Here is a 71117-nt window from a genome sequence, read left to right as displayed (position 1 = left end):
GCGCGCACGTCTCTCTCTCTCTCTCTCTCTCAACTTTTTCTGAGATCACACTACAAATACTTCTCTGGGGCTCCTTTGTGCTTCTGCGGTGTCACACTCCCTCTCTTCCTCCCCCCCCCCCCGCCCCGAACCCCATCCCCCTGCATTTGCATTCAGACCCCAGTGAAAGCCCCTTCCACTGTATGGCTCAACTCCTATTCCAGCTTTACTTGATGGTGACTTCTATTAAGTCAGCCATCTATTCCACAAAAGAGCTTGATTGTTTTTACATTGATCCTGAATAAAGGACAACTGGTATGCCCACCAGCTTCAATAAGGCTTCCCCTTTCCCCAGCATAACTACCTGTTTTCATGTTGTTTTTATAAATCTGTATCTTGTACATGTCCGCAAAACCCACAGCATTCTTTTATTTTTACTAACCTGAAACAGGATATTGAATGCATAATTTCAGTTACACCAATGTAAATCTGTGGTAATTCATTAGAATTATTCCATATTTATCCTGGTGGCAAAATATGTTAGCACGTCACTAGAGAAAACATGACACTTTTTGATAATTGTTATTGTTGCCGGCACCCAGTGCCGAGAGGCTAAACAACAGCTGAGGTTGGTTCGCTACCCGGTGTGCTACACCCAATAATCACAACGGGGTGGAGAAGCAGAAAAGTTTATTTGCAGCTGCAAAAAGGTCCAGGGAGAATAAAATCTCCAATCCTGCACCCAGAGCAGGAAGTTACACAGGCTTTTATACATCCTTTTTCCCAGCATACCTATCCAATAGCAAGCTGCCCTAAGTATCCATATAGCCAGCCAATCCAGTTCCCGGCTAGTTCCCTTGTTCTCTGTATCATTTGTTAAACCATACATAAAGCTGCTTTATTCAGCATTGTTCTTCCATATCTGCCCTGTTTGGCCTTGTTTAGTTTCAGGCAGTCTGACTCTGCAACATATTGTTGCAGATCCTCAGCATAACTGCTGCGAGTGCCTCCAGGCGCGGGGGGCCAAGGACACTTGGGCCTAGTACACAGAGCTGCTGCGAGTGCCTCCAGGCCGGAGGGGGGGGGGGCAAGGACACCTGGGCCTAGTGCGAGGGGGCTTCATCGACACTCGTGGTCTTCCATCCCCTCGAGATACCTAGTGGCCATGCCCCAGTGTCCCCACTGAACTCCCACATCTGAACTCCCAGCCAGAGCCCGTACGTGCTCCACCACTAGAGGCCCTGATGCAGCAAGCCACCCCTATACAGCAAAACAAAACTACTTCCCACATGGCATTAGGATAGCAAACGATAACAGAGAAAGATAAGAACTTGCTATAACAGGGGTTCTCAAACTTCATTGCACCACGACCCCCTTCTGACAACAAAAATTACTACGCGACCCCAGGAGGGAGAACCAAACCCTGAGCCCGCCCAAGCCCTAGCTCCCCCGGGCCAGAAGGGGCCAAAGTCAAAACCCAAGGGCTTCAGGCCCAGGCAGGGGGTGGGGGGAGCTGTAACCTGATCCCAGGGCTGAAGCCCAAGTCTCAGCCCTGCTGCCCAGGGCTCAGGCTTGGGCTTCAGCCCTGGGCCCAGGCAAGTCTAACTCCAGCCCTGGCGACCCTATTAAAAGGGATCCCGACCCACAGTTTGAGAATCGCTGTGCAGTAACATGCACTGATTATTGGTGATACTTGGTTTCCTCACAAAGACATGCACAAGGTTACATGGAACTCATCAGATGGTTAAACCACAAACCAGACTGAGCACATGTCAGGAGACCGGGTTGTAGGCGGTCAGGCATAGTGGTCAGAGTGGGAGTCATGCCTAGTGGTGAGTGTCCAAATGCCAAAAGCAGGGATTGAGACAGGGCCCAAACCAAGAAGCAGGTCCAAAGATTAGAACTAGAGTCAGAATCCAAATGCCAGAGCCAAGAATCAAGTAGGGTGACCAGACAGCAAATGTGAAAAATCGGGATGGGGGTGGGGGGTAATAGGAACCTATATAAGAAAAAGACCCCCAGATCAGGACTGTTCCTATCAAATCGGGATATCTGGTCACTCTAGAATCAAGAGAGAGTCGGAGTCAGGAATCAGAGCCAAGGGTCAGAACCGGATCACCGGGGGCAGGGAAGAAGGGAGCAGGGCTGGTTCTGAGGCAGGAGCAAGGCTGGGTGTAGGACAGGATCTGGGCTGAAGCTGTGGAGGAACAGAGCAAAAGCAGGGCTTGGCAAGAGCTGAGCCCAGGGAGGCAGAGAATCACTGAGCACCCAGCGAGCGACTGCTGCTGCTGAGTTTAAGAACCAGACAGCTAACTTCTTCAGCCAATCTGGCAGGGTGGTCCAAGCAGGACAGTGTCGGAGGATGGTGCCGTGGGGAAGGCGAGCAGAGCTTCATCATCATGGGCTTGCTTCTGGACGGCGCCGTGCCTTGTGGTGCCGGAGGTCTATCTTGCCTGGTGGGAAACTGCGGTGCCATCATGGCAATCAAGTCCCTGGCCACCTCAAACGTGTCCAGGATGGAAGGGAGCTCCTGCTCCTCCACCTGGCACTCTCTAGCAGGAGGGTCCAGTGGCACCAGACTTGACGGATCCCTCTGCAGGCCCAAAGTCGACAGTGCTGATCCCTGCGTAGGACGCATACCGCTTATGCTGTCAGACTCAGTGCTCTGACCATGGGTGAGCGCCCTCTAGTCGTCTTCTTGTGCTGCTTAGGTGGCACCGGTGAGTGCGAGCCGTAGTTTCTCTAACAGAGGCCAGAGCGCTGCGCACAGAGGTGCTTAATGCCAAGTCCTGCTCGCCCAGAGCCGGCAGGGGACGGAGGGCTGCCTCCATAAGGAGTTCTTTGAGCGTGAAGTCCCTTTCTTTCTTTGTTCTCGGGCGGAGAACTTTGCAGCTCTTGAAGCGATCTGTTTGATGTGCCTCCCCCAGACACTTTAGGCAGGAGTCATGGGGGTTGCCCATTGACATGAGCTTGTAGCAGGTCCCGCACGGCTTAAACTCTTGGGATGGAGGCATGTGCCGAACCCCAAGAGGGGAGGGAATTGGGCTTGGGGGAACCCCCCACTTCTATCTAACGAATTACTGAAAACTAACACTAACTAATTAACTATTTACAGGTTAACAGAAAGTCCAATCACTGGGGAAACTGCTGGCGGAGGCAAGAGAGACACACAGCTCCAACGACCGTCACAGGCGGTAAGAACGAATTGAAGAGGTGGCGGGTCGGCAGGGACCTATATACACCGCCATGAAGGCGCAGCTCCGGGGGCTCCCCAGCTGACCCGACGGGTACTGCTTGTGGAAAAACCTTCCGACGACTGTGCACGCGGCATACGCACACCTACTTGGAATCGACATGAGCAAGCACTCGAAGAACTTGGCAGATTCCCCCACAATGAAACCCTAATACAGGGCAGCTTTACCGTTAATCTGTGCATTAGATTAGGAGTCAGCAAGCACCTGACAGGGCTGTAGCCATGAGTGGGCCTGAGTGGGCTGCGGCCCACCCACTTAGCATCCAGGCCCACCCAGATCGGGGCTGGAGCCCCCCGAATCCACAGGCTGGGACTCCCAACACCGGGTCGGTGTCCATCCGTGTCCCGCTCCTGCCAGCCCCACATGCTGCTGCCCTGGTCTCCAGCCCTGCCCCTACAAGGTTCACCCCCGCCTCCCCCAGGCAGCCTCATGGTCAGGTGCCTGCTGAGCAGTAAAGGACGGCTAGAGATTGGTGGGGGAGGCCGGTCTCCCTATCCCCAACCGCCCCATCATTGCCCGCCCAGTTTCCCTGTCCTAGCTACGCCACTGCCTGTAAAGCTTTTCCTACAGAAGGAAAGTGCTCTCTTCAAATCACCACTCTGCCAGCAAAAATAGCTGAAGGCTGGTTCTTATCAGCCTTCCCTTGAAACTTCAGCAAAGCCTTAAATACAGGCCCTGGCAGAATTCATCTGAAAGGAGATCCCGACAAAGGTGTGGTGAAGTCAAGGGGTAGTCAGTCCGTATAGCAGAGGGTACAGCTTCTCAACCAAGAAACAGGCCTTCTATCCCCAATATTCAGCTAAGCTCTATTCACGGTACCTCTACCACTACCCGACCGCAGAAAACGTCTCATTTAAAAGAGGCTCTCTGAAAAGGCCCCCTTTGTACACTGGAAAGTGATCTCAGCAGGATTAGAATTAAATCCCATTTCCTTTACCCTTTTTAAGAACACTAGTACAGCTGCTTTAGTCTCCAGAGTGCTTTAGAAGCATTCCCAAGAGCACCTGTGTGAGACAAATCATCCCGTCGTACTTGTGGGGAAAAAAGCGGGCACACACAGCCTGACACATTTCAGGCAAGTCACTTAATACTGAGAAAACTCTCAGGAGTCCTGCTAGAAGCTGCCGTTACGCAATAATGCTGAATTTACTCCATTTGCTTTTCCATGACAATAGTGTGATGCCACAAACCCAGGATAATGACACCACAGCAGGCTCAAGTTCAAGGAGAGGAAGAACTGGGTTACCGTCTATGCATATATTTTATTCTCATGCAGAGACCCAATAACAACAATTGTATCTAACTCACTGATCCCCACTCCTCCAGCATCTGGACATCCCCTCACAGTCAGACCCCCCTGCTGAGCTCAATCTCCCCGCAACTCAACCCCCTCCCCCCACTGAGCCCCAACTACCTTCACCTGGACTCCCAATGCAGAATCCCATTACCTTTGCAGCCAGAACCCCCAACAAGCTCCTGGGCATCCAGATCACCCACTGAGCCGCCAGCTCCCAGACTGCCCCACACAGAACTCCCTCACCCCACAGCTGGATTCGTTCCACACTCGGATCCCGCCTTGTGAGCCTCTCTGTCCACACCTGGTGCACCTGGCATGGTGGGGCAGGACTCTGGGGTGTTTCTGGGGCAGACCCGATCCTTGCATTGTGTCAGGGTTGGGTGCAGCCTCACCGGTGAGTCCCTGTCCCCTGGGGGCGGGGGGGGGGGGGATGGGGCGGCTGCACAATGATCTCCCACCTCTGTGCAGCCAGTGGCTTGTGCTCTCCAATGCCATGCTGGAGCCTCCACATTTAATTAACAAATAAAATTTGCAGAATTTTAAAATATTGTGCACAGAATATTTCATTGTTGGGTGTAGAATGCCCTTAGCAGTACTGGGCTCACACCTACAAGGCAGTACCATGGCTGAAACAGAGCACTCCAACTAAAGGTACTGCAGCCATGAGGCAGGTCCACTTCTGCTATTACAGATTCACACGCTGTCAAATTGTTGTGTTCAGCTGTACAAGAAAAGGATTTCACCAGAGCTGACGTGATACCCCTACTCATGGTGATTTCCACAGCCACACAGGAGAACAAAACTTGTTTTCTAGCCTCCTTCTAGATGACACTAAGTCCCAGTTATCACTAGGCCCCTTCTCTACAAATCCCTTTAAATGCGTGGACCTCAAAATGCATACAATTGTTTCAAGAGCTCTAGTTCTCAATTACTGATATAAATTAAGCAACCTCATTTTCCTTTCTACAGTATGCAGAAGATTGTTTCCCCCCACCCCCTTCCAAAACGTAGACATTTATTTCCGAATCAGCATGAATGAGATCTAGCATAAAGCACATTCCGGTTTCTGAGAGCTTGCCTAAATACCCATTTCTGTTCCCACTCTTTTGTCATTGACTTTAATGGAAGTGGATTGGGCCCTAAACTAATAATCTACATTGAATGCTCATCACTAATCTCATAATTTAAAACCAAATTAAGCCCTCCCAACCTGATCACCATTGATTGAGGAAACAATTTAGATGCCAACTTGAAAAATCCCTTTCTAGAATACTAAAGAAAAGAAATGCAAAGCCTAACTTTCCAGCTGAACCACTAGGAACTTTTATCCTATAAGGAATATTGGTTGTGAGCCAATTTTCAGTCTATTTTGCAAACCATTTTCATGAACTCTAGCCTAACCTACAATGAACAATGTATTACATATTTAGTGAAGATTAATTGTAAAGAGGTTCCTTGATCAATTTTACACTTATTCCATACAGACATTCAGTTTTAAATAATTTTAGCAGACAACTATATGGGTAAAGGACTATCAAGAAAAAACTTTTTTTAAAAAAAATCAGTCTTAATAAAAATGTCAGAACAAGATATCAAAGTGTCAAAACATTTCTAGAGACAAAAATATACCCAGGCCATCTTACAAAACCTCAGACAGCAATACATACGTCAGTCTCTCATAGCTTTACGTGAACAAATATTACAGTCCAATTATACGTCTCCTCCTAGCCCAGGTGAACCAAAATATCCTGTTTACTGTCCAATACCTTCACTTTACATAAGCTCAAGCTTCCAATGAGAAGGTCAATTACTTGCTGGGATAATAAATGCCAAGGTTTTGCCTGATCCAGTCTTTGCAGCTCCAAGTACATCTTTACCTTGCAACGACAAGCCTATGGTCTGCCTCTGTATCTCAGTAACCATGCGATACTGTGCTTCTTGCAAACCTAGTATTTGGGAGAGAAAAAAAAAGATTCTTACTTTTTGCCTTGGATAATGATACATTTTCCCATAAGGAAAAATCCTGCAGGTGGCAACATTATCTTGGAACTCTGATATTTAAAAACAAAACCTCCTGAAACAGCCAATGAAGAAGACTGATGAAAATTGGTCGTTTATTCAAATACTTTCCGAAGAACTGTTGGTGTACTTACCTTTCAATGTTTTGTTTGACAATGGGAAATCTGAAAATCTTTCAATTTCATTTGGGCTGATCTGAAACAAAAGGATTTTTAATCAATGCTAGAATATAAGAATACCGTGGGATTGAAATGATATCCTTTTCATTTGCTGGTAACGTTGGTAGAATTTTTAGTGGGTTAATTCTAGGAGTACCCGGCAATCAACCGTCAACCAGCTCACTGGAGGTAAAAGGTCTACACATAGGCATAGTTTGACTTCTACATTTGGGGGGCCAGCTTCAGTCAGGCCAACAGGACTCAGCATGGGGGGAGGGGGGTGCGCAAATTCCACAACTGTCGAGGCCTGCAGTTTGGGGAGGAGGGGCAACCCTCCCACCCCACAAACTACACCCTTGCATCTACAGGAGGTTTACCTAACCCTGACAATTTTTCCTAATCTAGACACATTTTAAAATGTGGAAAGTGGAGCAAAATATGCACTTATCATGGCTCTATTATGTACAGTAGCAGTTCAATCTAAGGTCTTCAGAGACATCCAATTGTAAGGATAATCTAAGATACATAATCAAGGTTTAAGCATTCCATATGCTGCTTGCCAAAAAGCCCAAGCCATGACATGCAATTAAATGCTCATACTAAATAGATGATAAAACAATATCAAACCTAGGAGCAGAATTTCTCTAGATTTTTCTGAAGCTGTCCCACCACTGGGGACTCTCTGCTTCTCTCCCTCCCCCATCCCCAGGGCCCCTGTGCTTCCCCACCCCCACCCCTCGACTGACCTCTTCCTTGCCTGCCCACCCCCAGACACCCTAGTGCAGTGGAGGAAATAGACCGCAGGAGCTGGAGGAGGGCACCTGCATGGCGCAGCAGGTAAGAGCTCCGACTATGTGCCACGAACAGACCTCTGGTATGGAACTCGAGATGGGGGTGCCCCTCCACCCTCCCTAAATGGCAGTCCTGGCCAAGGCTCCCACGGCTTCCCCACAACTGCTTGTGTCATCCCCACATCTTTGCAGGGCGGGTGCAGCAACAGGGGCAAGAGTCGCGCACTGGCTGTATGGAGGTGGGAGATCACCCTGAAGCCCCCCGCCTCCCCTGAGACATGGACTCAGAGGTGAGGCTGCACCCGACCCTGACACAGTGCCAGGGCTGAGCCTCTCCAGAAACACGCAGGGACTCTGCCCATCTGCACTGAGCTGTAATGTATCTATAGCCTGAAAAAGAAAACTCAGAGAGAAGGGAAGAAGCAGCTGATAGGGATGGGAGAGAATGGGGATGGACGGATGGAGAGAATGGTATTGGTTCCCTCTAACTAGACAGCAGGGATGGGTTTGTGTCTTGGAGAGAAGACGCTTTCCATTCTTCTCAGCAGACTGGAAACCATCAAATTAAAGAGGCACTTTGTAGCCAAGTCTAACAGAAAAATGCGTGAGTCTCAAATAACATTCAGGGACAACACCTGAGCAGGAAGCCCTTCTCCTCCACCAGTAGTGAAGTAAAGGGGGTGGGATTTGGCGTTCCCACCATAACACAGCCCTTGGACTCCACTGAGTAGGAAAGGAATTATTTGAAGCAAACTCTGGTTAGTAGGTTTAGTCCTCTGGTTATTAGATGTGTGGTTGTGACTATTGATAACACTTTATGATCATCTGGTGCCTTTTATCCAGAAGGATTTCAGTGCTTTACACATGGTATTATTTTATCCTTTGCTGAATTGCAGCCAGCCCTTGGATGGAACATGTCCGTCAACCTTCACTACATGTGGGGTGAAGCGCAGAGTAATCTATCTATTTGAGACTGCTGTGTGGGCATGAGTGTATGCTTTCCTCGATTAGGCTTGTTTCACTCTTGTGAGCAAAACCCATAATTGGTGGTGTATTCTTGTATTGGGTTTTGTCACGTTTGCGATGGAGCACACTATGAGACTGAGTACAGCAGCGATAAACTTTCTGTTATTACTAGGGCCCTACCAAATTCACAGTCCATTCTGGTCAATTTCACAGCCATAGGATTTGAAAATAAGACAATTTCACATTTTTGGAAGTTTACCCCTGAAATTTCAGGCTGTTGTAATAGTGGGGGCCCCAACCCAAAAGGGGATGGGGGAGTGTTGCAAGGCTGCTCTAGGGGCATTGCAGGATTGACACCCTCACTTCTGTGCTGCCTTCAGCAGGGATGGAGACCCCCTGCATCCAGACCTACCCCCACAGAGCCCCCCCTGCGTCTGGATCTGTGCTGAGCTCCTCCTCCCTGCATCCAGACCCATGCCCTGACTAGCCCCCTGCACCTGGACTATCCCAAATGAGCCCCCCATCCCACTGAACCCCCCAGCACCTGGAACCCCATGCTGAATCCTCAGCACCCAGACTCCCCTGCTGACCCCCAACCACCTTCATCTGGACCCCCTGCACAGTCCCATTCCCCCTGCACCCGGAACCCTCACTTCTGAGCCCCGGCCTGCGACCAACACGCGCAAACTAGGGCCCGTGGGACCGGCCTGTCCGGCCCGCCTGAGCTCCCGGCCAAGGAGGCGAGCCCCAGCCCCTCCCCCAACCGCCCTCCCCCCATCTCCACCCCATCCAACGCCCCCGGCTCCCTGACTCTCTCCGCAAACCCCTGCCCCTCATCCAATCCCGCCCCCCACTCGCCGGAGCCGGTCCCGCCGCTGCAACGCTCCGCGGCAGGAGCAGGGGGCAGAGTGCGAGCGGCTGCGGGGGAGGGGCCGGGGTTCGCTCCCCGGCCGGGAGCTCAGGCGGCCGGACAGGACGTGGGCAAACGACGTCTGGCCCGCGGGACCGTCCTGTCCAATCCCCGGCCCCTCCCCCGCTGCCTCCCCTCCCCCGGGGTGTGGATAGGGGACAGGGAGTGGGGGGGGTTGGGGTCCCGGGGGCAGTTAGGGTGCGGAGGTCTCCGGAGGGGGCGGTCAGGGGACAGGGAGCAGGGGGGGTTGGGTAGGGGTTGGGGTCCCAGGGGCAGTTAGGGTGGGGGGGTCTCCGGAGGGGGCGGTCAGGGGACAGGGAGCAGGGGGTTGGATGGGTCGGGGATTCTGAGGGGGGCAGTCGGGGGGCGGGAAGTGGGAGGGGGTGGATAGGGGTGGGGGCCATGCTATTTGGGGAGGCCCAGTCTTCCCTACCCGGCCCTCCATACCGTTTTACAACCCCATGTGGCCCTCGGGCCAAAAAGTTTGCCCACCCCTGCCTTAGTGACACATGGCTCATGGCTCTGAGAGTGAAGGCGCAGCCTGGCCAGTTGGAAACTGGTCCATGAGATCTCTGTGCTTCTCTGAGCCATGTGGCTCCTGATCATCGTCAGCTCTCAGACACGCCAGCATGACCCCCGCTCTGAGTCCTGTAGGCCGAGGAGAGCGCTAAGCCCCTGCTGTGCCCCGTGATTCTGCTGCAGAGAACGACAACCTCTGGCCTTCTCAATGCGGCTCTCCCCTCTCCTGCCTGGGACCTGACCCATAAAGCACGCTTCCCCGGATTTGTATTAGGCGTGTTTTGTAGACTGTGAAACTGAGGCACAGAGAGGCCAAATGACTCTCCCAAAGTCACAGAGGGAGTTGGTGGCAGAGCTGAGCATGAAAAGCTGGAGTCCTGGTCCCCTGCCCACCAGGGGAGATGGTGCTCCACAACCCCCGGTGTCTTATCTGGTTTGACCTACATGGTTCCAGTGAAGGCCGGGCTGTTCATCTGCCTTTGTACGGGCAATGTGCATGAAAGGCCAGGATTCCCTGAGCCTGGGAGGAATCTGTTACCCTGAGTAATGGTGGGGCAGAAGGGGATTGAAGGCCAGAGCCTGAGAGGTGAGAGTCGAGAGGCTGCTCCCCTGTGTCCACTGCTAACTCTCCCCCTTGAGCGTGTTGCTTTGGGCCAGGTCTGGCAGAGTTGCAGCCAGTTCTGCACTCTGCAAGGGCTGGGCGAGCGACGGGTGTGTGATGCGATGAAAACCCTCATCTAAGCTGACAGTGCCCAGGAGACAGGCTCTGCAGCACCCACTGACTCCCGGGCGACCTCAGCTGAGTTGCTCCCCTCTGTCACATGGGGCCAGTCATCCCCCCAGGAGGGGCACTGGGGCTGAGTAGCTGGTTTGTGGTGGGCGTGGCGTCTCTGATGAAAGGCCAAGTATTAATAACAGGTGCCCACCATGCTGGCGAGCTGCCTGAGTGCCAGCGTCACAAGAGTGCTGCTGCCTAGCTCTGCTGTGGGTCCAGGGCCAGGAAACGTGCTAGGGAACGGGCACTCGTGCAGCCCGCGGAGCTAACCTAGGGGCGGCTGGGTGTGAGGAGCCCAGCTTGGCTGTGCCAGGCCCCCTGTGTCCTAGTGCATGGGCAGCAATGCGGATGCACTGACAGCCAGGTGAGAGCATAGCCTGGGTATTCGGGCTGCTGCTCACAGCTGGTGTGGACACGCTGCCTCCTTTGCTATGCGAGAGACATGCCTGGCACTTCCCAAGCCAGACGCCCTGCGGCAGCTCTCAGCAGGAGCCCTGCCTTTACACCCTGCTGCAGCTGCATTTCCTGCTCCTGCTGCTGCTGTAAGGGCAGATGCTGGTTCCTGATGGGGAGCATCTGGCAGTGCCTGTCCTGCTGGGGCCAGTCACCAGGGCAAAGTGTACTTGGCAACGAATTGAAAAGAGAAAATGGCAGAATGAATGCCAAGCCGGATACCAGTGCTTCTGGGAATGCCAGCCTGGGCCCCCAACTCCAGCTAAGGAGGGTGGCAGATCTCCTGCCTTCAGAAGCCTGTCTGTGGCCAACTCCCGCTTCTGTCTGAACAGCGGCATGCAATGCTGTCAGCCCCTCTGGGGGTGCAGTCAGCGTCCATCTCACAGTTGTCTTGTGGCTGATCTGCCCAGCGTGGGGGCTGCTTCATTGGGGTGTTGAGTTCCCTCCTTTGCCCGGCACCAGCTCTCACTAAGGTTGTTGGCCTTCTGGAGCATCCTCCTTTGCATCTAGCTTGCAGCCGAAGGCACAAACCTTGTGCACAGGAGCAAGTTGACACCTCACTGCCTCCCACCGGGCACTGCCATCCTGTGCAGGGGTGAGGTCACTCCCTGAGCAGTTCTCCTCACAGGTCGCTGCTCCCCACTTGGAGTCTCTTTTTCGCATTGCCCTTCTCAGCTAATGTGTTGTGTGTGGACACAGCCCCTAATGTGAACAAAGACCTGGACCCTGCAGCTCCAGGCCAGGCCATGATTGAAGAGATGCCATCAGTGTGGGGCTCGCACCAGCTGCTGGGCAAGAGGGACCCTGGCTTTGATTCCACCTGGCAGTTCCTGTGGCCCTAGACAGCAGCAGGGGCAGGAGACTGGGTGTTCTGCACTTGTTAGACTCTGCACTGAGCTCTGGGAGCGGGAGGGGAGAGTGGGTGGGTGGGTGGGGAGGGGGCTATGTCTACACTGCAGTGAAACCCACAGCTGGCCTGGGTCAGCTGACTTGGGCTGAGGGGCTATAAAACTGCTGGCTGGGGGCCCTGTGCTCTGCTTCCCTGCAGAGAGGTGGGGGAAATCTCCTCCTCGGTTGCTAGGTGTGACTGCCCTGCTTTTGGGGCTCCCCTTGTCTTTTCAGATCCTCCACTGACCTGGGTCAGTTTCCACCAGTCCTTAATGACCCATTCATTCAACTTCAGACAGCGTGACCCAACACCTCTTAAGAACGGCCATACAGGGTCGGACCAAAGGTCCATCCAGCCCGTATCCTGTCTTCCAGCAGTGCCGAGGTGCTGGAACTAGGAGTGCTGGGGGTGTGGCAGAACCCTCTTGCTTGAAGTGGTTTCCCTCATATAGTGCATTTAGTTTTGTTCAGTGGCTTTGAGCACCTCCACTATAAAAATGGTGCCAGTGCCCCTACAACAGTGGCCAGTGCCAGACACTTCAGAGAGAATGACCAGAAGAAGGCAATTTCGAGTGATCCGTCCCCATCATCCAGTCCCAGGTTCTGGCGTTCGGTGGTTTAGGGACACCCAGAGCATGGGGTTGCATCCCTGACCATCTTGGCTAATAGTCATTGATGGACCTGTCCTCCAGGAACTTCCCTCATTCTTTTTGAACCCAGCTGTATTTCTGGCCTTCACAACATCCCCTGCCAATGAGTTCAACAGCTTGTCTGTGCACTGAGTGAAGAAGTACTTCCTTATGGTAGTTTTAACCCGCTGCCGATAAATTTCATTGGGTGACCCCCTGGTTCTTCTGACATGTGAAGAGAGAACGAACATTTCCTTCTTCATTCTTTTCACACCACTCATGATTTTATAGACCTCCCGTCTATAAAAAAGGACACAAAAGGACACAAAAGGACAAAAAGGACACAAGGTGGCTCAATGCCTGAAGATGGAGGAAATGGCAGCCAAGCAGAACCCGCGGGGAGTCAACTGGGTGGAAGCCCACAGAGAGGGGGCACCGCGGGTCCAGGGGGCCGCAGTCGATAGGGCTATGCTGGGGTCGGGGGACACACCGAAGCACGAGGGTAGGGCTTGACAGTGCTGGGCCAGAGCCTCTGTCCCAAGGTGGGGAAACTGAGGCACCGCCAACCAGGGCTGTACCCTCAAACCCAGCAGCTGAATTCCAGATGGAGCTGCAGGAGGATCCCTCCTCAGAGAAGCTGAGGGCCCTTGCTGGCCGCTATGGTGCAGGATCCCCGGGGGAGGACCGCCGGGAGAGATTCCTGTGGGAGAAGGGATTCCTGTACCGGGAATGGGCTGGTTCAGGGCCAACTGAATCTTGAAAAGCCAGGAGGCAATTGGTGGTCCTCCCCCAGAGGTACCACCACAGACTGTTGTACTTGGCCCACAATATTCCCCTTTCAGGGCATCTGGCGCACCAGGCAGAGGCTGCTGCAGAACTTTTACTGGCCCGGGGCCTTTGACGCCATCCAACAGCATTGCAGGGCCTGGGACTCCTGCCAGAGGGGGGGAAGGCCCAGGATAAGTGTAAAGCAGCTCTGAGACCTCTGCCCATCAGAGAGGAGCCTTTCCAGAGGGTGGCCATGGGCATAGTGGGGCCCCTCAGCAGGGCAGCCCGGTCGGGGAGGAAATACATTCTGGTGGGGGTAGATTTCGCTATGCGCTACCCCGAGGCAGTGGCCATGTCCTCTCTGGAGGCAGACACCGTGGCAGACGCGCTGCTCACCATTTTTAGCAGAGTGGGTTCCCCAAGGAGGTCCTTACAGACCAGAGGTCCAACTTCATGTCAACCCTGCTCCAGTGCTTGTGGGAGAAGTGTGGGGTCTGACACACCTGGGCCTCAGCGTGTCACCCTCAGTCCAACAGGCTGGGGGACAGGTTCAATGGGACCCTAAAGATGATGCTGAAAACCCTTCTGGACCAGCACCCACAGGACTGGGAGAAGTATTTACCCCATCTGCTGTTCCCATACAGGGAAGTGCCCCAGGAATCCACAGGGTTTTCCCCTTTCGAGCTGTTGTATAGGAGGAGGCTGAGGGAACCCCTCGACTTGATGAGGGACGAGTGCAGGGGGAAGGCCTCCCCCGATGGAGTATGTTCTGACCTTTCTGGAAAAGCTCGTGGAGCTCATGGGCTTGGCCAGGGGAAACCTAGCCAGGGCACAGAGGAAGCAGAAGGTCTGGTACGACCACTCAGCACGTGCCTGCTTCTAGGCTACCAGGGACCAGGGGATGCTTCTCATCCCCATGAGGAAGCACAAGCTGCAAGCTGCCTGGGACGGCCCCTTCAAGGTCATCAGACAGGTAAATGAAGTGAAATATGTTGTGGAACTGTCCATCCGGGCACACCGCCACTGGGTGCACCATGTCAACATGATGAAGCCATACTGGGACAGGGAGAAGTTGGGGCTGGCTGGGTGTGGGCAGTGGGAGGAGAAGCGAGCGGATCCCCTGGTGAGACTCCTCCCTGAGGGGGGGGCTGACCCCTCGCTGGAATCAATTCTCCTCTCAGACCAGCTAACCCCTGCCCAGCAGGCAGAGATCAGAGAGGTGCTGCCTTCACACCGGCAGCTGTTCTCCAGCCGGCCTGGGCTCACTAACCTGGCTGTTCACCGGGTGGAAACAGGAGCCAATCTTCCCATCAGGTGTTCCCCATTCAGGGTCACTAGAAAAACAGCCCAGGACCTGGAGAGAGAGGTTGGAGACATGCTGGCTTTAGGGGTGATCCAGCTGTCCTCCAGCCCCTGGGCCTCTCCCATGGTGCTGGTCCCCAAGAAGGATGGGTCGATCCGGTTCTGTGTGGATATTGGAAGTTCAGTGCCATCACCGTGTCTGATGCCTACCACCGATAAAATCCTAGACAAGTTGGGGGGGGCGCTGATGTGAGGAAGTGGGACTGTTCTTAATGTTTCCTCTGAATCGTGTGGGGGTGCCTCAGTTTCCCCTAGGCAGTTCTTAAGGATCTAGGTGGTGGGATAAGGGTGTCTGATCACTGCAGAGCCCTAGAGGGCAGGTGTGTGCAGGAGTCTGGACACAGAGAATGGCCGACACCCTGTTTCCTGGCAACTGATGGCCTGGGCCCTTCCCCCCTGCAAGGTGAGAGCTAAAGGGTTGGAGAACAAGGGAATCAGGTGCCCTCCTGGCCGGGGAAAGGGACAAAGCCCAGAGGAGGAGGGGCTGGAGGGAGTTTCAGTTTGGGGCTGGCTGGGACATGGAGTGAAGGGCAGATGTGGTTGTCTGGCTCACTGCCCCCCAAAATGGACCCAGCTGAGGGGTCCTCTTCTCTGCACCTACAAGCTCTGTTTTAGACCATGTTCCTGTCATTTAATAAACCTCTGTTTTACTGGCTGGCTGAGAGTCACATCTGACTGCGAAGTTGGGGTGCAGGACCCTCTGGCTTCCCCAGGAGCCCCGCCTGAGCGGACTCGCTGTGGGAAGCGCACGGAGGGGCAGAGGATGCTGAATGCTCCGAGGTCAGACCCAGGAAGCTGTGTGAGCTGTGTGTCCTGCAGACAGTCTGCTCACAGACAGGAGACTTCCCCAGAGTCCTGACTGGCTTCATGGGGAGCAGTTCCAGAGCATCACCCGGGGACTCCATGACAGCTATCAAATCCCCCCTCATTCTTCTCTTCTGCAGACAAAATAACCACAGTTCCCTCAGCCTCTCCCCATAAGTCACGTGCCCCAGCTCCCTACTCATTTTCATTGCCCTCCACTGGACTCTCTCCAATTTGTCCGCATCCTTTCTGTAGTGGGGGCCCAAAACTGGACGCAATGCTCCAGATGAGGCCCTCACCAGTGCTGAATAGAGGGGAATAATCACTTCCCTCGATCTGTGGGCAATGCTCCTACTAATGCAGCCCAATATGCTGTTAGCCTTCTTGGCAACACGGGCACCCTGCTGACTCATCTCCAGCTTCTCATCTGCTGTAACCCCAGGTCCTTTTCTGCAGGTCCTTTTCATCAGTTCCTTATCCACCTTTCAGTTCTCATATTAAACCCCATCTTCTCCAATTGAACTAATAATTTCCCAATTGTATCAAATGCCTCACTGACATCCAGGTAGATTAGATCATTGGTTCTCAAACTGGGGGTCACAACCCGGTTAAGTGGGGGGATCACGAGCCCCAACCCCAGCGCGCGGCTGTAAGTTGCGAGCCCCGACCGCTGCGCCAGGCTGTCAGCCCCAACCCCTGTGTGGAGCTGCCGGGCTACGAGCCCCAACCCGGGCACACGGCTGTGGGTCCCGACCCCTGTGCTAGGCTGTGAGCCCTGACCCCGGTGTGCGGCTGTGAGTCCCGACCCCAACCCCTGCGCCGGGCTGTGAGTCCTGACCCCAACCCCTGGGCCGCGCTGTGAGCCCCGACCCCGCCAGGGAATCGTGGTTGTGAGCCCCGACTCCAACCCCCACACAGGGCTACAAGCCCAGACCCCAACCCTGGCCAGGAGCGGGGCTGTGATCCCTGAGTTCGACTGCCACATGGGGTTGCAGGTCCTGACCCCAACCAGGAGTGGGGCTGTGAGCCCTGAGCTGGGGCATCCAGGACGCTGGGAGCCCCGACCCCTGTAATGGGGTTTCAGGCGGAGCCCGGCCATGCTGAGGGTTATCAGCCGGGAGCACACACAGGGTTGTCAGCCCCAAGCCCTGCCACGCACTGTGTTTTAGTCTTAATTTAAAAGCAGTGAGTAAAGGTAAATTCATTTTAAGCAATAGGGTTTAAATTTATATTTAACATAGTGTTAAATATCAAAAATGTGTTTTTAATTTTTAAGGGGGGGGGGTCGCACTCAGAGGTTTGGTGTTCAAAAGGGGTCACCAATACAAAAAGTTTGAGAACCACTGGATTAGATCTACTGCATTTCCTTTGTCTAAAACCTCAGTTATCTTCGCAGAGAAACAGATCAGGTTGGCCTGGCAGGACCTACCGATTATTAAACCAGGTTGTATTTTATCCCAGTTACCGTTCACCCCTTTGTCCTTCATTACTTTCTATCTCAACATTTGTCCCAAGACCTTGCAGACAGTTGAGGTCAAATTAAAAGGCCTGTAGATACCTGGACCATGTTTTTTTCCATTTCTTAAAAATAGGAACTATATTAGCAATTCTCCACTCCCCCGCCCCGAGTTTACATAGTCATCAGAAATCCTTGCTATTGGGCTTGCAATTCCATGTGCCAGTCCCCTTACTATGCATGGATGGAGCTTATGGGATGCTAGGAGCTGCAGTGAGTGGGGTGGGAGGACCCAGTAGGGGGCACTCGCCCCTTCTAGTCTGTGTCGGCCCCAGCATAGTGCTCAATTTGTGCTATTTTGGGGGTTGTAAATCTAAGCTCCTGAGCTCTTGTCACTAAGGAGCCCATGTGCAGTGCAGCCTGGCCATAGAATCATAGAATATCAGGGTTGGAAGGGACCTCAGGAGGTCATCTAGTCCAACCCCCTGCTCAAAGCAGGGCCAATCCCCAGTTTTTGCCCCAGATCCCTAAATGGCCCCCTCAAGGATTGAACTCACAACCCAATGCTCAAACCACTGAGCTATCCCTCCCCCCCCCGGCTCCCTGGCCCAGCTCCCCACGCTCTGTGCAGCGCAGTGCAACTAGATGCCCCGTCCCCGGCAGCCTGGCTGGAGATTCAGCAGTGGGTTGGGCTTCTGAAGTGTAAGGCTTTACCTTGCTCTCTCCGACATTACAGCTATAGCCTACGCCCGCTCTGTGTTGGGGCCGGGCAGAAGTGTACTGCTTCACTACATTACAAAGTGGCTAGGACGTCATTTTTCTCCTCGCGCGCAGCCATTACCCGTTCTGACAGGCTGTTTATAATGCTCACTTTACTAGTTTTCAGAGGTTGTCGGGGGGGTGGAGGGTGGAAGTTTCGCCTAGTGCACAAAATATCCTTGCACCGGCTCTGGTGGGAGTCATCCTGATGGAAAGAGACGACGACGACGAGGCCCCCCCAAAGTGCAGCTCCTATGGGAGGGGGCAGCCCTTGGGGGTGGGGCAGACAGCCTCCTCCCCTTCCTGGTGTGTGACAGGCAGGCGGGGGGGAGCTCTCTGCTCCGACTGACTCCTAATCCTCCCCGAGGGTGAGACACCCCCAGGAGCGCCCCTCCCAGAGCCCCCCAACTGGGCCCTGCCCCCCCAGACCCACACCCAACCAGACCCTGCCCCCGACCGGGCTCAGACCCCCCGGCTCCGCACTCACTCTCGCGCACCACCGCCTTCAGCTCGGACGGGGCCATCTCCGCCTCTTGCCACGTCCCCTCGAGCCCTGTGGGTAGAAGTGGGACTCAGCTGTGTGCGGGGTGGGGCTGGAGTCAGGACTCCTGGGTTCCGCCCCGGCTCTGCTCCTGACCTTGGGCACGCCCTGGGTTCCGCCCCGGCTCTGCTCCTGACCTTGGGCACGCCCTGCTGTGCTCTGGGGAGTGTCTGTGACGCTGGGCGACGGCCCCTAGTGACCCTGAAATCAGTCACTGGTGGACGGGCCCGGCCCCCCCCTAGTGTCACTGGTGGACGGGCCCAGCCTTCCCCCCCCACCCCCATGACTGATTTCAGTATAAAGCAACTGGGGTGCTGGCGGGTCGATGTCTGCAAGGCTGAAGACGGCCGAACGCCGCAGCCCCCCACTTCTGGCGCTGCGAGGGCCAGGCCTGGGCACCAATGGGCAGGTGCCCGGTGACAGGGCCACGCAGGTCCCCACTGAACCCCCACCTGGTCACGTGGGGCGCAGAGGGAGGCGGGGGCCTCGGGCAGGGTTAAGGCGAGGACTGGGTTGGGGTAGTGGGGCCTCAGCCCACTCCAGTCAGGGCCCCCCACTGAGCTGCAAGTCCCCCCTCCAACCAGTGTCCCCCCCTCAGCAGTGTCCCTCCTTCCCCCCCTCGGTCAGGCCTCTTGCCCACCTCCAACCAGCCCCCCCCCGTCAGCCAGGCCCCTCACCCCCCCTCCACCTAGCTCCCCCCAGCCAGGCCCCGTGTGGTCCCCAGGAACAGGAGCAGGTCGAATGGAGTGAACGGCCTCTGCCCGTCTCGCCCCGTCGGGAATGGCGTCCTTCAGCGCTGCCCGGGTGCGGGGAGGGCTGGAGGGAACGGACTGTACCCTGCTCAGCCAGTCCAGCCCTTCCTGCATGGAGCAGCGGGAAAAACATGGTACAGCCCCAGCCGGGGTGGAAACAGTCTGAGGTAAAATTGTCCTGGGAGTTGCCAATGGCGGGAAAAACCGGTTGGATCCAGTTATGACCGGAAACAACAAGATCACCGTAAACAACAAGATGGCGGTCACAAGATGGCAGTTCAGACGCCATCTTGGATTGCTGCTCTGTCTTTACAAACCCCATATTGAATTTAATATACACATTTTAACAGATTATAATCCTATAACAACACACACCCAACAGTATACAGAGCAGTATAAACAAGTCATTGTCTGTATGACATTTTAGTTTGTCCTGACTTCGCTAATGCTTTTTGTGTAGCCTGTTGGTGTACCCCCTGGAAGACCTCTGCGTACCCCCAGGGGCACCCGTAACCCTGGTTGAGAACCACTGGGTTAGAGAAACGTGTGTGAAGGTGTCACCTCCACCTCCTTCCCTGAGCACACCGTGTCCCCGCTCCTCCGCCTACTTCCCAGTGCTTGCTGCCGCTAAACAGCTGTTTGGCAGCGTAGCAAGCTCCAGGAGGGAGGGGGAGGAGCGGGAATGTGGCGCACTCAGGGGAGGAGGCAGGAAAGAGGCAGGGCCGGGACGGGGATTTGGGGAAGGAGTCTGAATAGGGGCAGGGAAGGGGCGGAGACTTTGGGGAAGGAGTTGGAATGGGGGTGGGACCGGGGCAGAGTTGGGCCGGGGCAGAAGGGGATCGAGCACCCACCAGTGCGAGCAGAAGTCAGCGCCTCTGTGTCAACTTACTGCGGTAGCGTACACATAGTCTAAGTCACGGGCAACTTCGAACTTCTCTGTTAGGCTTTATTCTAGCTATTAGGTCTCAATCGGATAGCTAGGGCTCGCTCAGGTGACCGTAAAGCCTTACTTTGGTCTTATTATGGCAACTGCACTGTTGCTAACAGTCACAATTTTATCATGGGTCTTGCAATTTTTGGTGAATTTCTTAAAGCCTTAGCTCCCAGCCTCAAGAGACTGCATAGAATCTCAGCTTTCATTTCAAACAAAAAATAATTTTCTAGTCCTTATGGTTGTAGAGAAAAGCTTGAAAATGTAGAGTGCAGCCTAAAGGCTGAAACCAGGAGTCGAATAAGTAGAACTCCAAACTTATTATTCTTGAAAAATCTCATTAGTTTTAAGCCAATCTCATGATGCTTGGGGGGTCTGGCTCATTAATTTTGAGCATTTGAGGTTGGCGATATGGCAACTGGGCCTTGCTCTGGTGTTTGGGCCTCACTCCAGATGTGCGGACCCAGATCCTCAAAGGTACTTAAGCGCATAACTCCCATCAATTTCAGTGAGAGTTAGGTGCCTAAATACTTCTGAAATTAAAATCTGGGCCTAAATCTCACTTTGATGACTAGAGTTCACTATGCAACAAGGCCTTGTTCTGCTAACTGGGTCTTACTTCATCAACAAAGCAGGAGTGAAGTTCTGGAACAGCCTTCCAAGAGCAGTAGTAGGGGCAAAAACCTAACTTGTTTTAAGACTGAACTTGATACGTTTATGGAGGCAATGCTATGATGTGATTGCCTACAATGGCTTATGGCCCATCCTTGACTGAGAACAAGAGCAGGATTTGAAAAGGTTTGTGACACCATCATAGGACCTAATCACATTTGCCACGCCATCAGGGGCTCGTTCACCTGCACATCTACCAATGTGATCTATGCCATCATGTGCCAGCAATGCCCCTCTGCCATGTACATTGGCCAAACCGGACAGTCTCTACGCAAAAGAATAAATGGACACAAATCTGACATCAGGAATCATAACATTCAAAAACCAGTAGGAGAACACTTCAACCTCTCTGGCCACTCAGTAAAAGACTTAAGGGTGGCAATTTTGCAAGAGAAAAGCTTCAAAAACAGACTCCAGTGAGAAACTGCTGAGCTTGAATTAATATGCAAACTAGATACCATTAACTTGGGTTTGAATAGAGCCTGTGAGTGGCTGGGTCATTACACATATTGAATCTATTTCCCCATGTTAAGTATCCTCTCACCTTCTTGTCAACTGTCTAAATGGGCCATCTTGATTATCACTACAAAAGTTTTCTTCTTTTTTTCCTCCCCCCGACTCCTGCTGATAATAGCTCATCTTAACTAATTAGTCTCTCACAGTTTGTATGGTAACTTCCAACTTATCTGTGTATATATGTTCCAGTCTATGCATCTGATGAAGTGAGCTGTAGCTCACGAAAGCTTATGCTCTTATAAATGTGTTAGTCTCTAAGGTGTCACAAGTCCTCCTGTTCTTTTTGCAGATAGAGACTAACACGGCTGCTCCTCTGAAATCTATGGAAGATGAGAACATCCAGTTATAATACACAGGAGAAAATAAAAATGTGGACCTGTGTAGAGGATCCAAGAGAGGTGAGGCCAAAACGAAATTAGCAAAAGAAACCAACATATCCCCTTTGAGAAGGCCTCATAACCAACCCCAGCCAGTGCAATTCCTAGTTCTCTTAGGCTATGCCTACACTTAAAAGTAAAACTAAGGCTGTGCCACTGTGGTGCTTGAGTGTAGTCATTCACTACAGCTGCAGGAGGGGTTCTCCTGTCACTGTAGTTAATCCACCTCCCCAAGAGAGGATAGTTAGTTCAACGGAAGAATTCTTTCCATCGACCAGGCGCTGTCTACACCGGCATAGCTATGTCTCTAAAGGGGCATGGGTTTTTTGCATTATTGATGTCGCTGTACGTTTTCAGTGCACATTCAGCCCTTATTATTAAATGAAGTGCACAGACAGGCTCTCTCTTTTTCCCTTTGGCATCAGGTCGGGGCGGAGCCGCTGAGCCCAGATCATACAGCTCTCACTGCAGAGCCTTGAGTCAGAGCAACCAAACTTCTACTCTGAACAACAAAGCCATGAGGGTCAAGGTCAGGCTAGCGATCTGGGGGGTTGCACCCTATAGCAGCCAGCATGGCTCCAAGTCCCTCCTCCCTTGCTCAACTTCCTTCTTCCTGTTTATATAGCCCAGTCCCCAAGGCAGAGCGAGGGGCTCCTTGATTGCGGTCCGGCTATCTGGGCTATCCGCTCCAGACCACTGTTCCCTCTAAGCTGTGCACGTGTGCGCGTGCACCCAGATCCTAAACCCCGCGCACATGGCGAAACACCATGTACACAAAAATTTGCACAGAAGCACAACAATTTGCACAGAACAAATTTTTTGCACACATGGCCTGTCAAAAGGGAACATTGTTCCAGACTGTACCTTTTAGAGGTAGTACACCCCATCACATGGTGATATAAGCCCTCATGCTTCAGGGCATAAACCAACCTCTAATTGAGGGGGTTAGGAAGACTCCACCCCCGAAGACACCTTAACTCAAGTTAGGGTTTCTTGCAACTTCCTCTGAAGCAGCTGCTACTGGCTACTGTCAGACATAGGATCCTATCACTGCTTTGATCCCAGACGGCAGTTCCCAGGAGCCAGGTCACCCACCCTCCCTTTCTGAGAATTACCTGCTGTTATAGCTAATGGTTGCATAACAAGGGTGAAACTGAGCTAATTAATTAAATGCTGCCACTCAAGAGGCCAAGTGTCAAAAGCAGCCCGAGTCATCAGCAATTGATTCTGTTGGGGATCAGGTTTCAGAGTAGCAGCCATGTTAGTCTGTATCCGCGAAAAGAAAAGGCTTTTCTTGTTGAGGATCAGAACATGATTCACCACAGAGCGTTTCCCTCCTAGATAAATGTTAATGGATAGAATGATGTTTACATGGCAATGACCCAGGTCAGTTGCTTTTCTAGGAATTCCTACAATATATTAGAACATAGAATATTTAGAGCATTGTAGTAACCAGATACCAGGCCCTGCTAAATTATATAGCACGTAGCTAAAGCCCCTGACATTTGTGGGTCAGCAGCGGGGAAAGCCAATATGGCTCATTTTTCCACATCCCACTTCCAATGGAAGTGGGAGTTCGGGTGTGACTCACCATGCTAGCGCCTCCTGCTGGTCATCTTACGGACCAGCTCCACAGGTTGGTACGTCGGCTCCCGGTGGTGTCTCGCCCGCCGTCACTTCTGCTTCTGGACCTGTGTTGCTCCAAGGACCGTGGCGTCTGCTTCCGGGGGACAGTATTGCAGCCTGAGAGGCCAGCCGCTTCCTCAGTGGTAGGGGGAGGGGACCCAGGCCAACCCACTGCTCCGGGTCCCAGCCCAGGGACCCTGTAGATGGCAGCCATGCGCTGTGTTCCCTCCAACCCCACAGTCTACTTCCCTGGGCCACTTCCCCGCAGCCCTAGCACCTTCTCTGCTCTTAACTCCGGGCCTTTCTATGCCAGTCTTAGCAGCCAGCCAGGAGTTCGCTCTCACTCCCCGATCCTGCCCAGCACTGGTCTGTCCAAGGTGCCATTTTTCCTCCTCCTGCAAAGCAGCCAGTCATCCCTCCTCAAGCTCCAGGGAGCAACTGAAGCTGCTCTGCCCTGCAGCCCTTCTTATATGGGCCTGCCTGGCCCTGATTGGTTACTCCTCACAGCCCATCTCTAATTGGCTGCCTCCTGTGCAGGCTCCCTACGGCTCTATTAGCCCCTTATGGGCCAGTGTGAGCAGATGCCCCCATCACATAGGGGAAGAGGGTTAGGGGAAATCACAAAGTGTGGCCACACCATACAAGGGTTTCAGGTCCCTATAAACCTGATCCAATGACCATTTAGGTGACTAATTCTCACTGAAAGCAACCACAGTTAGGAATTCAAATACCTGCTTTGAGGATCTGGACCACAGTGGCTACAGGAGGCATTGGATCAGGCCATGTGGCAGCAAAGAAAACCTTCCCGGAGCTTGAATAGAGGATCACTCACTTCCCATACAAGAACTAACCCCTGAGTATAATGCATGCTTAAATCTACATGTTACGGGAATGTTAAGCACACTAGCATCACAGATTGGAGTGGTAAAGCCCATGCAGTCTCAGCATGGGGGTGGGGCAAGTGACAAACAGGGGGGAATCAAACCTGGTTAGGGCTCCTGTTGTATTAACCACAATAAATCCAGATTTAACAGGTGGCATCCAGTTATTTGAATGGAATGTTCCGCTTCTCAACTCACTCAGCTTCTCTCAAATCCCCCAGGATCTGCCTTTCTTCTCAGGGCCTATTCCCAAGGACTGGTTCAGTTAATCAATAAATTATCGCTATTTGCATGTTGGTATTATTTCTCCTTAGCCAATGGCAATGCTGGTCATTCCATCCTGCTTTTACATGCCTTTTCTCCTTTAGTTTCAGCTGGATTCCATATTGTTCTCATTTTCTGTCACGCATTGCTGTGCTATTTAGACGGCTACTACCTTCCACCCCCAGAGGCAGCTGCATTTCAGAGGTTGGGGAAAGGGCCTTGGGGGTTTGGATCCTCTGAGATGAAGAGTGCTCTGTGCCTTTAAGGAATTCTTTTCAGTTCGCCACTGGAACTCATTGGCCTAAGCCAGTGGCCCTCTACCTTTCCAGACTCCTGTCCCCCTTTCAGGAGTCTGATTTGTCTTGTGTACCCCCAACTTTCACCTCACTTAAAAACGACATAAAAATACAAAAGTGTCACAGCGTACGAGTACTGAACAGTTGCTGACGTTCTTATTTTTGCCATCCAATTCGAAAATATTCCAATATTCATATTCTAATCCATTTCCTTCCATTTCAGTGTATAGAGAAGTATAAACAAGTCACTGTTTGTACGAAATTTTAGTTTGCACTGATTTCACCAGTGCATTTTGTGTCGCCCGTTGTAAAACTAGGCAAATATCTAGATGCATTGATGTACCCCCTGGAAGATCTCTGTGTACCCCTAGGGATACATGTATCCCTGGTTGAGAACCACTGGCCTAAGATATTGTGAACTAAAGCACAGCAAGATTCGAAAAGGTTTGGAGAATTCTGTGGCAAATGAGACCATCCGCTGTTATACTGAATAGGCGTAAATAAAAATGGAGAAGGGTATACAGAATCTGAGAAAGGGGAGGCAAAAAACAAATTAACAAAAAAAACCCATGTCCCCTTTAAGAAGGCCTGTGAACCAACCCCAGCTAGCAAAGTTCCTAGTTCTCTTAGCCCTGGTCTAGGGGGGAGGAGGGGGGGGGGGGAAATTGATCTAAGTTATGCAACTTCAGCTATGTGAATAACGTAGCTGAAGTTGACATACTTAGATCAACTTACTGTGGTGTTTTCACCGTGGTGTGTCCACTGCGGCTGCTCCCCCGTCGACTCTGCCTGCACCTCTCAGGGTTCGATTTATCACGTCTAGGCTAGATTTATCCCAGCTGGATCAATCGCTGCCTGCCGATCCGGGTATGTCTACACTGCAGTTAAAACCATGTGGCTGGTCTGTGCCAGCTGACAGGCTCACAGGGCTTGTGGTAAGGAGCTGTTTATTTGCAGTGTAGACATTCTAGCTGCAAGCCTGAATTCTGGGACAATTCCACCTCGCAAGGTCCTACAGCCCAAACCTTTACCCCGCAATGAAAAAGCTCTTCCACCCAAGCCCCACGAGCCCAAGTCAGCTGGCACGGGCCAGCCACGGGCGTCTAATTACAGTGTAGCCGTACCTTTATGTTTAACAAACTGAACGGGCAGGTTTCTCCCTTTCCCTTCGGCATCACGCTGGGGAGGAGCTCCTGAACCCAGATCACATGGTCCTTACCACAGAGCCTTGAGTTGGAGCAACCAAACTTCTACTCTGAACAAAGTCACGAGGGCCCAGGTCAGGCTAGTGACCTGGGCGGGGGGGGGGGGGGTTTGCACCCTATAGCAGCCAGCATGGCTCCTACTCCCTCCTCCCTTGCTCAGCTTCCTTTCCCAGTTTATATAGCCCAGAGCCGGGGGCTCCTTGACTGCACCCCAGCTCTCTTGGCTGTCTGCTCCATACCATGCCTTCTCAAGGTAGTACACCCCTCAGTGCACAGTGATATAAGCCCTCATGCTTGAGGGTGTAAGCCAACCTCTAACTGAGGAGGGAATCCAGTAAACAGGGTACCCCTTTAACTCTCGTTAGGATTTCTTGCACCTGCCTCTGAAGCAGCTGATACTGGCCTCTGTCAGACAAAGAATCCTACCACTGCTTCAATCCCAGATGGCAGTTCCTTTGAGCCCAGGCACGCACCTTCCCTCACTGCGAATCATCGGCTCTTATACATTGCGTTTGGCACAACAAGGGTGAAACGGAGCTAACTTAGCACTGCCGCGCAAGAAGCCGTGTGTGTCGAAAGCGGCCTGAGTCATCAGCAATTTATTCTGTTGGGGATCATAACAGGCTTCAGCATTGAGAGTTCCTAATTATCCCTCTCATATATGGTAATGGATAGAATGATGTTTATATGGCAATGACCCAGGTCAGTTACCTTTCTAGGAATTCTGTCCCATGATAGGTTTCACATTTAATAACTGCAATATATATACACACACACACACACACCCCTACACCTGTGATACTTAGACTGAGGCTTGGGAGCTGCAAGTGGCTGTTTAATGTCTCCTGCAGCTCCTTGCAGCACAGGAAATTAAAACACCGCGTGACTTAACTATTAACCAATCTAACAGGATGCTTTTACTATGTTATTAACCAATTGTAGTTGATAAAATAATAATTCTTAGTCATTTTGCTATGAGAATAAAATTTTATATATATATATATGAGCTCAATTAGTTTATCCAAAAGAAGAGGCGACTTGGTTAGTGCATACATACCTTCAGGGCATAGGCCCTGACCCCAGCACTGGAGCACCCACAGAAAAAAATTTGTGGGTGCTTGGCACCCACTGGCAGCCAGCTCCCCCCTCCCGCCTGCACCTCCCGCCCGCCTGCTGCCCTGCCGATCAGCGCCTCCCCCTCTCTCCCAGCGCCTACCGCCTGCCGCGATCAGCTGTTTTGCGGCATGCAGGAGGCTCTGGGAGTGACGGGGAGGAGTGGGCATGGGGCATGCTTGGGAGGAGGGGGTGGAACTGGGCAGGAAGAGGTGGGGCGGGTGGGGGCGTGGGGGAAGGGGCAGGGCCTGGGGTTGAGCGAGGGGTTGAGCACCCCGTGGGCCTGGAGGAAGCTGGCGCCTGCACTTAAGGAGGACAAAAATATCATCTGCTAAAGAGCTCTTTAATCTAGAAGAGAAAGGCAGAACAGAAACCAAAGGCTGGAAGTTAAAGCCAGACAAATTCAAATGAGAAATAAGGCCCTCTTTGTTTTAACACTGAGAGTGATTATTGGGCAAAAGCCACCAACAGCCGTGGTGGATTCTCCATCTCTTGAAGTTTTTGAATCAAGCCTGAATGCCTTTCTGGAAAGAGATGCTTTAGTCAAACACAAGTTACTCAGCTCAATCCCAGAGTAAGCAGATGAAATCGTCTGGCCTGTTTTATACAGGAGGTCAGACTAGATATCACAGTGGTCCCATATGGCCTTAGAATCTGTGATCTAAAGGTTCTTTCTGGCCTTTAAAAAAAAAAAAAAGCAACTAATCTACAAAGCCTGCTGTACATTATTCTGCCTCCACCCTCACCTCCACCAGAAAGAAAAACAAGGATCTTCCCAGTTTTGCAACAATTTATTAGCAATGTCCAGAGAAAATACAAAATTTTATTTACAACGAAATCAAAGGAATGGAAGGAGGGAGGGAGGAGTGCACTGGTCACAGGTGGAGCTGGGATTTCGAGGCTCGAGAACAAGTGCAGAGCAAGGAGAGCTGTATGGATGGAGACAAACAATCCCGCATCACCCAAGCCCCCTAGGGAAAACCCAGCCCTTGCCCTCTGATATGTCTCCCTTAGGGCCCCTGTCCTGCGTCACTGAAACCAACAGAGACTTCGTCCCTCTCGGTGCTAACGTGTTCCTCATCCCTGTTGTATCTAAGCGCCAGGGACTTTTGCTGCTGGCTTCAACGGGGAACAGGATCAGGCCCTTGCTTGGAGAGCTGGATCGGCTGAAACCCACAGAGGAGGCTAAATAGCATCAGTGACAGCAGCAACTGGAACAGATGGGACATGCAAGGATGGGAGCCCCTGCAATTCCACCAAGAAACACACAGGGGCAGCAAGCTATTCTGGTTTAATTGTTTTCCCCTGGAGAGAGACGAGCAGGTGCCATGCAGGTGTTTTCCACTGCAGTAGCAGCAAGTCAGGCCTTGCTGGTGAAAGGTGAATCACTCCACACTGCAGAAGAGATTGGGCCAAGTGGCCACGTTGGGATCCAGATCGGGGCTTCTCCCAAAGTATATTTGGCATCTGGATCAAGCCGCTTGTAGAGAGAGGGGGCAAAGTTTGGACCAGGAGCCAGATCCAAATTTCTCCCAAAGTCCAGGAGGCATTTGGATTCAGGGTTCTGATTCAACCCATTGTAGAGACGGGAGGCAGCTGCAAAGTTTGGACCTGGATTTGGACTTTTCCTTAAAGTGTGTGACTGTCCACATCCGGGTCCTTCTCAGGCTGGAAGACTGCAACTCAGGAGGCTGCCACTGTCTCAAAAAATCAGCCCTGGCCTAGGTGCAGAGGGAAGCATTTGCCTTTCTCTGCAGTAGCTGTCTGGGGGTAAGTAATGAGGTAAACTGTGTTTTCAGTTTCTGCTAAGATCCTTGCAGAGAGGGTTCGACTAGGGGGTGAGGGGGATATCCAGACAATTTCTCCCCTGTAATCGCATCCCTCAAACCATCTGTCCCCTGTTTCCAAGTGCTCAATAATTTTCTTTGTCAGGGCACTTATTTCCTTTCCTCCACCCTCCTCTCTATATTGTTTTAAGGGTTGCAGCATCCTGTGCAAGATATTGCACTGACCCAGCTAATATATACGTGCACCACCACACTCTACAAGATAGAAACATAATTCATATGTGTGTCATAGGCCCTATACTGCCAGCATCTAATGGAGATTCTCCTTTCACCCAGTGGGTTGGGCTTTTGGACTAGAAAGATCCATGGTCTATCCCTACTGTCACTGTGAAGTTCTAAATGGCCACTGCGTGCAGTGCAGCAACATCTAGGAAGAGCCAATGTGATCATGGATTTGCTACAATATATAACAGCCTATTTGCAGCTTTCTTTGCAGGCCGTAGGGATTTCATAAATAAAGGAATCTGTGGATTAGGGGTTGTCTTTTGTAAGAACTCATTCTCAAGGAGACAGGCAGGGCGAATATGTTAAGAAGCAAATTGTGCTGGGACCAGTATGAACCCAGCTCTCTCCTTTCACCTGGTAGCAATCAGGCCTGCTTCTCTGCTAAACCTGCACCATGTGTCATCATTTACACCTGCATTTCGTGCCCTCTTTGCACTGGTGTAAATGAAGAGTCATGTCGCAGGGCCATGGTGAACTGGGTCCCGGCTTGGAAAGCTTCTGCAGCCAGCACTTTATCTCTTCTGCTCTTTTGATCTCCCCAGAATGTAAGGGAATCAAACTCTCAGCATTTTAACCTTCCATTAGCAATGGGGTCCTGATCTGTGAGCTCCAGGGGCTACAGCAACACAAAATAATAATAATAAAACTCACTGGCCACTGCTGATGATTTTGGCCTATATGTCTGTAAACAGCTCTGAAGACGGTAAGTGCTAATTATTATTACCAAGAAGTATAACTTGAGTAAACAGCTGCCACTTTCTGCCAGCAGATCTCTCAGGATGCTGACCCAGCCGGAGTCTATACTGTAATGGTGGCGGGCAGGCCTGCCCTCAACCACCAAGCACACCTAAAAACAGCAGTACGGGCTGTTCAAGCCCACCTGGAAGCCAGGGTACGTACTCACACTGCTAGCCCATGCCGGGGTCCACCCTGCCGGGGCTTCACTGCTATTTTTAACCCTGCTAGCTAGATTCAAGCCAGCAGAGGTATGCCCACCCGAGCTGCAATCACATCTCCAACTGACATGTCGACATACAACCCAGAGGGGCCAAATCCTGTGCTCTGTCCCCACTGCTGTAAATCCAGAACGACACCATCAACTCTCCCCCATTGTCGCTGTGAAGTTCAGAGGGGCTGCACTTGCCGCATCTCTAAGTCCCTGCAGATGGAGCCTTCCACAGACGCCCATCCCCCCTGGTAGAGTGCCCGTCCTGAATGTGTACAAAAGTGATGTCCTTGGATCAGGCAATAAGGAACCGGGAGGGACAGGGGTGTGGGAAGAGCAGGATTATCTCTGAACATGAGGGATCAGCAGAGGCGCAGTAAAGGAACACGAGATTTACTTCCTACAACCCTGTGCACAGTAACTTTCCTCTGCTTCGCCCAGCGTGGGGCTGAGGCACGTGTGGAAGGCGTGTGCACGCCTGGGAAGCAGGACAGCAGCAGAGAAGGAATGTACAGTATGGAGATCTTGGCACAGGTTCCCCCTCCAGCGGGTTGGAATGGCTAGAAGCAACCTGCTGACGCACATGCCCTGGTCTTCCCAGGGAGATTTCAGATAAAGGGCCCTATCGGGGGAAAGATCGCCTTTTAAATAAGCATTAAATGCCTCTTATCTTATCTCAGCCTGGGGCCCTACCGTTAATTAGCCAGTTGATTTCCAAATGGGGGATATTAACAGGGCAAAGATGGAAAGATACTGGTGCACTCAGGGTTGTCCAAAGGGCCCAGCTTAGAGGGCAGGGGAGCTGAAAATGAGGGCCTGGATAGCTGAATAGCAAAGGGGCTGCTTTCATTACCTGGCATTTCAGTTAGTTCTGTGAGAGAGAGCCCCACCTGGGTGGTTCTTGGGTCATCCTCAGTGATCCATCCGGATAGTGGGCATTTCTCAGGGTACCACTCTGTGTCAGCAGCATGGGCATTCCCCCTTTTCTCCTCACACATCCAGGCTCAAGTCCAAACTTACCCTTTTTCCTAGTGTCCCCTCTACCTTTAAGGTCCATAACATCAAATAGAAACATCTCACCGGAGCTTGCGCATGAGTTTTGCTGTTTCTGCAATTGCTCCCTGAAGGACCTCCTCTCTTCCTGACCCTAGCGCTTTCTCTGTCTCAGGGAGACACTCAAAAATCCCTTTTATATCCTGGGTTGAGGTTAATAGGATCCACCTGATCTAGCTGCCAGGATGAGTCAGCAGGACAGCTCTTTTTGTCCTCAGGGTCCTACAACCTGGCACAAGCACGCTAAGACCTGGCACTCTATTCCAAGTGGTTTCTTGGAATGCCACCTCGGTAGCCCTCACTAAATGATGTGGGTATTTCCTGGGTACTCCTGGGTGTATCCCTCAGTTTCCTTCTTCAAAACTGCATTGGGTCCCCCTGAACGTGCAACAATGGGGCAGGATAACCCTAGATCAGCTCCTCTGCCACGTTATTCACGCTGGTAGAATGGACTTTTTTAAACGGGGATATTAGTATTTGGTCCAACTTCATTCTGTCCCTGCAGAACTCATCAGACTCTCTCTCCTTAGCGACAGGCCGCACGTCAGCTATTGTTCCTTGAGTACTAAGTGCCTTCTCAGGAGAGGTGCTGAAACATCTGCTCACCAGCAAAGGGTAGTGTGAGAAACATCTAGCTCGTCATGCTTTGTGCCAGCTCACACGTAGCAGGCCTGGCAATTGCATGGAGATCCAGCTTTAGGGGGCCTGCAGCTGGCATCCCTTCTTGGGTGACTCACGTAACTTCAGTGTTTACAAGCTCCATGTTTCAGCATCTCAGAAGTCGCCTCAGGAGAAGGAACCTTCTGCTGCCCTGCTGCGATGGAGGAGGGAGGGGGTCAGGGAATCTTGATCAAGAGCATTAATGCCACCCAGCCCTGCTGGTGGACGTGATGCTCTCCAGCGGTTAGAAAGAAGACCTCTCCAGCACCTGCTGTCCAATCTGCAGTCTGGGGAGCTTGCATGGGGGCATCCGTGCAGTACCACCAGGGTGTGATGCAGACACCTCTCTGCCCTTCCAAGCTGTGCATGCTCACCAAGCAATACAACTGCATTCGTGGTGGTGGTGACCCCGGATGCACTGTACGATGGAGCATCTAGAGTTCGAAGCCATTATTGTAGGACACTAATGAGTCCATGAGTCCCTAGGGTCTTCGTCCAATCTCGCCATCTTCCCCAGGGACACAGGATTCCTGGCTTTGCATAGGCTGGTGCTTCACCTTTTCCATCCTAGGACCCCAGGACCTGGCTCCCATCTAGCCAGGATCTAACTGGGACCTACCCTCCCTCCCCATTTAGTGATATAGAAAGGGCAAGCTGGTATCATGACCCCTTGACACCTGTTTGCAATCCCGCCTGGGGCCCATCCCTTAGACAGCTCCAATCTACTCATCCCCTGAGGCAGCTGGCTGGGTAGGTGAGTCCCACATCAGTGATCAGCCTGGCCTGAGAGGCATTATGGGAGGAAAGGGGGTGCTCAGTTTTGTGGTCTGGTAGAAAGGAGACACAGGAACGCCTGGAGGGTGCTGGGGATGTCTCTTAGGGGGCTGCCCCTGATGGAGAGCCGCTCTTCTCGCAGCAGGTGGATGACTGCTAGCGGGACTGCCAAGAGGCGCCATTCATTTCTGGGCTGCGTCTCTACTGGAATGACATGACTCAGATTGCGCACGGAGGCGGGAAGGTGGATACCTTTGCAATCCTGGAACCCTAACCTACTCCCTTCTTTTGTTCAGCTGCTGGTTCTCCTGCCAGGACCCCAACAAATTCCCAGCCCCCATCTTTTCCCCTTTCACAGCCAGGCTCTGCATCTCAGCAGCACACAGCATACCGTGCCTACATGCAATAATGTGCCGAAGCCAGAAGGGGAACCTTTGCAAATGGGAGAGCCCAGACTTCTGCCCTGCCGGCACTACCGACCCTGCTCTGGTTTGATTTCAGGGGGTGGGAGGAAGCATAGCATTTCCACTCCAGTTTGCTTTCTGGGTCACAAAGGGTTAACAGCATATGTACAGGCTGCAGAAGGAACCAGGGGGGTTGCTCAGTAGATGGAATGGAGCTGGCAAAGGGACCAGAAAGGTTGGCTATAATTTTCCCCTCTTTTTTTTTTTTTTTTTAACATTTTTCTGTTTCGCCGGGCGAGGACAGACGCTTTCTCACTGCACTTACTCCCGGCTGGAGCCAAAGAGCTGGAGGAAGAAGGAGAAGATGTAGACGATGTCCAGGTAGATATTGAGGGCTCCGAAGATGTATTCCTCTGGGCTCAGTGAGTACCGGCGGTTCCCCATCAGCAGCTGCGTGTCGAATGCCAGGAACTGAGGGGAGAGAGAGGGAAAACAGACCCACAAAGACATCGCATGCTTGCCACAGGACCCTTTTGCCCCCAAGGAGCCCAATCAACAGCTACGAGAATTGCTTAATTATACCCACTATTAAAATGCAGCTGGTTCTTGGGTGGAACTCAGCTGCTGTTTACCACCCCATGACAACACTTCAAAACTTTATCATGGAGAGGCAGCGTGGCCCAGCGGGCAAAGCAGTGAATGGGAACTCAGGAGACTTGGGTTCAAGTCCTTACTCTCCCACTGGCCTGCTGGGTGACTTGTGTAGGGGGGTGGATAGATATTGCTACACTCCAAAAGGAGATTTGGCCAGGCTACCACCCCATTATCCCGCAGTGCATTGGATTATTCCCAAGGTGGTCGAAGATGCAGGAGGAATTATGCGCTGTTTTGTTAAGGATGCAGCTCCCAGTATGGCTCATGGAAGCAGGTCACAACAGTGACCCAAACTGGTTTCACTCCAGCCCTGCCCATAGCGCTGGGCAATTCAATTCCAGCTGAGGATAAGGAGGGAGGGATCTCTCCAGGTGGGAGTTGAGAACCCAGTCTTAATTTCCAGGCTAAACAGCAGCCAGGCACTGGTCAGCTAAACCTCTTTCCTGAGTGCCACCCTGGCACGCACCCACCTTGCTAGAGTCTGGTACCAACAATAGATGAGGTGACATGCAGATGAAGGGGACTGGAGTGACTGAAAGCATCAGGGTCACTGTGTTTCAGGGGGACAAGGGTGAGGGGGGCCTAGAACCAGGGACCCTGCAGGCTCGCGACTGAAACTCATGACCTCCTAAGCTTTGCAATCCTTAAGCAACTGTTTCTATGAGTTTCAGGTTATTACTAAACTTTTGCCTGGCTCTACTCCACCTCTGCCACGGACTTCTCTGATAACCCCAGGGCAACTCACATGCCATCGGGCCAGTGCCTTTGCCTTTGCGCCCAGCAGGGCTGCCCACTCTCACCACAGTGACCTGGCCCCGAGCCACATCGCGTACAACCGAGGGCTCTGTCTTGTCCAGTTTGCAGGTTCTAACCCACGGAGCTTTGGCCACGTCCCCTGGGGTGACAACTCCGCAGCAGGACAGGTCTCATGGCCAAGCAACTTATGCTGACGCTACCTCCTTTCTTAGTTTCATTCCATTCCTCCCAGTTATACCCCACCCCCAGCGATTCCTTGGTGCTAACTACCTTCAGGGACTTCCATCGTCTCACCCCCGCAGCCCCATCTTGGCTGCCACTTGGCCAAGGAGCCTGATTCTTCCTTGCGAGTCCCTTCCCCCAGCCCCGGGATTGTTTCTGTTGCTGTTCTCTGCATTTCCTCCCACTTGAGCAATACCCGCCTGGTAACATGCTGTCCCAAACCCAGCGCAACATTCCAGGCACAGTCACGCTACAGCTATAAAGAATTATACCCTTCCCCTCCCCGCACGGTGACTGGGTGACTTTGCCAAACGGCGCAGAGAGGGGGCCCGGTCTAGGAGGTGGGGAATCGGGGACCTGAATGGCTCTGCTGCTAACCTGTGTGCCCTTGGGCTGGTCTCTGAGCCTCCAATTCCCCCTACCACCTTACATCTGTCTCGTCTATCAACTTTCGCCGCGTCCCTGCGCCTTTCCTGGTCGCACTATGTTCTTTGGGGCAGCGTGTGTGAAGATGCAATGCCCAGCGCAATGGGGTCTGGGTCTCCTAAGGGCTTCTGTGACAGAAATAATAATTGGCCCTAGAGGCTCGGTCCATCGGCTTCAGCAGCTGAGGATCTGATTGTATATGTTTATGAGCCAGTTATATTCCATTTAACCCTGGGCACATTTTACAGGGCGATCGTAAAACATCTGAGTTCTTCATAACTGACTTTATTAGCTATTAAAAGAATTGCTCAACTGCTATTGTATTTCCCTGCAGGCCCAGATGGCACGGCCTCGCCCCAAGGCAGCTGTCCTCCTGACCCCCCATTTGGGGTGGCACCTTCGGCGGGTGCTTCCTGCTTTCCGAACGGCAAACGTGGTTCTGCTAATGTACGCTCTGGAGAAACATTTGCTCGATAAGCTGCCTGGAAGCTCCCTCGTGTACGGGCCCAGCGTTTGTTTCTGGTGTAATAAAGCAAGTATTTTTGACCCAAAAGGGTAGGGGCCTCGGGAGTGGGGGCAGGGAGTTCTGCATGGGACCCACAGCTCTGGCACCACGCCCACCCCTCCCGGGCTGCAATGGAGCACCCCTCTCCGCCTGCTATCTCAGTCCTAAATTCTACACATGGCTCTGCCAAGTGATGTCCATCCTGCCCCCATGTCACGCTCTGCTACTCTAGTCTCGGGCTGCCCGCACCCACAGCTCTGCTAGTGCCCCTTGTCAAGGGCCCCACCTTGGGGCAGGATGCAGGATTGCAGGGGGCCCTTCCCTCCAGCGCCCCCTTGTGACTGGGCTTCCTTGGCCCCACAGTGGTCCATCTCGGTCTGGGTCACCCTCCAGCCAGGACATTTAGAAGTTCAATCCCCTTTCAAGGTAACGAAGGTCTAGCTGTAGCTCCCACTCCCAATCAATATCCAAACAAATCATTCTCTTGCCCCTGTTGGGTAACACTGACGGTCTCTGCTTCTTGGAGCTCTGCAGAGTTCCTCCCAGCCTGCTCCGTCACCAGCAGGTTTCCCCCTCGCTGCCTCCCTGCCCCAGTCCTGACCACTTCACCCCCAGAGACACACACCGCTTTGCCAAGGCCCCTCCATCCTGAGCTACTCTCCCAGCTGTGCTGATGAACCTCACTCCCTTCGCTATTCCATACCATGACTGGCCTTAAACCAGGGCCACCAGCCAGGCCAGACGCTGCCCTGATGTGGTGGGAAAGACACAGGCACACTAGGGACTAGGCCCAGATGATCCCATGGATTGTTATTTGTCATCCACCTTTGGACACGAAGGTCTCCTGAAGGGAAAGTCCGAAACACGTCCCCGCTGCTCTGCAGTACAAAGCCCACCACCTCCTTCAGTACAAACACCCCACCTCCTTCCCCATGCTCGTCTTGCCTTGCAAGGGACAGGCGATTTGCTACCCGATTGATTGATTGATTTGGCCAAGTTCAATCTCCCATTCCTTGGGATTCGGCGCCACTTACCATAGTAAAGACAATTGCACCCAGCACGGCATATATAGCATGGAGCCACGGCACCTAAAGGAAAGAGACAAATACACCAGTCAGCTTTAGGGAGAAACCCGACCAGCAAGAAGGGAGGGCTTGACTCACAACATGGAGGACACGGTTTTGGGAAAGAAGCATAGGCACAGAGACTGGCCCACAGTATCCCAGCAAGGCTGTGGCAGAGATGGGAGTAGAACCCAGGTCGCCTAAGCCAGCAAAGGAACCACTAGACCACACTGAGCACGGGAGCCAGTGACAGAAGGATCACAATGACCCGTAAGAAGTGGCACGATCTCACACACACCTAGGCCTTACAGTTAGAAAAGGGACCACATGGATCAGGATTTTGGGTGCCCAACTTGAGTCACCCAGGGCTTACTTTCAGAGGCAGGACCTCTCCCCCGACCCCTCAGGCCTGGTGGGAGTTCGCTCTTCCCTCATCCATCCCCCCACACACACTGCCCTGGCAGGAGCTCACTCTCCCCCTTTGCCCCCCACCCCCAGGGCCGGAGGAGTTCTGTGCCCCTGACGATTATTGGGGGTGCCCCTGCTTCCCCCCACTTTGTGCACACCCCAGGCTGCCATTGACTTCAGCTGGCATGGCAAACGCTGTGCCATCCATGGCATCTCACACTGAGACACCCCACATCAGACGCCCCTTTTGAAATCACTGGCCTTCGTAGCTACATGTCCTCAAGTCATGAGCTAAAGAACGTGGCCTCCAAGAAAGAACAGGTTCCATTCAGAGGCCAGTGCTGACAGTTGCTTAAAGCAGCTGCGATCGAAGACGAATGCAGCCGTCTCCAGCCTAGAGGAACGTGCCCAGCTGCTTGGGGAGCCCTGGGAAAGCCGCTAGAGCCCAGTCAGAAACAGGTAAACAACTGCAGCCCCCAACGCGATTAATGGAGGCTGCCAGACTCTGGGCAACGTCCTCCTTTGTCAACATTTCCCAGCGTCTGTTGAGCGCTCAGCGCAGAAGAATTGCAAAATAAAAGCTCCTGGATTGAGAGCAAGACGTCAAAGGCTGGGATGCCAGCACCTCCTCCCCCGCATTGCAATCAATCACCGTCATTAGCCACCTGTAGCAGGATGTCGGTCGGGAACAACCAACACCTTTGTTGCAGGTGAACAGCGTCGGGTGCCAGAAGCATCCGCCGGAGCGGAAAGAGACAGAAAACATGGAGGCAAAGGGGTGATGACAGGAGGGTGGCGAGGTAGGTGAGCGTGACAATAATCCCCCAAGAGCTGGCCGCACACATGTGGCCCTCGGATATTGCTGGTTTTATTCAAAAACACTGATCAGTAGCCAGTGCTTTAGTGGCTAGAACAGGGGCCTAAGTATCAGGATTCCTCAGTTCTATTCCCTGCCTGGGGAGGGGAATACAGGGCAAGGGTCAGAGTCACTGACTGGGCCTCTGGACTCCTGGGTTCTGTTCCCAGAATGGGAAGAAGAGTGTGGTGCCGTGATTAGACCAGCGGACTGGCCATCAGGACTCCAGGCTTTCATTCCCAGCTTTGAGAAGGGAAGGTGGTTAAAGCATGTAACTGGGCGCAAGGAAATGTGGGTTCTACACCCAGTTTTGAGGGGGCAGCACGGTGCAGTGGTTAAAGCAGCTAACGGGAAACCCATTCCTGGGTTCTAAGCCAAGCTTTAAGAGTGGGGTGTGCTGGACTGGTTAGAGCAGCTGATTTATGAGCCAGGGCTCCTGGCTTCACTTCCCAGCTTGGGCAGGGGAATGTGGTGTAGTCATTAGAGCAGGAAAATGGGAGTCAGGACCCCCTGGTACCTTTCGCTTCGGTGACACCAGGGCAAAGGTCATCATTTTCAGCCAACCCAATCTCCCAGGAAGGAACAAATCCTTTAATCCAGTTGGAGCAGATCTCGTTATCGGTTACTCCAGTGTCAACCTAGGCTCAGTGCCACTCCCAGGCAAGGCACAAAGGGCAAAGGTTTGGGCCGAATGAGGACGTCTGGCATTAATCCAAAAGGGACCATAAACACATGAGCTGGGTTTCCAAAAATGTCCACACTGCAGTAGCAAGAGTGATTGCAACATACGCAGATGAACCCAAATGAACCTGACTCCAGCTAGCTCAGGGACCAGTGGCTGCATGGGGTTCAGTGCAATCTGGGCCCGTGTGTACGTACTCAGCCCATCCACACTGAAGTCTGGGCTGCTACAGCTTCGTGCACTAGCTAGATTAAAGTTAGCTCAGGTATGTCTATATATGCTGCAATCACACCTCCAACTGCAGTGTAGGCATACCCTAAGGGAGTTAGGCACTGAAATCCCATTGATATTCAAGGGATTTGGGAGCCTAACTTTTTTAGGGTACTTTGAAAATCCCAGTCTTGATGCCCTCCAATGTGGGGTTAGTTCTCGATGTGGACCTGAACCACAACCCCAGCTCTCTACTCACCACTTCTCAACATTGGACAGTCTGAAATGCGGTACTGGGGCCATTTCTAGTAAGTCCCCGATGTCCATCTTTGACGGCTGACATCCACCCACAAGGGAATGGAGCTTTATACGGCTTAGAGGATTTAGGGGTGTGGGGGGGGGAGACCTGAACCTCCAGGTATTCCAGGCTGCTACTCCCAAAAATCCCTAGGACATAATCTGGTTCAGTGCATAGGAAGGAAAATTAGCTAGATAGATGTGTATGGGACTAGATGAGAAAACAAGATGCATAATAATAAACTAGCTCTTCTCAACTGTAGATCTCAAAGCACTTTACAAAGGAGGGCCGGATCATTAGCCCCATTTTGCAGATGGGGAAACTGAGGCACAGAGAGGGGCCGTGACTTGCCCAAGATCACCCAGCAGGAGGAATAGAACCCAGGTCTCTTGAGACCCAGTCTAGTACGCCCACCACTTGGGCACACTGCTGCCCCCTGGATGGGGCTAGATACAATGAATCACATTTGCCCACAGCACCTGGCTTGTCTATCACCTCCTTCAGTTCCCAGCATCAACCAGCTACGGGCAATTTCCTGAGCTTATCTGTTAGCTTTTTCTGAATACAATCGCTAAGCTGATATTCAGCTCCGAGATTTAAAAGGTCTGCCTGTTTATTCAACTCTGCAGTAGCAAAGCGGGGGTGGGGAGAGGATTTTTTTCCCCCAAAGCAGTTCAAGTCGCTGCTACTCAGTGACACTGGTGTAAATCCAGAGTGACTCCATGGGGTTCAGGGGGAGTTACTCAGATCCTGTGGGGAGGAGAAAGGGGCGCTGCAGGACTGGATATCGGGGAGTTATTCATTATTTTCATTACTGTTATATGCATTGAAGTCGCAGACCAGGACCCCACTGGGCTAGGCACTGCACAACCGCAGAACAATAAAACAGTCCCTGCCCCACAGAGCTTCCCATCTTACACCCCGTCGGTTTGAACCAATCAGCAACACCAACGGACAGTGGCTTGGAGCAATTCTTTCCCCGGCCCTTTTCTGAATGGGGAGCTGCAATGCTTCATTCCCTGATAGGACACCCCGGGCGACTCCCCAGTCTTCCTTGCCTTTGCCTTCGCCCGCGCTTGGCAGCTGCTTCTGACCCATGGGAGGTTTGGCAGCTCAGCTGTTTGCACTTCCTGGTGGCCCGATTATTAAGATGATTGATTGTGACGGCGCCCCCAATCTCCAAGCCTTTGTGTCTGCTTCCGCCCACCCCCTCCCCGCGGGAGCTCTCGTTCAGCAATTTATCCTCAGTGGAAATTTTACAGCGGCTGGAAAATGCTGATAAAGGGGCAAATTACTGTGGGTTCCGGCTCACTCAGGGTCTTCGTTTATCATCCTGAGCCATCACTTCATTTGTCTAGCCTAGATGCCCCACACTTCTCCTACTTAGGGGCATCTATGGGGATGTATCCACTTACGGGTGGCTAAAGGTAGCCATAGTTACATACACACCCATGGGAGCCGACTTACTGAGATCCCGGGGTTGCTCCGCCTCTACCCCTTCCTCCAAGCCCCCACCTCAACCCCCCCCCTCCTCCTGCCCCCACTCTGCCCCAGGCCCAACCCCCACTCCACCCCTTCCTCCAAGCCCCCATCTTGCCCGACCTCTTCCCACCCCCTCCCCCGCCTCTTCCTGCCCGCGCTCCTCCCCTTCCCCCCAGCGCCTCCTGCAGGCCGCGGAACAGCTGATCACGGCGGGCGGGCGGCGCTGGAAGGGAGGGGGAAGAACTGTTCGGCAGGAGGGCCAGTGGGCAGGAGGAGCAGGGCGGGAGGGGGAGGTGCTGACCCATGGGGCTGCCAGAGGGTGCTGAGCACCCAGAATCTTTTTCTGTGGGTGCTCCAGCCCCGGAGCGCGCACGGAGTCAGCGCCTATGTACATACTGATGGGTAGCTAGAGGGACACACCCACTTACAGGCCGCTAGAGGGAAATATTCGCTCCTTCCAGAGGCAATGCTGCTCAGATCACATGCGTACCCCCGGAGTCACTCTGATCTGGGTTACGTTGGTGTCAATCCAGTGTGACGCTATTGGGCAGTCACATCTGTAACTCAGATCAGAACCTGTTGACTCCAGCAGGAGACGCATCCAAATTACTCCAAGGGATGAGCTTAGCCCGGTGTTTGGAGAAGGACAAGGAAGCAGCCCAAGTGGGGGAGGGAGGGCCTTCCCCACCTTTAACCCCCATGCCCAAATAAGAGAGGCTGTCCTTCCTAACTAGGAATCGGGCCGCATCGTGGTTTGCACCACGGGCCATCCTCATCTGACACTGAGCAGCAAGCACCTCCTCCCTGCGGAGAAGGCACCATGGGAGCGGCCTGGGGTCCGCAGAGAGGAGAGGTCACTTACGTATTGGAAGGGGAGGAGAATGGCCAGGATGATCCCGCTGAAGAGCAGCACCATGAGCATGACGAAGAGGACACCTTGGCAGGAGGTGAAGTCAAACTGTGGAGGTAAAAAGGGGCCGTCGGTTTGATTGGCTCGGGGCGCTGGCGGTGGGCAAGGTGCAGGCTGATAGGGCAGGACTCAGCGATGAGGTGCTGGCTCCTTCATGCCCCCTGCCCAGCCACTCCCCCAGCATCACACACATCGCCCTGTCAGTTACTAGCCCACCTATATCCCAAACCCCATACCCAGCACCCATCGACCCCACCTACACCCCAAACCTGGCACCCATCATACCCTGTCTATACCCTAAATCCCGCACCCAGCACCCATCGACCTCACCTAGACCCCAAACTCCATACCCAGCACCCATCACACCCCGCCCAGACTCCAAACTCCATACCCAGCACCCATCAGACCCTGTCTCAACCCCAAGCCCCCTACCCAGCACCCATCAGACCCCACCTATACACAGCACCCTTCATACCCACACCTATACCCCAAACCCTCTCTTATAGCCCAGCACTCATCCTACCCCAAATCCTGTACCCTTAACCTTATAGCCCAGGACTCAACATACCCCACCTACACCCCAAATCCTGTAGCCTAGCACCCATCACACTCTGGACCTTATAACTCCAAATCCTATAATTATTATACAGTTCCCCACCTATATCCAATCCTTATGCACCTCAGCATTGTCATCCCACTGCACCCAAAATCCAAGACCCCCCAGGACCCATACTACAACCCCCATCCCTGTCAGACATTCCCTCCTGTACACCCCCATGGCCTTTAGCCGCTTTCCCAGATCCATACTTCCTGGCCAAACCATTTGCTGCATGAATGTCAGCTCCTCTTTCCCTACCGAGATTTCCCTCCCCGCTCTGAGATGCATCCCCTGCCCAACAGGCTGGGATAGTCTCACCTTGGTCTGGAAGCTGAAGATGGTGACGGAAAGACACACCAAGGCTGTGATCCCTAGGCACAAGAGAACTGACGTGGTGTTGTAATAGCTGCAAAAGGAACACAGAAACCCCATTTCTAATTAGATCCCACAAATGGATGGAAGGAGAGAGCTAATTAGGAGCTCCCAGGGGGGCTTAGCAGAGGTGTGCAGATAAAGCAAGGGTGCTAGGGTCAGGCAAACAAGCACCAGGGGTTGAGATTACCCTGCACTTCCCATAAACAGTGACTGGGTCATTACACATATTGACAGGTTTCAGAGTAGCAGCCATGTCAGTCTGTATTCGCAAAAAGAAAAGGAGTACTAGTGGCACCTTAGAGACTAACCAATTTATTTGAGCATGGATGTTAAGTGTCCTCACACCTTCTTGTCAACTGTCTAAATGGGCCATCTTGAGTCTCACTACAAAAGTTTTTTTTTCTCCTGCTGAAAATAGCTCAACTTAATTAATTAGCCTCTTACAGTTGGTATGGCTACTTCCACCTTTTCATGTTGTCTCTATGTATATATAAATATATATCTTCTTACTATATGTTCCACTCTATGCATCCGATGAAGTGGGCGGTCGCCCACGAAAGCTTATGCTCAAATAAATTGGTTAGTCTCTAAGGTGCCACAAGTCCTCCTGTTCTTTTTGCATAAACAGTGGGGGTTCCTGGCTAGATAGGTATGGAAAAGCCTGAGAAATGACTGATGTGTGGATTCTCCTTTTGCTATAGATGGAAGAAAACTGCTGGCATGGCCAGCCTTGAGCCTGCAATTTGCTTCCCTCGATCCCTCTTTGTTCCAGCAGGAGCCTGGATCTGTTAATAGTCCTTCTGTGCTTTGCACTAAGAGAGGTGGGACTGTCCCAGAGACACTTCTTCTGCTCCCTACACAGCGGCTGGGAGAGGATGGGAATGGCAGAGCGCTGAGCCAGCATTCCCACCCCTCTCCTGACAGCACCTCCTGCTTGGAGATGCCGCAAGAGGAGTGGCAGTGGACTCCCCAAAAGCCAATGCCCCTGCAACGACGCGTGGTGGCGGGCGGGCTCTCTCTGGGGCTGGAGTTGATCTGAGCTTCCCCACAGCCAGCTGTTGGCAAAACACATGGAGTTCACACCGGCTTCCACCGGAGGTCGCAGCTGGTGTCAAAGGAAGGGTCAGGTTTTGCTTGGCTATGTTAGCAGCTCAGAAAGGAGCAAAGGGCCGGTGTCGCTCAGATCATTCTAACGTGGGAAGCCAAGGCAGGGGGCTGCAGGGAAGAGCTGGGACGTGGAGCCGAACTAAGGAAAAGAAATCTGATGCCTAACGGATTGACCTACCTGGAGAGCATTCCAGTGAGATAGGACATGGAGAGAGTCTAGGGATGGGGGGGAGAAAGAGAAACCGTTAGTACTGGGAGACGCACTTAGTTACTCCATGAATAATTACTCAGAGATGTCCCATAACTGTCCTTCATGGAGGCAGGGGGGTGAAGGCAGAATGGTGGTCTTGCAGAAGGCTTTCCAGTTCCCTTGGCCACTAAGGCTGTAGGCTTCGTCCAGACCTATCCCAGTGGTGAGGCTACATGTAGGTTGGCCGGGTGCCTGGTTTTCAACTGGAAAGTCAGGTTGAAAAGGGGACCTGACAGTGTCCGGCCAGATCTATTGACCGGACACCCACAGTCCGGTTACTGCACGTAGGAGAGGTGGAGAGACACCGGGTCATCACCCGCTCCAGCCCCTATTCATCCAGGGCTGCCTCCTGCCTTCGTTGGGTGGCTGCAGCTCCCAGCCCCGACTCTGCAGGCAAGTCCCTCCTGACCCGGGAAAGGGTGGGTGGGAAGGGAAAAGCAGCGAGTGACTGGGGGAAGGCGGAAGAGGAGTGGACGAGGGTGAGGCCTCGGGGGAAGAGCTGGGGCAAGGACAGGGCTTTGGGGGGAAGAGGTGGGGCAGGGGTGGGGCCTCAGGAGGAAAAGGCGGGGCAAGGGAGGTTCCGGCACTCCTGCTGGAGTGTCCAGTTTTTAAATATGACCATGTCGGCAACCCTAGTTATGTGGACCACTTAGGAGTCACGGAGGGGCAGCAGAAGCTATTCCGACCCAGAGACCGGAGTCGGCAGCTGCGATGGGGCGGTGCTGCAATCCCACAGGCTGGGAACCAAGATGAAACTGCCGTTCCTGAATCTGGCCCCATTTTGCTCCCCACCCACCCCCTCAGCTACGGCGGCGCTGCGAGCTGCGTTCGCTTACTACGGACAGACGCTCGGCTCCGTCCAGAGACAGGCACCCGTTTATTGCAGACGTCTTTCAGTTCCTCCAGTCGCCCCCCCCCGCCATCTGAATTTATCTAGTTCTACCAGCAGGGATTGAGTTTCAGGTAGCAATTACTGGGCCAATCTCTATGGCCTGTGTGAACCAGATGATCCCAATAGTCCCTTCTGGAGGCCTTAATCTCTGTGAAATTGACGACGCTCCAAAAGGGCAGGTCAGTTACCGTGCAGGTATGCTACTTACAAAGATACTCAAGAGGATCAGGTTCCATGGAAAGTACCTCCTGCAAGTGAGGTGAAAAGAGCCAGTCAGCAACACTATCCAAAGAACAGAGTGGTTTAAAGGCATTGCATAAGGTGTTGCATAACGTGAATTACATAATTAATTATAGGTGCAGCACATGCCGGTGAGGCAACGGGATGTTAATTCTGCTGGGTAACTATAGCGCTGCGCCCAGCGGACTGCTACGTTGCAACACAGATGGATCCGCTATATTACAGTGAAGCAACCAGGAATCTCCAGCTCTGGGACAAGACGGCAGCGTTTTCACCGTATAATAATAAACAGCATCTATGGCGGTGCATCACCGAGATGCAACAGCATCACCTCTGCTATTACAGTTACAATCCAACCTTGACTTTTCCTACCAAGTTGCAGCTCTGACGCAGCGACTTGCAACTGCCCCGTGTGTCAGCACACAACCACGCCATGCACCAACACACAACCGCTCCGTGCACCAGCTCACAACTGCATCATGTCTGCTGGCTAGGAGCACATGGCCCCCATGAATCTCTGGCAAGGAGACATAACTGCATTACCTCTGCTATACCGCCGCACTCACACATGACTGCAACCCCTCTGCTACAGACAGTGCAGAATCTGGGCTGCGTCTGCTCGGAGATACAACTTTGGCTTGTGCTGCAGCCCATGAGTCAGGAACATACGGGATTTGAGCCGTGATAGGAAAGCACCAGTACGTCAGTTTGTTGGGTTGTTTAAAGCAGAAGGAAGTATTTTACCTGGGTCCGGAGCAGCAAGCCAGGATCAAGTATGTCACGAAGAACACTGCGCTGTGAGAAAGAAGAGAGACACAAAGGATGGGTGACGGAGGAAGAACCTGGTGTTGAAGGCGGTTGACATGGGAGAGGGAGCGCTCTCGGGCTTGATTGTTCCTGCTGCATTTTGCTGCTGACGCACCAGGGAGCTATATAGCCGAACACCCTGGGAAATGGCTTTACCATCCAGATCCAGATTGGAGAAAGGAGGAGGTTTAAGACCTATTCTTAGCGTACGTCTACACTGCAGAAAGAGCGCCACGGCAGCACGTCTCAGAACCCAGGTCAGCTGACTCGACTTGTGCTACGGGGCTCAACAGAGCAGTGTGACCATCCCTGCTTGGGCTGGAGCCCGGGCTCTGAAACCCGGCAAGAGGGGTGGGGCTTAGAGTCCAGGCTCCAGCCTGAGCCTGAATGTCTATATTGCTATTTTAGTCCCGGAGGGCGAGCCTGAGTCAGTTGACTTGGGCTCTGAGACTCAGCACTGGCCGGGTTTTTTTACAGTGTAGACATACCCTACGGTATTTGTATGGCATCCATTGCCCTAGTGTCCAAGTGCAACACTCCTCTGCGGCAGGACAGTGCTATAAACCCCCATTTCACAGAAGGGGAACTGGGACTCAGAGGGAGGAAGGCCCAAATCCTCAGAGGTATACTTGGGCACCTAGTGTTAGGCACTTAAATACCTTTGAGGATCTAGGCCTATGTGACGTGCTCAAGGTCACACAGGAAGTCTGCAGCAGGGCAAGAACTCAGCCCCAAGTCTCCTGAATCCCAAGTTAGTGCCCCAACCACCAGACTCTCCTTCCTTTACAATAATACATAAATAAGTAATAATAATAATAATAATAAATTCAACAAGAAAAGGAATCTGAGGGGAGCATACCGCACAGAGCCCAAAACCTTTTAAACTGGTCCACAAACCAAGCAGCCAAATTGCCAGAGAGTTGACCATCTCCAGAGTTGACCATCTCCAGAGCCGAACAGCTCCAGAGAGTTGACCATCTCCAGAGCTGATCGCCTCCAGAGAGTTGACCCTCTCCCAGCAACAAAAGGATCCTCCATCCCTCCCCAGAGCATCACACGGCCCTGTGTTTTTCCACAGGGTCGACAGCTATCCTGTAACGATAAACCGATAGCCCCTAGTGCCTGAGGCAACCCAGTGGTAGGTGAGAAGGCAGGTTCCAAAGGCATTGATGGTAATCAGAAAACTGGCCTCTCATGTGTCTAATAAATAAGGAACGTGAACGGGGAGGCAAATCTCACAGTCTTTGATAAATGCGCCATTGATAGATCTGTGGTCTGCTCCTGCAGGAAGAAGCCACAGAAAGTGCTGGGGACTGGAATAATCATGGAAGAGTGGAAGGAGGCTTCCCACAGACAAGAGGGGGAGAGAGAGAGAGAGAGGGCCTGATTCTCATTACCCTCAGGCCTCATTCTGCCTCTCTGGCAGTATAAAGGGACCTTTAAGTGGGTGGACTTTACAATCACACCACCGTAAGGCCCCTTTCCACCGCCAGAGCGGTGTAACGGGCTCTTAGTGTATATGGGAATCAGGCCCAGAGGGAATAAATAAAGCAACAGGATCAATAGAATGGATAGTGGAGAGACATGATGTGTGGGTGGATGGAAGGAAGGAAGAAAAGAAAGAATAGATAAGTAGAGTGGATGAAAGGAAAGGAAAGGAAAGGAAAGGAAAGGAAAGGAAAGGAAAGGAAAGGAAAGACAGAAGTCCCATGATCCAGGATCCTTTCCCCAAAGTAAGGGTTGCAAAAGAACACTGACTGGCGTCAGACACATTCCCTGAATTGCGAGAGAAGAATATGGACAAATGAGGAGGCCAGGAGATGGAAAGGCAGCTGGAGAGATATCTGGGGAACCTGCCTTGATAACAAGTATGGGTCCTAATCAGAAGCTCAGATCTGGAACAGAATCTGAATCCACACTTCTCAAAAGGGGCTCTCTCAGATCTACCTAACCTTGCTCCCAGTGCTAAGGAGAACATGTTATCCTTTAAGGGCATGAACACTGCATCATCACCAGCTTCCTCCTTCTGCTGCTATTTTGGGTCTTTCTCCAACTTTCTCTAAGCTAGTTTCTCACCTCTGGGTTTTGGGTGTGAACTAACAAGAAACAGGTTCAGCGTGGCCTGTTAATGGCCATTTGCATCTCACACTCCACCTGCTTAATTAACTGCCAGCATGCAGACACTAACCTTGCAGAGGACACAAGAAATGCTACATGGGCAAATATTTTTAACACCTTGGGGCTCAGCTAAAAAGATACATTCTCCATGATTATTCAGGCCGGATGACTGGTCAGCATGCCCCGTGGGTATGAGCTCGAATCCAGTGCATTCCAATCCAGACTCATATGTACTTTTCCGTTCCTCCTTTATACTTGTTGCATTCTTTAATGGCTGACAGACAGATAGACCTCAGCTGGTGTAAATCTGTGCAGCTTTGACTTCCATTTACACCAGCTGAGGATCTGGCCCCCATATGGCAACAGGCAAAGCACATGTAAGCGGCCAGGAATGTGATTTTGCAGCTCATGTAGACATACCCATACTAGCTTGACCTAACTGGCTCACTAAAAATAGCAGTGAGGACATGGGACAGCAGGGGAGGGGCCGGGGACAAACCTCCCCATCCAGGAGCTCAAAGGCCGGGCAGGACGGTCCCGCGGGCCGGATGTGGCCCGCGGGCCATAGTTTGCCCACCTCTGATCTAGTCTGACCTCCTGTTTGTGAAGGCACAGTGGAAATTTGCCACCTGGTCTTTCTCATCAATTTAAAAAGTGATAGATTATGAGTAAACTTTTCTATGGTGCCTAAGTGACTCAGGACCACAAGTCAATGGGAGTCAGGCTTCTAAGCCACTTGGGCGCTTTTGAATATTTCACCCTGCAGCTTGGAAAATCCTCTCAGCTCTGGCTTCTACTGAATTCAGCAACACCGGTGATATTTCAAAACTGGCTGCCTGGTGGTACCTAACAATATTTTGTTTAAAGTGCCCCGCAGTACATTTGATAGCGTTAAGTGTTTTGTTTGCACTCATCTCAGCACAGCAGCAAACACTCCAGCTAGGGTTACTTTGAGGTTTCCTGTGTACACTTCTTGTTTTTCACAAGCTCATGTTTGTTCTCGTCTCAAAGGTGAATTTCCTCTCCTGCACGTGGGGTAGGTGTTCAGATGCAGCAGCGGGCTCTAAAAGTGCCTCCAAATAAACTCAGCCGTACACAATCTGCTCTACCATTTCTGAATGGGAAAAGGCATTAGATACTTACTAGGAAGCCCAGTACCAGGCTGGGTTTGACTGGACATAACCTTTGACTGGCTCACTGCAGGAGAAAGAGAAAGAAAAGTGTGGGGGAGTCATTCACGGGGCACGGAACAGCAATCACTTCACAGTCAAGTCGCTGAACGTTTTCAAGTGACGGTGATCTATTATGGGATCTAAATGTAATTTGATCTATGCGCACCCAAAACACTACGTTATCCGAGCTACAGGGAGCCTGAGACCTGCTTACTTGAGAACAGATAAGCTACTCCCCAAGGGAAAGATACCCACATATCTGGGGCTGACTTGATAATGCTCAAGAGAAAGATATCCAGGTATCAGAGTGACAGATAACGCTCAATCAAATGATACACGGGTATCAATGCCAGTTAATACCCATGGAAAAGATTTCCAGGTACCTGAGTGACGGACAGCACTCAAGGGAAAGTTATCCACGTAGCCAAGTAACTGATAATGACCAAGTGAAAGCTACTCAAGGACCTGAGTGACCGATACCCAAGGAAAAGATACCCATGTGCACAAGTAAGACGTCAGAGCTGAGGATTGTTGCTAACTCAGAAACCTACCAGAAGGTGAAGAGAGCCACAATGCTGACTGTGACAGACAGCTGGAGCATAAGAATGGCATAGACCTGAAACGAGAAACCACAGCATCTTGTCAGTGCGGGTCACAGTCACGCCTGGCTAGAGGCAGACTCCGCCCCCATGCTCCCCTATGGAAGGAAGCTGGAGCCTCCGCTGATGGAAATCCTCGGTCGGCTCCTCAGGTGATGTATGTGGCTCCATTGACATCAATTGGGCTGTGTGATTTACACTGACTGGCAATCTGGCCCATTGCTTTCAGTGGAGCGACACCAATTTACACCAGCTGGGGATCTGGCCCCATTGACTTCACTGGAGCTACACGGATTTAACCCAGTTGGGGGTCAGATCCATTGACTTCAATGGAGCTATGCTGATTGACGCCATCTGGCCCAGGAACCATTTTGCTGCTCTAATACTCCTGAAGAATATGTGTTCCAAACGCGTGATGGAGACGGCCCTGCGGTATCACCAGGATCCAATAGGACACCGTTAATTAACCATTCGGGGCTCACCCTCCACAGTGGGCAGAGGAGGGCCTGAGCCAGGCAGCTCAGACGCAGATCTGAACGTGCCCCGATTGACATTAGCATTAAGGCCCTGCAGCGCGGCGCTCGCTGGGTCTCACCAGCCTGAGCCATCCAAGCCCTGCACCAGGCTAGAGCATCATTGCGCTGGCAGGGACCGTGGAGCTGTGTCTTACTTCATTCTCCCCCGCCGCCTCCCCGCCTCCTCTTGGGGCCCATTAGCTTCAGCCAGGGTTTGGCACATCCCTACATAAGCTTGGGAGGCTGTCCCAGGTGGTACCTTTCTGACGAACACTCTGCGCACATTTCTGTCATCCCAGTTGAAGGTCGTGAGTAGCTCCGTGTCCCCTGGGTACCCTCCACTGCCGTAGTTTGGGCTGGCACCTGGAAAGAGAAAGGCACATCAGATGCCACCTCCCAGCTTTGCTCCTCACCCCAGCTGTGCCCTGCCTCTTCCCCAGGGGGCACTGGGGTGTTGTCTGAAACCAGGGGTGGATTAAAGTTTATAGCAGGCCTGGATTACCCACTCCCCCCACAAACCTCAAGATTTCCCACGCACATTGGACCGCCAGCCTAGGGAGATACTTCTGCTAGGCATCCCAGCTTAGACCCTGTCTTCCTGAGCCCTTGATCTTCCTACCCAGCCAACCATATCAAGGATGTCTTCCTGTGGCTTTGACTCCGAATTATCTGCTGCCTCCCGATCCTGCCTGAGCTCAGATCCTACCTCAGTCCATGTCTGGCCTGAGACACAAATCAAGACCGAAGGAAAGGGCAAGAGAAGAAAAGACTCTTCCCCAGGAGCTCCTAGCTGAGAGGCACAAGCGTTTTGCTGTCCACACTCCAACAATGTTAAGGGCCACTCTGCAGAGGAGGAGAACTAAAGGCGCAGATCTCCTGGGAGCTGCAACCACAAGCCCTGCCCTGGCCCAAAAGGATCGGAACAGTAGCATGCCCCCCTGCAACAACTGCACACGCTAGGGTGTGGGCCGGCAGGACTTAATGCAGAGCCACCGGTCGCCTTCCGGAGCTTGACTTCCCTCTCCATTGTAACGCACCCCGAGGCAGAAAAATCAGGTGCCAACCAGGAGCTGCGGGACATGACTGGCCTGCCTGGCATCTTTCGTTCAGCAGAAGGAAAGAGTCCCTTCAACAGGACGTGGGACAAACTGGCTGCTGGGAGACATTTCAGCTGCTGTGTGTTGTGGGGATGGGGATCTCAAGGCCGAGCGAGGCAACTCCTCATGCTCCCCACGGATGAGCCCCAGGTCACCTTCTCTTGTACCACATTTGGGTGGGGGTCCCACAGAAGAAGAAATGGCCCCATACACCCTTGTGCCTCAGCCCACGGAGGGAGTCCTGCAGCAGAAATGCTTACATCATACAGTGACCCACTCCGCAGATGGGAGCCCTGGAGAACACTGCCCACCCAATTATCTTTACCTGAACTTGGGCATGGCGAGAGGGCGTTAGGCCACCATTGCACTCTGTATTCTGGGACTGTGCAGGGCTCTGCCCAGTCTCAGTATATATTAGAGCAGCCTTTGGCTACCCTAACCTCTCATGGCTCCCTTTAGGCTCTGAAAAAGAGATAATTGTCACAGCATAGTGTCCTCTGGCCAGGCTCCCTACCCACCTCCTAAGCTGGCTAAGCCCTCCACAAAAGCAGATTCTCAGGGGGTAGTTTAAACCCACTGTGAGTCCACTTTACATTGCCAGAGAGGCATAAAATGGCCTTTGATGAGCTGAGCACTGGGCCCTGTATTCTCCGCGGTCTGTAACTGTTAGAAAGGGAGCACCTTTCTGGAAACCTTCCCCTTCCTCCCCTTTGAGCATGGAAAGTTTTAAGTCTGTTAAGCGAGCGGTTTGGGAGTTGCCGAATGTGTCACAATCCACCGTAATAAAAAAAAAAAACAACAGCTGTTGATTAACGAAGCCACAACTCAAAAATAGAAAAGAAAAAGTGTGTCCCAGTTCTGGTTCAACAAACTCAGCTGAAGAGCCGTTAACCTCGGAACACCGGCTGCAATGGCCACTGAGCCCAGACGAGTTCTGCCGCACCAGGAGGAGATCAATGGTCCACTTGAAGGCTGCTCCATAACCTGACCATCGGGCTGTATCCTGTGGCTTGGGGGTAGACAGCGGGGGACGGAGGGGACGAATGGATTGAAAAGTCAGGGGAGAGGCGGGGAAATGTGTCTGGGCGGACAGAAAACGAGCCTTTTTTGAAAAAGTTCGGCAAGTCGAAAAGCGAAAAGAAAAAATGTGTTTGTATCGAACAAACTGGTTTGTCTCGATCCAATCAAAACATTTTTCGTGCTTTTGAACTGTTTTTTAATGAAATCAAAACAAAGTTTCAAACGTGTCCGGGGTGGGGCGGGGGGGGGCAGCAGCTGTTGATCTGCAAACAAAAGGCAGAGCAGAATCCTGTTTCTGGGGCGAATTTATAGAAGTGGAATCCAGTTATCCAAACTGGAAGTGTGGCCAAGACACGGGGTGAACTATGTCATGGGATCTTTAATAGCTACCCTGAGGCCTCAGATTATACCCTTACTTTCCAGCCATGGCCGGAAGCCTCACCTTTCACTGAATATTAAATACTCCCACATGGATGCATCTGCCCCGTCACCCACAGCACTCTGCTAAACTTGCTCTGCAATCCCCTGGCGCTGTCTAATGGCCTGAGATTAACAGGTGCCTGCCTCACTTCTTGTGACAGCCCATTTCCCTGGAGATAACTTCATCCCAGAGGCACAGACGGCTTTTTCAAGGAGGTCCTCTGCCCTGCCCCTGGTGTGAGTTACACACAGGGAGGCTGACTGACTCGCCCACAGTCATGGAGTGAGTTGGCACTGAGCCGAGATCAGAGAGAACCCAGGTCCCTTACTGCCTTCTACACCTTTTCCCAAACCACCTGCATGAAGAGCTCTTCATTAAGAGGCCCTTTTTGCCTATAAGGAAACCCAAACAGGGAAGACTATTTCACTAGGAGGGGGGTGAAGCACTGGAATGGGTTATCGAGGGAGGTGGTGGAATCTCCATCCTTAGAGGTTTTTAAGGCCCGGCTTGACAAAGCCTTGGCTGGGATGATTTAGTTGGGGTTGGTCCTGCTTTGAGCAGGGGGTTGGACTAGATGATCTCCTGAGGTCTCTTCCAACCCTAATCTTCTATGATTCTATGGTTCTTCTATGATTCTAAAACCAAACCTGCCCCGTGGATCATCACTGAGGTTTAGTGCACATGAGCCAGGCCTGCAGCAAATGTCACCCCTGATGTAGGGGAAGGTTAAGAGCAGGGAAATCCTCAGATACATGGGACCATCTGGATGACAGTAGGGGGCAGGAGGTGATGTAACAGTAGCCGTGGCAACCAGTGATGCTGTTGCAGAATAATAATCCTTAGCTCTTATCATCACTAGATCTCAAAGCACTTTGCAAAGGAGGTCAGTATCATTATCCCCATTTTACAGATGAGGAAACTGAGGGAGGGGAAGTGACTTGTTTGAGTCACCCAGCCGGCCAGTGGCAGAGCCAGGAATAGACCCTGGGCATCCTGAGTCTCAGTCCATTGTTCTAGCCACTAGGCAATGCCATCTAGTGAGAGAGGATCAGGGATAACCGAAATGGGGAAACTGAGGCACAGAACAGGCCTACAAGTCAAGTTTAGAATTCAGTCATCTCTGGCTCCCAGCTCTGCGCTCAAACCATTAGTCCATCCTATACTGTACATCAGATCAGGTAGACGGAGTGAGAAATACCATAATTAGACAGATACATAGGCAGGCAGGCACATAGAGAGACAATGATGGTAGAGTAGTACCATGAATGCCAGAGGCTGATCAATCTCACATAATTCACTGAGATGTAAATACAATAAGTGAGTTGACTGGAAGCCGATGGCACTGTTGATAATAATCATGGTGTGGACAGATGACAAAAATCTTGTAGCTGGTGAGAGGGGCTGGTGCTGAGAAGGAAGTGTTTACCAAGAGATTAAGAGCATACTGCACCTCTCTAGCACCTCCCAGGGAAATGGAGAGAGTCGCTGGCACTGAGAAGTTTCAGAGTAACAGCCGTGTTAGTCTGTATTCGCAAAAAGAAAAGGAGGACTCGTGGCACCTTAGAGACTAACCAATTTATTTGAGCATAAGCTTTCGTGAGCTACAGCTCACTTCATCGGATGCATCCGATGAAGTGAGCGGTAGCTCACGAAAGCTTATGCTCAAATAAATTGGCACTGAGAAGGAAGTGTTTACCAAGAGATTACCAAGGCCATATTGCATCTCCCTAGCCCGGCCCACCCAAAGCTCTCCATGATCTTTACAAGCAATTCCGAATTTAGCTCCACAGTCCCCTCGTGTTGCAGGCAGGTGTCAACATCTGGAGGTTGCAAATGAGGATACTGAAGCACAGAGAGGGGCGTAGGTGCCAAAATATCTTGCTCAAAGTCACACGGGGAACATTTGGCATAGCCAGAAATAGAACCCAGGATCCTGAGTCCCTGTCTCCCAAATGCCTCAGCCTGCAGTCCTCGCTGCTGGAAGTCCAGTAACTCTTCTGTTCTCGGCCTCAGACCCAGGGTGCGGGTAAATTCAACTCAGCCCTCCATAATCCAACGTACCACATCTTAGCACCAGCCTATGCTACACAATGCACCTCCAGTGTCACTCACAGCAAGCTCAGGGACTGGATTTGCCAAACCCAGTTAACCATCTAGATTCATAGATATTAAGGTGAGAAGGGACCATTATGAACGTCTAGTCTGACCCCCTGCACAACGCAGGCCACAGAATCTCACCCACCTACTCCTGCAATAAACCTCACCTATGTCTGAGCTATTGAAGTCCTCAAATCATGGTTTAAAGACTTCAAGGTGCAGAGAATCCTCCAGCAAGTGACCCATGCCCCATGCTGCAGAGGAAGGCTAAAAACCCCCAGGGCCTCTTCCAATCTGCCTTGGAGGAAAATTCCTTCCTGACCCCAAATATGGCGATCAGCTGAACCCTGAGCATGTGGGCAAGATTCACCAACCAGATACCAAGGAAAGAATTCTCTGTAGTAACTCAGATCCCACCCCCTCAAACATCCCATCACAGGCCATTGGGCCTATTTACCATGAATATTTAAAGATCAATTAATTGTCTAGTCTGTATCCCAGCTCCCACCAGTGGGCTGAGTGCCCATGGCATCATGGGAAGGTGAAAAACACCACCTTGCACGGAGCCTCTTGTGCAATACCATATGGTCCACAGGGAGCCCTCAAGAACAGCTGTTGCCATATGCTCTGCGGCCTGAAGTGCTGTTACCCTTGTAATTCTCTTATTTTGTGCACATGTTATGAATGGTCTATTATTTTAGAATTCCGGTCTCAAGGATACCCCCTGTGACAGTGAGTTCCAAAGGTTTAAACCCCCTTGTCAATGTGTGCCCTGCCCCCGGCTCCAGAGGCAGTGCTAGCCCACTGGGAGCCCTAAGCAGGAATATTCTCGAGGGAGGCCCCACACGCAAGACATAACAAAGCAGATAGGGGTCCCCCTTGAGTTGCTCAGGGCCCTAAGCAATTGCTTAGTCTGCTTATGCTTGGCGCCGGCTCTGCCCACCCACCCCCCCTCCATGCCAGAGAGGACATGAGTCTGTTACAGCTGCCAGCTCAGGCTATACAGACTCGCCTGGTTAGCCCTGTTCTGTCTCTGCTGGGTTGGCCACAGCCATCACACAAGAGTGTCAAGCACCACAGCTTCATATCTCCCCAAAGAGCTTCTCCTCTCCTCCTTCTTTGCTTCACTGCCACCTGCCCTGTCATCCAGGCTTGCAAGCTCACCTCCCAGTGGCTCTCATACAGCTCCTCTTACCCTGCAATCTGAACGCCTCGTAGAATCATAGAAGATTAGCGTTGGAAGAGACCTCCGGAGGTCATCTAGTCCAATCCCCTGCTCAAAGCAGGACTAACCCCAACTAAATCATCCCAGCCAGGGCTTTGTCAATCCAGGGCTTAAAAACCTCTAAGGAAGGAGATTCCACCACCTCCCTAGGTAACCCATTCTAGTGCTTCACCACCCCCCTAGTGAAACAGTGTTTCCTGATATCCAACCTAGACCTCCCCCACTGCAACTTGAGACCATTGCTCCTTGTTCTGTCATCTGCCACCACTGAGAACAGCTGAGCTGCATCCTCTTTGGAACGCCCCTTCAGGTAGTTGAAGGCTGCTATCAAATCCCCCCTCGCCATCTATAATGCATTTATCTTCCCAACACCGCTCCAGAGGGTGCTATATGAGCTCCAATGTACAGATGGGAAACTGAGGCACGGACAGGCTCAGTGACTTGCTCAAGGTCACCCAGGAAGGCTGTTGCAGAGCAGGGACTTGACCCAGATCCTTGGCTCACACCCTAAACACTAGGCCAGGGGAAGGCAGACTGCGGGCCAAATCTGGACCACCAGACCCTTTTGAACAGACCCGGAAAACTTTTTATTTACTTGTTATCATTATTGTTATTTTTTTTATTATTATTTTCTCTGGAGCCTGGACCTTGACTATACCCTGACCAAGAAATTTGGACCTCGACAAAAAAATAATTTACTACCCCTGCAGGAGGCCATCCTTCCATTTAAGCCTGCTCCCCATAGGCGCCAACTCCGCGGGTGCTCCAGCACCCACTGGCAACCAGCTCACTCCCACCCCCCCAGCGCCTCCCATCCACCCCACAGATCAACTCCCCCCCCCCAGCGCCTCCTGCCTGCCGCGATCAGCTCTTCCGCAATGTGCAGGAGGTGCTGGGAGGGAGGGGGAGGAGCGGGGAGGGGGCTCTCTCGCGGGAGGGGGCAGGAAGAGGTGGAGAAGAGGCGGGGTGGGGCCAGGGTGGAGCGGGGGCGGGAAGAGGCAGGGCAGGGGTGGGGGCCTGGGGGAAGGGGTGGAGTGGGGGCAGGACCTGGGGCGGAGTGGGCGTTGAGCACCCTCAGGGGAAAGTACAAGCCGGAGCCCGTGCTGTTCCCTCCTTGCTTCCCAGACGCTGCCACTTCTTTCCCTGCTTTGCCCATTAACTCACTGCTTACCAAGGCAAACACTCAAAGTCAATGAGAATTTAACCTGTGTGAGAGCCTCGGGATCTGGCCACTCTGCTAATAAGGGGAACCCAGTGCTCTTGCCTATTCAAGGGCAGGGCCGGTAATGTTTGGCCTGCCACGCCAAAATAAACCAAGCTGCATCTTGGTGTGCCTTTAGGTTTGCCTCTAGGTACTTCGTACGTCACACAGTACCTGTCAATGCAACACGATGCAACGTCACACACACACACAGCCGGGGATAGGAACCCCCAGCTTGCAGCCAGGCTGGGGTCAGAGAGATCAGAGAAAGAGGAAAGGGACCTGGAATAATAGGAACGTGGTGGCCAGCAAGGGAGTTGCCAGGGAGAGGCTATGTGGGGGGGACTCCATATGATGGCACATACAACTGGGCACACAGCTGCAGCGTGGGAATCCTGCCAGGCTCATAAACTGCATGGGTCTGGAGTCAATAGATGAAAGCAATCCCCCAGTGTATTTATAACCTTGTAACTTGCAATTACAGGTTATTTATCGCCTCTCTGTTACGGACATGTTCACCGAGGCAGAAGGGGATGAGGGAGAAAGATTCAGAGGCAGTCAAGGTGCAAGTGTCATCAGGGAGCTCCAGATAAACAGCCCAGCGACTTAGTAGCCCTGTGCTTCCCTGCAGCAGGAGGTCTCCATGGACGCACCTTTACCGTCCTCGGAGCCCTACTGATGCGGTTACAGGATGTAACAGAAATAATTCCCCCCTCACACACACACCCCTGGAAATTCAACCCAAACAAGCCAGGAGTCAGATGCAGCCACCAAAGACAAGACCCGAGATTCACTATAACACAACCAGCTATTCGCTTACTAAGAAATCAGCCCTACCAGGGGCTGTCCAGTCAGGACTCCAGTTCTGTCCCCCACTCTGAGGGGGGGTAAGGCAGGGGTGGCCAACCTGAGCTTGAGAAAGAGCCAGAATTTACCAATGTACATTGCCAAAGAGCCACAGTAACACGTCAGCAGCAGCCCCCACCCCCACTCCCAGCCGCCTCCGGTAGCCCTGCCGATCAGCGCCTCCCCCTCCCTCCCCGCACCTCCCGATCAGCTGTTTCATGGCGTGCACGAGGCTCTGGGGGGGAGGGGGAGGCGCGAGGGCACGGCCGGCTCAGGGGAGGGTGTGGGAAGGGGTGGAGTGGGGGCAGGGCCTGTGGCAGAGCCAGGGGTTGAGCGGTGGGCACCCCCTGGCACACTGGAAAGTTGGCGCCGGTAGCTCCAGCCCCGGAGTCGGGGCCTAGACAAGGAGCCGCATATTAACCGCTGAAGAACCGCAAGTGGCTCCGGAGCCACTGGCTGGCCACCCCTGCAGTAGGGTCTAGTGGTTAGAGCAGGGGAGTGGCAGTCAGGACTCTTAGATTCTATCCCCTGCTCCGAGACGGAGTGGAGCCTACTGATTCGAGCAGAGGCCTGGGGTTCAGGACTCCCGGATTCTATTTCTGGCTCTGCCACTGACTTGCTCTGTGATCTTGGCCAAGTCTCTGCACCTCAGCTTCACTCATCAGTAAAACAGGGACAATAAACTGGCCGAGTGAATTTCACAGCAATGCAGGGCAAGCAAGTACTCACTGGGGTCCACATAAGCCCAGCTGGGGTGGAGGGGCACAGACGGTGGAGGGGAGAATGCCTCCGTTTTCATCCTTTCCCCTGAAGTTGCTTCCTCGTACGTCGGGGGTGCCGAGGGGGCGGTTGCATTGTCCTTCTTTTCTCCCTGTCCCTGCTGTCCCTCGGAGTTAGGAGGCTTGTTATTCACAGAGAGCTGTGTGGCAAAGAGAAATCAGCATTAAAATAGCCACAACAGAATGACAGGGAATAAGAACAACCTCACAGCTGGAACCATCAGCTGACGCATCACAGATGGCAACTCATCTGTGGTTTGGGCCTAATCCAAAGCTCATCAACGTCATTGGAAATACACCCATCGACTTCAATGGGCTTTGGATCTTGCCTTTGGGTGAATTCAGTCCGGTACACTCAGTAACATTCAGGGTTGGAAAGTGGAGGGTGAACAGAACCTCACGCCAGGCCCCATCCCAAGAGAAGGTGGAAGGAGGTCAAAATGGAGGAGAAGAGAGGGCCAATGAGGGACATATATGGAGAGAAGAGGGGAGCGGGAGAAGAGAAATGGAGGGAAGAAAGGGCAAACCAGGGATAGAAAGAGAGGAAAGGAGGAGAGGAAAAAACCATAAATCAGTTGGGGAGGAGACAGAGGATAATAAATTATAAGCAACTGAGCGTGAGAGGAGGCACAGCCGGTGGAAATGACTGAGGGAGAGTCTTCTGTCCATCAGAACCCTTAGAGCAGTGATAATCAGGCCTCGGGGGTTCAGGAGCCAAATTAGAGATCAACATTACCCAAAAGAGCCATAGTCGTGTGAATTCATTGCTTCATATACTATATATATTTATTATTCTCACAGCTAAATGACTGACCATGTATTATTATTTTATCAACTACAATTGGTTAATAACATAGTAAAAGCATCCTGATTGGTTAATAACTTAGATTGGTTAATAATTAAATCACACAGTGTTTTAATATCATGTGCTGGGAAGAGCCGCAGGAGACACATTAAAGAGCCACTTGCGGCTCCCAAGCCTCAGTCTGAGTCTCACTGCCTTAGGGCATCTCATGGTGGGCACCTAAAAACACTAGGCACTAGCGCTGGATGCCAAATGTGAATTAATGACCACGGGACATTTTTTTTAATAGATTTTTTTCCCTGCATTTCCTACAAAAAAAGTTCACTTTTTCGACAAAGAAAAAGAAACCACCATTCCCACCATCCCCTCCCCCTTTTTTTTTTTTACTAAAACCAAAACATTTTACCCATGAAAAATTTCATTTGGGCAAAAAAAAAAAATATCCTCCCTCCCCTCCACAAGGAAAAGGTTTAGACAAGAAAAAATCAACCAGCTCTACTTGACAGTTTTGAAAATTGTGGCCTCCATACTTTACACTGAGTAAAATTTTCAGAAACATCTCAGTAATTTAGGAACCTACGTCCTATTGAAAGTCACCTAGGGCCAGCCTTGACAAAGGCATTTAGACACCTAAAGATGCAGATAGCTGCCTTGTGGGATTTTCAAAAGTGACTTTCAATGGGAGTTAGGCACCTTAAATATATTTGTAGATCAGCCCTTAGGTATTTTTTGTCCACTGTCATCAGTCTCTAAGCCAGCACTCCAGGAACTTTCTGTTTCTGTTCCCAAATGGGGCCCACACAATTGGACATGAAGCAGATCCACTTTCATCAGCAGTTTCTTTGAAACTACCATTTAAATAATAGATTTGAAGGCCAGAGAGAACCATTATGTTCATCCGTTCTGACCTCCCGCATTGCCTGGGCTAGAGAATTGCACCTAGTAATTCCTGCATCAAGCCCATAACTTCTGTGCTGGGTCAGGATTAAATATTCCTGCACCACCCCTGATGTGGCCCAGCATAGGAAGCATTCTAGCCTAGCAGACAGGGCACTGGGCTGCAACCCAGGAGAACGCGGGTCTATTTTTAGCTCTGACCTGCTGGGTGACCTTGGGCAAGTCACATCCCCTCTGTGTGCTTGAGTTTCCCCATCTGTAAACGGGGATAATGGTACTCACCGAGTTCACAAAGCCTTCTGAAATCTGGGATTGAAAAGTGCTATACAAGTAGGTATTATTATATGATTGCTATTATTTTTAAAAGAAATCCTTCGCCATCCTAGTTGCTGAAATAATATCCTTGAATAGGATAACTGAAATCAACGATAGCTTGTCATCGACTTTAAGGGAAGAAGGCTTGGGCTCATAAACAATCCCAAAATTATAAAAGAGCCAAAAACGTACCCACATAGAGAGGATATGTACCTGTATAGAGAGAGACAATGAGCACAATACAGGGCAAAGCAGCTACAGAGGATACCAGCCCATTACATGCCAGCCCCACAGTTTGCTTTGTATCCACAAACACCACTCAAAGACTACGCCAGCTCACTACGCACCAATCGCAGGCTAAGCTTGCTCCATACGCACCAGCCAACAACTAGATAAACCCAATATCAACCAATCACTGGTTGTGTCATCTCAGCGTGCACCAGTCACTGGCAATCTCGACTCAGACCGCACCAATGACGGGACAGGTGAACTCAACCAACGCCAATCATTGGCTAGAAAAAGCCACTATAAATCCGTCACAGCACAACAAGAACCAATTGCCAGCTAGGCAAAACCAGTATAAACCGATCAGAGAGGACAACGGCCTCTCATCAACCAATGGCAGACATTGCATCAACGCCACACGAGCCAGGATGAGATGACCTCATTCCAATGGGGGAAAAGCCCACGGAAGGTGAGGAAGAGGAACAGAGTCCTTGCAAAATGGTCTTTTCATGCAATGATTTCTTGTCTCAGGAGCTGGTACCCGCCCCAGCATCTACCCTCTCCTGTATTCAGACTCCCACTGCATCCCATCGGAGAGAGCATGTGGTACCGACCGCATGCAGGATACTGGCTCTGGCTCTCCCCCTGCCAATCAAGGAGCATCCTTGCCATAGTGACCCAGAAAGAAAACATCTCTCGCTGTCCCAGGACAGACCTCTTGCTGGTTATGTAACCTCTGGATACATATCGGCCGGGGGTTATGTAACCAGCCCATATGGGGCTGCAGCACAGATACCGGGGTAGCTGGCCACCATCTACATCTAGGCAGCCACTGATCTGGTACATACAGGACAGCACATCATGTCCGTGTGGGCTCAGAACTAAAACTCAGCCAGAGAGAATCCTGCAGCCCAGAAGTATCCAAGATTATATATATGTGGTAACCAGAGGATGCTGCATTGCCATGGCAACTGATTTCTCGACGGAGGGGTGGGTGGGTGGGAGGGTGGGAAAGCACAACCCCCTTCCCCCCACCCCCATTCCATTAATTACATGCCAGGGGACGAGGGGTTATACCTTCTCCTTTTTAGCCAACCTGCTGGTGGTGCAGAAAAAATAACCTTCACAAAGCGCCAGGATGGCTCTCAACTCGGCAGGGGCAGGATACCATGGGGCTATGCACAAATACAGACTGTATCGGTACACTCACCCTATAACCTCCCGGTGATACAACCCTCCACTCCATTTCCCTGCCGGATCCCTTCTGTTATAGGCCCCCGACTCATGCACGATGCAGCGGGGCAGTGCAAGAACACCCAGGTCTCGGCTCCATCTCAACACCACGATTTTTATTCCCTGGGCCGAAAGAGTCCCGTTCCCCCTTTGCAAAGTTTGGGGGTAGAAAGGTTAGCCTGGTGTTTGGGTCCCGACCTACCTTCCCTTGGGTCATCGTGCCTCACGGACGAAGCTCTCCTGCTTGGGACACCGACAGTTGGGCACCAACCCTTGTGCAGAGCTCTAGGAGCAGCAGAGAGAGAATGCCTCCTGCCTCTCTTGTGCCCGCCTGGCGATAGGTTTGCTCGCTGCAGTCAAGCCAGCCTGTGCTGATGCTCTTACGTTCCAGCAACATCCACCGAGCTACCAGTCTGCGGGAGAAAGGACTGTACCATTTCCACTCCACAGGACGGGGGAAGGAAGCCAGGCAAAAAGGGGGGAGGATGCAATCACGTGCCAGGACAAAATCCACCCAGCAAATGCCAGGATGGAGCTGGGGGGGCGGGGGGAAGTGGAAGGATGCAGAAGGGATGCTCTTCCTGCAGCATCTCTTTCTCTGCTACATCACGTCAGAGCCAATCGCAGCCCGGGGAGGAGGAGGGGGGGAGTAATTCACCAAGGCACTGCAACGCCGTCGCTAGGGTGAGCAGCCCTCCAGGATTGTCCTGGCGTCTCTAGGAATTAAAGATTAATCTTTAATGAAGGATTATGTCATGTGATGAAACCTCCAGGAGTACGTCCAGCCAAAACCAGCGGCCCGGCCAGTCGCACATGCCGTCTCCACCTGCCCTGTTGGCAGAGGGACGGACGGCTTTGGAGTGAAAGGCTCTGCTTTGCCCCTGAGCTGCTCCGGGCTCAAAGGAAGGCCAGAGACAAGCTCTATAATGTGAGACTGAGGAGCTCACTTCCGGTGTCACCCCAGCCCCGGCTCTGTGACGCAGGGAGGGGATCATGAACCTCATGGCCCCCACTCACGCACCCAGTTCAAACCCGGGTCTATGGCATAGAGAGGGGATCAGGAACTTCACCGCAACGGGGTGCAACCCCCACACAGACCCCCCAGCTCAGACCCAGCTCTGTGACACAGGCAGGGGGTCACGGACCCCACAGCTCAAGGGATGGAGCCCTCACTCCCAGACCCGACTCAGCCCCACCTCTGTAACGCAAGTTGGGATTCAGCAGGGACTTCACAAGCCAGGGTCGGAGCCCCCCATTCAGGGGCCCCAGCTCTGTGGCCTGCTGCGGTAGGAGCGATTGTTATTAACATGATCGATCATCTGGAGGGAAATTAGAAACAACAGAGTTTGAATGAAGACAGATGAATTCAGCTACACAGATGAAGTCAACTGGACAGCTGGAATGTTTGGGGTGAGACCAAAGCTTCACCCATCACACTCCACCCCAACAAGACCTCAGTGCTGAAGGCTGTACAGCAGGGGCAGCATAAGATAAGATAAGAACGGCCAGACCGGTCAGACCAAAGGTCCCTCTAGCCCAGTATCCTGTCTGCCCCAGAGGGAATGAACAGAAGAGGTAAGCATCACGTGATCAGCATACGGTGGTCTACAGTGGCCCTATGCTATGTCGCTGCCCTGGGGTAACTCCAACCCTTTCATCGAATAACCCAAACACCCAAATTACCATTCTGAGCCGACACCCTCCCAAAAATCAGTTGCCAGCTGAAATCTTCGGCTTTCATTTTCCTTACAAAAAAATCCGACGTGTTCAAGAAAAGCAGACATTTTCCCTGAAAATTACACTGAGCCGAAAACCCAATTTTCTGTCAACAGGTTTCAAGAGAAGAATGCTGACTAGCTGCAGGGTTAACCCTTTCCACTCTGCAGCACTTTCACCCTTGTCACGGGAACTTTAAGATAAACTGTAACCAGAAAATGTAAGGGTGGGATTTTACTCCCTTAGGCATCTTTGCAAATTTCATCCTATAAGCAGTGGAAACAAAGGAAGAGGCACTACTGGGAGTGTTACTTAATTATCTTAATGGGCCTTCTCTTCCCTAACTGTGCACCTTGTGTGGTCATTTGTGCAACATGGGTCTGAAAAAGCTCCCCTTCTGATCTGAGGGCATTTCAATACACTGCCCTAGGGTGAGCGGCTTTGCAAGGTGCAAGCTGGTGAGGAAATGAGGGCCAACATGTTGCTTCACAGGACAGTTCAAGTATATCCCTATGATCAATACAATGCATCTTCTGGGTGTCTCCAAGGACGGGGCTGTGGGTGGGGATTGGCATATTACTGGCAGTAATGGAATAGTGTTCGCATTTATTTGCATTGCAATAGCACTGCAGTGTAACCCACACACCTCTTGGGTGTGGTGTTCTGTCCCGTCTAGTGGCACCGAGACCACTGAGAGATGAATGAGTCTGTTCTACGCCTGCAGCTGAGGGCCATGTGGCTTTCAGTGCATGCAGTAGAGGCTCACGGATTTAGCTCCGGAGACCCCAGATTCAATCCTGCCTGCCGACGATTGGGGTCTGTCGGTGTTACAGCAACAGCTCTAGTTGTAGATCAGGACCCCATGGTGCTAGGTTCTGTACAAACACAGAACAAAGAAACAGCGCTTGCCTCGAACAGCTTAAGTCTACGACCAATTTTGTAGATTCTCCCCTCACGTCCACGGGTGTAAATCTGGTGGAAGTTCATTGACATGAAGCAGGGGACTGAACGAGACGACCTCTCGAGGTCCCTTCCAGTTCTGTGATTCTGTGAAGTCATTGCAGTCACTCTGCAGCAAAACCAACGTGAAAGAAACATCGCACCCTGCATTGGGCACAGAGGGCAGGTGTTTGACCCTTCCCCAGCACTAGAGATCTTCTACAAGGAGAGCATGGCTGGTCTGCTGGAGCTGAGAGTGGCAAGGGCATTCTTACAAGTCTGTGCTCCTTCTGAAACCAGGCACAATTGGCAGGAGACTTGTGCTAGGGGCTGAATTTGCTCCCAGATGTCCCAGGACAGGGGCCAGCACAGGGACAAAAGTGTCCCTATAGATCAAATCAAGCCATCCTATAACCACACAATCTACTGCCATAACCTAAGTTCCCTCTAAGCTGTGCGACCGCACGGCTGGCTATCAAGGGCCACGCAGGTGGAGAGAGGTGCCCCTCCCCCAGCCTAGCCCAGCCCCACCGGAGCGAGGCGCCTCTCCACCGGCCCCAAGCTGCTGCAGCAAGAGAAGGCGGGGGAGTCCTCTCTCCCCGCCACAGCCCCAGGGCAGCCTGCACCCCAAACCCCTCATCCCCAGCCCCACTCCAGAGCCCGCACCCCCAGCCAGAGCCCTCACCACCCCTCACAACCCAACCCTCTGCCTGAGCCCCCTCCTGTACCTCGAACCCCTCATCCCTAGCCCCACCCCAGAACCCATACCCCCAGCCAGAGCCCTCACCACCCCTCACAACCCAACCCTCTGCCTGAGCCCTCTCCCGCACCCCTCATCCCTGGCCCCACCCCAGAGCCCGCACCCCCAGCCAGAGCCCTCATCCCCGGCACCCCAACCCTGAGCCCCCTCCCGCACCCAATCCCCTCGGTCCCACCCCCGCCACACATCACCTCCATATTGGTGCACATAACAAAATTCATTCCGCACATGGATGTAAAAAATTAGAGGGAACATTGGCATAACCCTTGTCCTTTCTCAGTTCTTCCCACCCACCCAGCTATTGTTGGTCGCATTACCTTCTTTCATCGTGTTTAAAATTAGATCACAAACTTTTCTGGGCAGGCATGAAGTCATGTCTGTTCTGTTTGCACCGAAAAAAGTCCAGCGCATTTCAGGCTCCATCTAAATAATGTGAATGATGGTCATGATAATAACAGGCTGTCGGCATGGAGGGGGAAAAGCCTGCATCGGTTACAATCACTGCAAAGGGGTGGCTGAATGAAAGGGCCACACACAAAAAAGACACCGTCAGCTGGCAAGGGAAGAATGCAGCTGAGCCATATACAGCTGGCATCTGTACAGATGTGTCCCGCACCATTCAACTGGAAAGAGACTGAGTTATCACGAGTGTTGTGACAGCCTGTCAGGGTCACTCAGCATCAATGAAAAGACCATAACTGCAAGTTCCTCAAGGGCTTTCTCCCAGGAGCTGGGGAAGTTCGGATTCTCTCTCCAGCCCCAGCTGAACGGGAATAAATCAGATGATGCTTTCGGATGCTTACCTTGGGATCGGTTCTGTTCTGACCGGGGGAGGAGCCAGCACAATCCAGCATTTCAGAGAGAAACGCAGGGTATGTCTACACTGCCATTAAAAACCCGCGGCAGGCCCATGCCAGCTGACTCGAGTTCGCAGGGTTTGGGCGAAGGGGCTGTTTAATTGCAATGAGACTGGTTTTTGTTTGATTGTTTTCCTTCAGTTCCTACCTGTACTTTATCAACGTCTATCCTCTCTTCTTTCCTAGGATCCAGAGCAGGGGTTCTCAAACTGGGGGTCGGGACCCCTCAGGGGGTCGTGAGCTGTCAATCTCCACCCCAAATCTCACTTTGCATTTATAATGGTGTTAAATATATAAAAAAGTGTTTTTAATTTACAAGAGAGGGTCGCACTCAGAGGCTTGCTATGTGAAAGGGGTCACCAGTAAAAAAGTTTCAGAGCCACTGATCTGGAGCATCCCCTTTAATAAATCCTCCCCTGAGGGATGGGTCTACCCAGACGGAGTTCTCCTCCGCACCTGTGGGCTGTCCTCCAGCCGTTAGGTTAAAATCGCCTCTCTGACCTTTTTAATTTTCCATGCCAGCCGTCTGGTTCCATTTTGGTTTAGGTGAAGCCCGTCTTTCCTGCATAGGCTCCTCCTTTCCCAATAGATTCCCCAGTTCCTAAAAAAACGAAATCTCTCCTCCCAACACCGTCGTCTCATCCACACTTTTGAGACCCTGCAGTTCTGCTTGTCTAGCTGGCCCTGCATGTGAAACTAGAAGCATTTCAGAAAATGCTACCATGGAGGTCCTGGACTTTAATCGCTTACCTGTCAGCCTAAATTGGTATCCAGGATCTCCTGCCTCCCTTTCCCTATGTCACTGGTATGTACGTGTACCATAACCACCAGCTGCTCCCCAGCATGGCACCTAAGTCTGTCTAGATGTCTCAAGAGGGGGCAGGAAATTCACCATGAGGTTCTCCCAGTCATCACAAACCCAACTATTTATATTTCTAATAATCAAATCCCCCAGGACTATGACCTGTCTCTTCCGCATAACAGGGGTCCCTTCCCCGGGAGAGGTAACCTCAGTACGAGAGGATACCGTGACATCACCTGGAAGGATACCATACCATCAGCTACGGGATCGCCTCCCTCTGCTCCTGCTGGATGTTCTCCTTCCCCAACACTTTCATTCTCCTCGCTGTCAGACTGGGAGTGGGACCCCTCTGCTGTGTCCAGGAAAGTCTCATCTATAAACCCCTCCACTTCCCTTGGCTCCTCCAGGTCAGCCACTCTGATCTTGAGACCCCAAACACTGTCTCTGAGGTCCATGAAGTGCTTGCACTGAAGTCATACATACGCCACCTGCCCACAGGGCAGGGACTCATCATACATGCTGCTTTCAGTGCAATAAACTGGACAGTTTATGCCTCCACTCTGCAGCTGGACTTCTGCCTGTATTATTTTTACTCTTGATGGGGTCTGTTTGTTTGCTTGTTCCTGCGTGTGGTTTGTGGGGGGATTGGAGAGTGGGCAGGGGGTGGATCTGGCTCTCACATGCTCTCTCTTAATCTCCCCTGATCGCTAGCTTCTCTGGTCACTTACAAACAGGGGTCCTCCCCGAAGGAGCCCCACCTGCTTGTCAAGGGATTTTAAAGGGATTAGGCTCAACAGGTGGCAGACCTCAACCAGCCTTAGGTTCGGAAGCAAAACAAACCAAAAACAAAGCATCCCCTCCCCCAGGTAAGTCTCTGAAATGGCAAAAGGAGTTTCAGGCACCGTCAGGTGTTTGCAAGACGTTTGCCTGTTGCTGAGGTCCATTACAAATGCCCAGCAAGAGGCAGCCAGCCATTGCCCCAGAAAGAGGAAGGATGAGGCAGTAGCTAGCGTGCTAGCCTGGGACTTGGGCACCGCAGGTTGAATTCCCTGAGCTGTCGCAGATTTCCAGCACACCCTCTGCCCGGTCACTGTGCGCCTCCGTTTCCCATCTGTAAAATGAGGCTAAAAGCACTGCCCCGTCTTAAAGGGGTGTGGTGAGAATGAACACATTAAAGACGGTGAGGTGCTCAGCTACTGTGGTTGTGGGGTGGTGTTAGTACCCCGGCGTAGGTCTACACAGCAAGTAGACACCCATGGCCAGCCTGTGCCAGCTGCCTTAGGCAGCAGGGCTGTTTGACTGCTGGGTGGACACCTGGGCTCAGGCTGCAACGTGGGAGGGTCCTAGAGCTTGGGCTCCAGCCCGAGCCCGGAAATGTACATTGCCATGAAACAGCTCCGCAGCCCAAGCCCCGCGCCCCCGAGCCAGCTGGCACACGCGAGATGCAGCTTTTTCTTTGCTGTGTAGACAGGCCCTAAGACAGAAGAGCTTTCATTCCAGACAGGGAGCAGGAAGGATCATTATTATACCCAATTTACAGAGAAGGAGCTGAAAGGTCACATGACTGGCCCACGGTCATACAGGAAGTCTGCATGACTGGCCCACTGCAACTTGAGACCATTACTCCTCGTTCTGTCATCTGCTACCACTGAGAACAGTCTAGATCCATCCTCTTTGGAACCCCCTTTCAGGTAGTTGGAAGCAGCTATCAAATCCCCCCTCATTCTTCTCTTCCGCAGACTAAATACTCCCAGTTCCCTCAGCCTCTCCTCATATGTCATGTGCTCCAGCCCCCTAACCATTTTTGTTGCCCTCCGCTGGACTCTTTCCAATTTTTCCACATCCTTCTTGTAGTGTGGGGCCCAAAACTGGACACAGTACTCCAGATGAGGCCTCACCAATGCCAAATAGAGGGGAATGGTTTGTTCCTGTAACCTCAATAAGGATTCTTTAAAATACAGCCAGCTCTCCTGGACTCCTTTCCCGCTCATGTTATTCTCCCAGGGGATCCTGCCCATCAGTTCCCTGAGGGAGTCAAAGTCTGCTTTTCTGAAGTCCAGGGTCCCTATTCTGCTGCTCTCCTTTCTTCCTTGGGATCCTGAACTCGACCATCTCATGGTCACTGCCTCCCAAGTTCCCATCCACTTTTGCTTCCCTTCTCTGTTGCCTTTTCCAATTCTAACATATCTTTTTTGAGATGGGGTTACCAGAACTGCACACACTATTCAATCTGTGGGCATAGGCATTGTTCTGGATTTATACCAGATTAACTGAGAGCAGAATTTGGTTCGATGTACTGAAATGTAGCCATTGATAATTATAGTCAATATTTTTATTTGTGACCATCTGAAGCACCCAAATCCCATATTTTGTCACCTAGATAAGTGGCCTTGTTTTCAGAGGTGATGCACCCTGGCAGTTCTCGCTGATTTCAGCTGGAGTTCTGGGTGCTCAGCATATCCAAAAAGCAGACCTAGCTATAGGCATCTGAGGCTGGGCCTGTCAAAAGCACTTATGTGTTTACAAAGTGCCTAAGGCCTAAGGGTATGCCTACACCAGGATAAAAAACCCTCCGAACCCAGGTCAGCTGACTCATGTTCACAGGGGTCAGGCTATGCAGCTAAAAAGAGCAATGTAGACATTCGGGCTCCAGCTCTGAGACCCTCCCCCCAGTGGGGTCACAGAGCCTCTGCTCCAGCCCGAGCCAAAACACTGCAATTTTATAGCCCTGTATCCCGAGCCTTGCGAGCTCATCAGCTGGCTTTGCCACAGGTCTTTTACAGCCATGGAGACATACTCAAAGCATAGGCAGTGCTGCCTAGTGGATGGAGCACAACTCTGCAACTCAGAAACCCGCTTTCCATTCCAAGTTCTGCCACGGGCCCGCTGCATGATGGTTGGCAAGTCATTTTACCACCCCATGCCTCAGTTTCCCCATCTGTTAAATGGGAATAATGTGCCTGATCTACTTTGTCCAGCACATTGAGAGCTGCTGCTGAAAAGCTCTGTCTAAGAGCTAGGGATTGTTACCAGTGATACAGTCCCTTTGAAAGTCAATTAGATGTTGGCTCCTAAGATACTTAATCTAAATAAGCATTCTCCCCTAAATACGGATTTAGGTGGGTGACTTTAGATGACCACCTTGGAAAATCTATTCCAAAATTTCTTTTTTTGTTTAAAACAATACTTTACAAATGACATTAGAAGCCAGCGCATTCTGTAAACCACGTGGCTACTGCAGTGTCTCAAATAACATTTGGAGATTTTTACACTACGTTATATCCCCTAGCAATAAGGGGCCAGCTACCCTCATCGAAGCTGAAGAGTAATTCATTCACCTCATGTAGACCTATATACTTCAGTGGAAATACTCCAGCACTAACCAATCGTTGAGACTGTCCTATCTGGGACAATGCAGATCCCGAAGCCCAGAACAAAGCATGCAAGAGCGGAAGACAAACCATTGTGCACCAAGAAAGATCCAGCTGTTGAATGAGCTGCCAGAGGAGAGTGGGTGAAGGCAGAGCTTGACTGTCTTTAGGAAATCCTGAAGACACCTTCCTCTGAAAAGCCTTTCCACCATACCAAGAACAGCAAGGACACCCCCATCTATCCAGACACCCCACCCCTAAAAACTGTAACAAAAAATCAACCAAAAGAACCAGACAAATAGACAGATATATCCCAAGTAGAGATTTTATCCCTCAGAAATGGAGAAGGGCCAGAGATTCCATGAAGTCCATGAGGGAGTTTGCTATTGTTACTGGTTTTGCATGCCTACAGTATACGGTAGGAATGGCAACAATATAAACCCTGAAATTTGATAGATAGATTAGATAGATGGGGTGCATGGGGATAGATAGGTA

The 71117-nt window shown here is 52.0% G+C and overlaps 1 protein-coding gene and 1 long non-coding RNA gene across 2 annotated transcripts in view; both read right to left on the bottom strand.

The window, feature by feature from the left end:
* The window catches only part of LOC122463410, a 16398-nt gene extending 9614 nt beyond the window's left edge, over window positions 1–6784 (bottom strand). Inside the window, exons 1-2 of the long non-coding RNA XR_006286769.1 lie at window positions 6684–6784; window positions 1–6476 (exon numbers count right to left, since the gene is read on the bottom strand). The exon at window positions 1–6476 is cut by the window's left edge and continues 2183 nt beyond it. This is a non-coding gene — a long non-coding RNA (uncharacterized LOC122463410). The remainder of the gene's footprint in view (window positions 6477–6683) is intronic.
* Window positions 6785–27736: 20952 nt separating this feature from the next.
* Window positions 27737–62787, bottom strand: FAIM2 (Fas apoptotic inhibitory molecule 2). Its single transcript, XM_007069916.3, has 12 exons — window positions 62380–62787; window positions 58653–58842; window positions 50276–50379; window positions 49454–49518; window positions 48874–48927; window positions 45550–45600; window positions 44774–44813; window positions 43602–43639; window positions 42260–42347; window positions 41296–41391; window positions 36468–36521; window positions 27737–33341 (listed from the first exon to the last, which is right to left on the bottom strand). The coding sequence occupies exons 1-12, from the start codon at window positions 62392–62394 to the stop codon at window positions 33192–33194; spliced, it is 945 nt and encodes a 314-aa protein (XP_007069978.1). The 5' UTR covers window positions 62395–62787; the 3' UTR covers window positions 27737–33191.
* Between the last annotated feature and the right edge of the window lie 8330 nt (window positions 62788–71117).

This window comes from Chelonia mydas, chromosome 20 (assembly GCF_015237465.2).
Source record: "Chelonia mydas isolate rCheMyd1 chromosome 20, rCheMyd1.pri.v2, whole genome shotgun sequence".
Taxonomy (NCBI): domain Eukaryota; kingdom Metazoa; phylum Chordata; order Testudines; family Cheloniidae; genus Chelonia; species Chelonia mydas.
Note: the sequence above shows the minus strand (reverse complement) of the source record. Positions and strands in the feature narration are given on the sequence as shown.

What these genes read in the sequence shown, in the direction of transcription:
- FAIM2 (XM_007069916.3), bottom strand. An exon ending in TGATCCTCTTGAGTATCTTT is followed by an intron (nt 43,640 to 44,773) that starts GTAAGTAGCATA and finishes CCCCATCCCTAG; the next exon opens with ACTCTCTCCATGTCCTATCT. An exon ending in TCTTCAGCTTCCAGACCAAG is followed by an intron (nt 41,392 to 42,259) that starts GTGAGACTATCC and finishes TTACCTCCACAG; the next exon opens with TTTGACTTCACCTCCTGCCA.